The sequence below is a fragment of the Anabrus simplex genome, chromosome 1 (genome assembly GCF_040414725.1).
Source record: "Anabrus simplex isolate iqAnaSimp1 chromosome 1, ASM4041472v1, whole genome shotgun sequence".
In the NCBI taxonomy this organism is placed as follows: domain Eukaryota; kingdom Metazoa; phylum Arthropoda; class Insecta; order Orthoptera; family Tettigoniidae; genus Anabrus; species Anabrus simplex.
Window position 1 is genome coordinate 992,710,934 of NC_090265.1, and position 72,089 is coordinate 992,783,022.

The following is a 72,089-nucleotide window of genomic DNA, read 5'->3' on the forward strand; positions in this document are numbered from 1 at the left end:
AACTACTATTACAGCACTTAAGATGGTAAACTCTCAATCATTATCTCTTTGTCGAAATTCGCTGAGAGATCATTAAAAACCTTACCATTTTGTGGCGTTTATTTTAGTTTGGGTTTATATAAGCCCCCCCCCCCCCCAAACCTGGCTGCTGTGTTTTGTTTGTATATATTTTTGCTCCCGCACTTTTAATTCCCAATCGCCGCTACTGGTCACGAGGTTATTTGTGGTCTGTTGCAAGGATGTAAAGAAAGGGGCTGCCAGTTAGAGTATGGGTCCCATACCAGGATTACTTGATCCGAGAACTTGAAAAGACCCAAAGGAAAACAGCACGACTTGTTCGTTGTGATTTCAAACAAACGAGTAGTGTTATCGCTACTTTCATGCTACAAACTTTTTCCTGGGAAAATTTGGGAGTAAAGAGATGAAGAGCTCGACTAAGTTGGCATAGGGCGACGGCGTGGAATGAGATTAGTATAAGAATCTTGACTGGAGTTTTTAAAAGTAGGAAATGTCATAATATGACGATAAAACTGGAATTCAAGAGGACAAATTGGGACAAGTATTCATTTTATGGAGAGGAGTGACGGGCTGGAATAATTTATCAAGGGAGATGTTCAAAAAATTTCCAACTTCTTTGAAATAATGTAAGAAGTTACTAGACAAATAACTGTTAGGAACTCTATTACTTGGGTCGTGATTGCTGATGGCGATTAACTATGCGCTTCTACAATCCTATTTTTGCCACTAACTTTGTAGTCAGTCCGGCTCAATGGCTAAGTGGTTAGCGTGCTGGCTTTTGGTCACAGGGGTCCCGAGTTCGATTCCCGGCAGGGTCGAGAATTTTGTCCGCCTCTGTGGTGTAGTGGTTAGCGTGATTAGCTGCCACCCCCGGAGGCCCGGGTTCGATTCCCGGCTCTGCCACGAAATTTGAAAAGTGGTACGAGGGCTGGAACGGGGTCCACTCAGCCTCGGGAGGTCAACTGAGTAGAGGTGGGTTCGATTCCCACCTCAGCCATCCTGGAAGTGGTTTTCCGTGGTTTCCCACTTCTCCTCCAGGCGAATGCCGGGATGGTACCTCACTTAAGGCCACGGCCGCTTCCTTCCCTCTTCCTTGCCTATCCCTTCCATTCTTCCCATCCCTCCACAAGGCCCCTGTTCAGCATAGCAGATGAGGCCGCCTGGGCGAGGTACTGGTCATACTCCCCAGTTGTATCCCCCGACCAAGAGTCTGAAGCTCCAGGACACTGCCCTTGAGGCGGTAGAGGTAGGATCCCTCGCCAAGTCCGAGGGAAAAACCGAACCTGGAGGGTAAACAGATGATGATGATGAACTTTGTAGTCTCTGTTTTGTCCTTAGATCATCAAGAACTGAATCTGACCATCGCCATCTTAGTTTATCTCTGCTTCTCTTACTCTAAGGCCGAATCCGTTATTTTATTAGCTAACCTATCCTTCTCTATTCACCTCGCATTACCCCACGACGGACAGCTTCATTAATTGAGTTAATTTCCAACTTAGCATATCCTCATTTCCAATACCCTCCTATCATTTTTCCTACCCTTTTGTACCACAAATCATTCGCGCTATTTTTATGTTTGTTTCTTCCAACTCCTGAATAAAATATCCTGTACCCACCCAGTTTCCCTTTTCCGTAAAGTCATTCTGGAAACAGACTAATTAAGCAAAAATATTAATCAATTAATTAATCAAGGAAGCCAGCAACCTACCTAGCTATCTATCTAACTAACTAAAATAAGTAAGGATTATCGTAAATTGTATACCCTCCCACCATGTCCGGCTCAATGGCTAAGTGGTTAGCGTGCTGGCTTTTGGTCACAGGGGTCCCGAGTTCGATTCCCGGCAGGGTCGAGAATTTTAACCATCATTGGTTAATTTCTCTGGCACGGGGGCTGGGTGTATGTGTCGTCTTCATCATCATTTCATCCTCATCACGACGCGCAGGTCGCCTACGGGAGTCAAATCAAAAGACCTGCACCTGCCGAGCCAAATATGTCTCCGGACACTCCAGGCACTAAAAGCCATACGCCATTTCATTTCCTCCGACCATGGCACTACCCTTGAAGGGCCTTCGCCTACCAAGCGACCGCTGCTCAGCCCGAAGGCCTGCAGATTACGAGGTGTTGTGTGGTCAGCACGACGAATCCTCTCGGCCGTTATTCTTGGCTTTCTAGACCGCGACCGCTATCTCACCGTCAGATAGCTCCTCAATTCTAATCACGTAGGCTGAGTGGAACTCGTACCAGCCCTCAGGTCCAGGTAAAAATCCCTGACCTGGCCGGGAATCGAATCCGGGGCCTCCGGGTAAGAGGCAAGCACGCTACTCCTACACCACGGGGCCGGTTGTAAATTTTATGTACATTGTGTAAAATAATTCTCACTTGCTTATTTTTCAATTCAACATGCAGGAAAAGTTTAATAATGTAAATTTGATTTATTTCTACGTCTCACTAACTACTTGTACGGTTTTCCGAGACACCGAGGTGCCGGAATTTAGTCCCGCAGGAGTTTTTTACGTGCCAGTAAATCTACAGACGTGAGGCTGACGTATGCAAGAGAACTTGTAGGACAGTATAATTAAAGAATGCATTGAAATACTTCCTGCGGTAACATTTAAGAAATAATGTCTCATAAATAAAGGATATTTCATTTCTATTCAAACAATGTCAAATGTTTGTTAAATAGGCTTTAGTGATTTGTATTTTACTGTTAAAAATGTTGTTCAGTATTAAGACAACATTTTTCAATAACCGTTACAAATTAGACCGACCACTGTTGTGACTTGATGTTGAATGCTCATAACAAGCTGATGTGAATCGCTTTCTTCTCAGGATGATTTATTACCTTACTTTGTATTCACATACCTTCGTAATCGGTAAGCTGCATGGCCTCTTTTAATCCAAGGGGCGACAGCTTGGTATAAATCTTATGTTTGTTCTAATTAATGTTTTTATAAAGGATAACGCAGTAAGGTGATCAATTCTTAACTTTAACAGCAAGAGGAGGGTATCCGGTAGGAAAAGGCGAAAGGATGAAGGTCTCCCTCACCTTAAGCCTCAGGAATACGGCTGTTGTTTGTCCTGCAATTTCACAGATTAACGACATTCTCTGTAGCGTTTTGCCTGCCACGAGAGTCAACATGAAGGTGAATATTGCTTCTATACTGCTAATAATAAGAGTTGGTGTCTGACATTTCTTAGAGGGAGGTCCGTTTACTGCCTGCCGAGGCAGGATAAAGGGAGTGGCTGTGTGGTTGCCATGGAAATGAGGGTGGAGCGACTGCGGTTACCATGGAGATAAAACTTCAGGGCAGCTCGTCTTGCTGGGAGTTGCCAAACCTGTCACTGTCACTGACAAGAACCTGATTGTTTGTATAAGAGTGATCACAAATGGAACGACACCGCCTGGCCAGGTAATCTACAGTACAACAGATCACGGCGGTGAATGAAGGAGGGAACAAGTGAGCCGGAAGCGAGGGGTAAGAGTATGTAGAAAGGATTGCTGGAATGTGGCAACATCGTGAAATGGCACGTGCAGTGCTCCTCCCTCCAACCTTACCTGTCACACGCCAACTCTTCAGATACCCACGGTATTAGGTTTGTCCTTCATAGTCCTTCCCTTTCTTTTGCCGATACCTTCATCCTTCGAAGGGGCGGAGCTCTTTCATTGCTTTCTCTGATTAACATTCAGAGAGGACGGTTGCTCAGTCGTATTCCATCTTAAGAAATTTACGACCATCAACAGCTTTTAAGCATTTACTTCAAAAACAGAAACTTTTATAGAAGTATCAGGGAGACACGAATTGAAGTGGATTATCATAATTATACCGGCTTCATAGCTTAATTGGTTAGTATGCTGGCCTTTGATCCAAGGGGTCCAAAGTTCAATACCGGCCGGCTCGGAATTTTAACCATCATAGGTTATTTCCTCTGGTTCGGGGACTGGGTACTCGTGTCGTTTTCAATATCCGATTTAATCCTTGGTAGGACCCCACTCTCGTACACTCGCAGGTCGCCCATGAAGATCAACTCGAAAGACCTGCATCTGCCCACTTCGGAGGACATGCGCCATTGTACAATACAGTATTGTTATAATGATTATTATTTTCAATCTGATCATAGACAGCGTTTATTCTGTTTGCGATTTTTAACTCGAGACCTGGCAATATGCAAGTATAATATGCCTACATTCCTTTACCCCTGAATACTCGCCTGAAATAATTACAGCTAGAATGGTGGTGGTGGTGGTGATTATTGTTTCTTATGAAGTATATTTATGCAGCCAACCACCGCTAAAATTTGAGGAGGACCGACACTTGGAAAAATGGACGTATCGGCAAATAAACAAGGACCAAGCAAACCTAATACCGTCGGGAATAAGAATTGGCCCAGGGAGGGCAGATAGGAAAGATGAAAGCGAGGAGCTAGCACAAGTAAGTGGGAGCAATGCCAGACTCAGCTAGGGGAATGTGGTTACCAACACACGCACCAAAGTTCAAAGCATCTGGTCCCCCTTTTAGTCACCTCTTACGTCAGGCAGGGGATACCGTAGACCCTCATCCCCACCCACAGGTGGTAAACTAAGATAAGGACAATACTATTGACTTGATCAAAAACGCAGGACAATATATTTCATACACAGTATATTGAATATTCTGAGAACCAAACATATCCCAAATTTCCAATAAAAAACGAAACGAAACAAAAAAACAGCGTAACACCCACATTTAACTAATTACAATCTTTGAGTTTGAAAAAATGTTAAGAATGCAAATGGTTACATTATATTATTTATACTTTCAACTCATGTTATGATGTAAAAGTTGTATATAACTTCCGGTCTTTTATGTTTTATGCATTTACGAATAATAATAACAACGGTGATATTCGCTATTATGAAGCTTTTCGCAAACTTCCAAATATCTCGGATATGTTCTACCTAAAAAGTACAGTGGGGTTCGAACCCACTATATCCCGGATACAAGCTCACAGCTGCGCCCCTCTGTGGGTGGGGACAGTAGAATAACACCCACGGTATCCCCTGCCTGTCGAAAGAGGCGACTAAAATTGGCCGCAGGGGCTCTTAACTTGGGAGCGTGGGTTGGCGACCACGGGACCCTGAGCTAAGTCCTAATATTGCTTCCATTTACTTGTGCCAGGCTCCTCACTTTCATCTATCCTACCCGACCTCCCTTAGTCAACTTTTGTTCTTTTCCGACCCCAACGGTATTAGAGTACACGAGGCCCAGGGAGTCATTTTCACGCCCTTTGAGGCCCTTGTGTTTCTTTGGCCGATGTCTTCATTTTCGAATAGCCGGATCCCTTCCTTACTTTCTCTCGGATTAGTGTTAATAGAGAATGGTTGCCTAGTTGTACTTCCTCTTCAAACAATAATCACCACCACCACCACTCAGAGCTGCGCGCCCCTAACCGCAAATTATCATCGTTGGAGCTATAACAATAGAGATATTCACTTTTTTTGTTTGTTTGTTTGTTTGTTTGTTTGTTTGTTTGTTTGTTTGTTTGTTTGTTTGTTTGTTTGTTTGTTTGTTTGTTTGTTTGTTTGTTTGTTTGTTTGTTTGTTTGTTTGTTTGTTTGTTTGTTTGTTTGTTTTTGCCGAGTCCATCAACGGTGAGCATCGCTGACGTGGAAATATTTTTCAGTCGTCATAACAACGACCTAGCTGGCAATGGTGGTGATGGTTGTGATTGTTTTCAAAAAGCTGAAAAACCGCGTGGGCACTGTCCCTTATTGATCAGATAAATAATGACGAAGACTGTCGAAATGAGAAGAAAAACATGAAGAAGCGATCGTTAGAAGAATGAGGGAGAAAGAAATCAGAAAGGGGGAGGGTATAGGAAGCTGAGTCGGAAGAAACGAAATGTCCTTACAACTTATCAGCAATAACATTACAATGACTAACTGTTGTTGTTAGACCGAGCTCGATAGCTGCAGTCGCTTAAGTGCGGCCAGTGTCCAGTATTCAGGAGATGGTAGGTTCGAACCCCACTGTCGGCAGCCCTGAAAATGGTTTTCCGTGGTTTCCCATTTTCACACCAGGCAAATGCTGGGGCTATGCCTTAATTAAGGCCACGGCCGCTTCCTTCCCACTCCTAGCCCTTCCCTGTCCCTTCGTCGCAGTAAGACATATCTGTGTCGGTGCGACGTAAAGCAACTAGCAAGCAAGCAACTAGTTAGTTGAGGTGCCCTTTGTCTTTTCTGCTTCCACGCATCTCCGCTTGATGGCATTACTGCTGCAATTATACAAGAACTACTCTGCCAACAGTTGACAATCGACGGGTGGTATAAAAAGTAGTACCAATTCCAGAGAAGCCAGGAATATTTTTTAAAGGTCAAGGTTAATAAAATACCCTTATTTTCACTTTATTTTTTGGACTGAAGTATATGAACTGCAAAATAAAACCGTGTGGTGGGGTAAGACGACGTAGACGTCAGGAAAATTACATTTAAGGTCATGGCGAGTCGAAACATTAATTAGAAACGAATGTTTGTTAAGGAAACAGTAATTGAGGTGTTTCCCATCCACTCCTGGCTGTAATTGAGAAGAGCTTCCAAGAATTACACTCATTAGGTTTTTCTCATCCATCATTGAAAGCAATTAAGGAGGTCATAAGCTTTATGTACTTTTGTTGTCAGTGACAGATGAAGGTAAAATTGACAATTGGCAGTAAGCCTGAAGTGGCATGGGAGCATTTTTACGAAACTTTTTTTTTTTTATGGTTGTATAACGTTGTAGCCTACTAACACAACTGTGAATAAAGATGAGCCTAAAAATTACCCTTGCAGAGCTATTTTTTTTTTTGCTAGTTGTTTTACGTCGCACCGACACAGATAGGTCTTATGGCGACGATGGGACAGGAAAGGGCTAGGAGTGGGAAGGAAGCGGCCGTGGCCTTAATTAAGGTACAGCCCCAGCATTTGCCTGGTGTGAAAATGGGAAACCACGGAAAACCATTTTCAGGGCTGCCGACAGTGGGGTTCGAACCTACTATCTCCCGAATACTGGATACTGGCCGCACTTAAGCGACTGCAGCTATCGAGCTCGGTTGCAAAGCTATTAAACAAGGAATGAAGTATGTGAGTCTACTACCACCAAAACCACAACCATCACCACTAAGACCGAGTGAGTTGCTGCATAGTACGGGCTCCTAGCTGTGATATTACATTCGGGACACAGTGGGATCGAACCCCACGATCGGCAGCCCTGAATTTGACTTTCCGTGGTTTCCCATTTTAACCGAGCTCGATAGCTGCAGTCGCTTAAGTGCGGCCAGTATCCAGTAATCGGGAGATGGTGGGTTCGAGCCCCACTGTCGGCAGCCCTGAAGATGTTTTTCTGTGGTTTCCCATTTTCACACCAGGCAAATGCCGGGGCTGTACCTTAATTAAGGCCACGGCCGCTTCCTTCCCATTCATAGGCCTTTCCTACCCCATCGTCGCCGTAAGACATATCTGTGTCGGTGCGACGTAAAGCAAATAGCAAAACCAAAAACAAAAATTCCCATTTTTACACCAGGCAAATGCTAGGGTTTGTACCTTAGTTAAGTGCATGGTTACTTCCCTTATTTCTTCCTAGTCCTAGCTTGTTCCTGACCCATCGTCGCTGAGTTAGTGAAGCGTTAAACCAACAGCAGTTAAAAATCTACTACTAATAGAAATAACAAATCGTGTGATTTCAACTGTCGTAATACGAGTCTTCTCAACCGACACCAAGTGGGAGACAGGCGTACCAATTTCGACGTTTCATTCTCATGAATGCCCTGTTTTCCTAGAATCAGGTGTTTCACAGCGCATAGGACGCAAAATGCCCAGCTCACCACTTAACACTAAAAGCATAGCGGAACTGTTTTCTTACAGAGCGCAAAACGTACATAGGCACTGCACCTGGCGTGATAAACTGACTACCGAGCTCGATAGCTGCAGTCGCTTAAGTGCAGCCAGTATCCAGTATTCGGGAGATAGTAGGTTCGAACCCCATTGTCGGTAACCCTGAAAATGGTTTTCCGTGGTTTCCCATTTTCACACCAGGCAAATGCTGGGGCTGTACCTTAATTAAGGCCACGGCCGCTTCCTTCCCACTTCTAGCCCTTTCCTGTCCCATGGTCGCCGTAAGACCTATCTGTGTCGGTGCGACGTAAAACAACTAGCGTAGATAAACTGACTGGTTCTGGAAACGTCTATAACGTCGTACGCGGCGTTTTGATGGATTTATTTGTTGCATTTTACCGTTTCATATTGGGAATGTTTTGTTTGTTCTTGTTCCAGATTATACAGTTGTATTTCATTGCCGAAAATGATAAACAGTTGACTAAGTTCATAATTAGTCATACATTTCTGTGAAACACGAAGTATCTGTGGTTCAAAAATATAGTGAAAAATTGCAAACTGAGAATAAATTGGGAAAATAGTCAACTATTGACTCCACAAATGTATAAGAAAGGATTCATTTTACTTGATGTGATTTGCACAGTAGGTCTACCTATTTTGAATTTTGTGGAAACATTAAATTACTCAACTATTAGAAAAGGATTTTGTGGAAACACATTAAAGCAATCATCAAGTAAAAAGGAATTTACTTGATATTATTGTTGACTTACCTCAGAGTAAGGGGCCGTTTTTCAGCTGGTGTTAATGAGAACTTCATTCACTTGGTTGTACGAGACACTACTCACTTCCTTTATTTTTATTTTATAAATTTCAAAATCGAAGCCAACTACCCACGGGCAATTGATAAATATGCCTTAAACTTCTCTTATGAATCGAGTTAAGTAATTACTGGTCAATACTCCGAGCACAATTGCTTCTTCTCGTTTCAAATATAATCTCTTCTGTACTCTACATAAATTGGGAGCATATAATCCTCTCTTCATTATCCATGGTATGAATTAGCAAAGTTCCCTTCTATTTTCTCCTAAACTATTCATGCCGCCCCAGCTAAATTTAAACTCACTGAACACCACAAAAGCTCTAATATGTTACTGTACTGTTTATTATACACGTAATTATAAAGTTATTATTCCGTTTTTTGTTACAACTAGCTTTACGTCGCATCGACACAGATAGGTATTACGGCGACGATGGGATAGGAAAGGGTTAGGAGTGGGATGGAAGCGTCAGTGGTTTTAATTGATTTAGAGCCCCAGCATTTGCCTGGCGTGAAAATAGACTAATCCCTAAGCATGTTAAATGGGGGTTAAGACCCGGAAACAAAATTACTCATTCCTCCAAAACCGTTTAACGTACGAAGACAAAATTCAAAATGATGGTATATATGTTTAAATCCTAGGTGTGGAGGAGGAAATATTTTAAAACTTTCTACCCGTAAGCGGTTAAATGACATTATCTCTGGAAACAAAATGATTCATCCCTCCAAAATCGTTTGACGTACGAAGCTGACATTTTATGTCCTAGGTGTCAAATATGATATACTTAAAATATTTAAATAATAATAATGATAATAATTGTACCGGGCGGTACACCTCCACGCCGCTTATTTAAACCGTGCGCCAGTTGAAACTCCCCTACTGGGAGAAGTCTGAACTTTGTCTTATGTGTTAATTTTCAAGTTACCCTGAAGATGCCACTACTTGGAAATTTTGAAGTTTCTGAACTGTGTTGTTTTCGATGTATTTTTGTTTTGCTTGGAGTAAGAAGTGTGAACATTCTCTTCTAGAGGACACTACTGAAGAACTACAACGGTGCACCCTAGTGCGAAGTGAAAGAACTGTTTTTGTTGAGAAAATTTAATTTCAAAAGTTTGTTCTTTGCTAAATTTCTTTCAGTCATTGTTTAAGTTGGCAATATTGACACTTTCTTTCCCCTTTGTTTTGAATTTAGCCAATCCCGAATTTCTCGAATTAATTTTCAACCAATAATATGTTTCTTCCTCGTATTGTGTAGGGGGTTTCGTGGTGAACCAATAAAATCCTTGTGGGAGGGTGTTCTCATTCCAAAAACGCCTCGAACTTTCCGCGAGAGTATATAAACTGCTGATTTTCGGGTCTCGAGGCCACTTCAGTACCATCTTTCTGTGTGTAAAGTACATAGCAGGGGGCGGGAAGCGCCTCTTTCTTCGGGGAGCAGTTCAACACCAAGGTAATGGCCTTTTAATAACTTCTTTTCTTGCTAGCTCAGCAGTTTAACTCTCGGGGCGGGTCCGAAGCGTCTCTACCATGTAACTTTCCCTAAAATGTAAAGACTCTTAGCCTCTATTCTCTTTCAAAACTACATATTGGGATAGAGAGTGCTTAACCCTCTCGATCTCCCACTCATATTGTTCTGAGGTGAACTTATTTTTCTCAACCGATTCTTCCGTAACAGTAATGTAAATTGTTTCTTTCTTAAGTCACCTCTTTAGTATGGGATTGCCCCTTGCATTAGCGGCCTAGTGCCAGATTAGGGTTTTAAACAATTGTATTAGGAGTGCAGATCGCCTCCTCTCAATTGTTATTTTAGAGGTCAAGTAATTAACCTTTTTCTCACTTAATAGACCTCAGTAGGTTGGGTCTGTTACCCCTGTGTATATGTCCTTAGAGGACAACTTGAAGGTGGAGTTTGGTGTGGCCTTTGATAGGCTTAAAGTTGAGAGCGAGTGGCTCTTTTTCGAAAACTGAGTGTTGTATGCCTCGAGGAGGCTTTACTGTGTAATTTGGAGCAAGTGCTCCTGGGCTTGATTGGGGTCTTCTGCCCCTTTGTTGAATTCTGTATATCGTAAAGTTGGGCTAATTGCTCAGAATTGTTTGTCTGGCTCTCGGAGCCCAAATCCTGTAATTGTACATTCTCGATTAGTGGTTTTGCTACTCTGTACCGGCCATTATTGTTATTTCTTGTTTTTTGCTAAGAAAATATAACCTTGTTAAATTTTACATTAACTTTAATTTCGTAGTTTGAGACCCGTTCACACCCGCACCTTCTTTCACCTCTACCTACCACAAAAATACGGTAACAAGTGGTAGCAGAGCGTGGTTGAATGGGTCTCAATTTAGCCCCTTTTGACGGCTAAACATTGTTTTGATTCGAACTCTAACAATTTTCTCTGTTGCTGGAATTTTTTGATTTTTTCTGTTTCAAAATTGTTCTGCCATCATGCCCGGCCCTCGCGATGTTCTCCATCTTAACTATTTGCGCAAGGAGGAGTTGATCTATGAGTTAACTATCCGAAATGTGCAATCTGCAGGCACGGTTGCGATAGACACCAACAAGCTTAGAGAGTCCCTTGATTTGCCCATTTCCATCCCCAATTTGGGAGAGAAAGAAATTGACGACTCTCTTTCCACGATCACCGAGAATACTACTGGGCTAGCATCGGTAGTTAGTTTTTTGACGAAAATGATCCTTCTCCTAATCAAATTAAGCGCGTGCAAGCCAGGCTATATCATTTTTCAAATAGAGTTAACGATCTGTTGTCTCTGAAGTTGAATGACGTTCAGAGGAAGGAAGCTAGTACGTTGCTTGAAAGTATTTCTGAATTATCTAGCAAGGTCACTCAGTTGTTAACTGGGGAAGTTCCTCCCAAAATTGATCAACCCACCACGATGAATGTAGGTAGCGAGGAAGAGCCTCCTAAGGGAGAAGTCAATAGCATAACCGTTGCTGCTCAAACTATCTCTGCCCCATTGGACAACGAGTCTGAACGCCGTGCATCGTTGAATAATATACGTTCTGAATTAACTTCCTTGCCACTGAAACCTTTACCTACTATGTCACCCGGGTTTAGCAGCTTGCCTCATCCATTGGCAATGTTGCTCAGAGGTATCTCTAAGTTTTCCGTTAATACCACCAGTGACGTAATTTCATTTTTAAGATTTTTAGTTGAATTTCAGGATCATGCCCTTGTTTTTTCTCTTTCTCCATGTCAGATTTTGCAAATCATCTATCCCTATGCAATAGGTATTCTCTCAGACAAAATAGTAAGAGCCATTGCCGAGCAATCATCTATTGAAGACTTCCACGCCCACTTGCTAGCTAACTTCATCCCGGCTAGGGCAAGGTCATCTCTGATTCAGAAGTACTATTATCGAGTACAGAGATTGGATGAAAATCTGGCTGATTTCATACAAGACATTAAGTTTTATACTAGGGTTTTTGCTCTTCATTTTCCTGAAGATCAGATTGTACAGGCTATTGTAGAAGGAATTTCACCATCCTATAGGTCATATTTGTGTTTCGCGGCGTGCCCGCAAACCTTCTCTGAACTTGAAGCATTGGCCGTCTCAGCGGAAGGAGTTGGATACGCCGATTCCTTGCGTGTCGCGAAAGAACCCCCGCCTTCTTTTAGTAATACTCGGCCTCCACCTCGCCGATCAGTCACACCTCGTAAATGTTACGCTTGCGGGTCGCCGGACCATCTTCGGAACAAGTGTCCATTGATCAAATCTAGTAGGGCAAATAATGGAGCTGGCTCATCACAAGGCTGCTTTAAATGTGGGGCTTTCTCACATATCGCCAAAAATTGCCCAAATTCAAATAGCACCCCCTCCTGCTCAACTTCTGGTGCAACTTCCACCAATGTCACTAATAATAAGTGACTAGCGGCTTCGGCTGAGTCGACTAATCCGTCTTCCCGAGGCTCAGCCCCTGGTAAACAGGTCGAAAATTCAGGGAACGTTCAATCTGCAAATCCATCTTTTGAATGCCCCAAAGAGTGTCTTAGGATTGCGGCGGATACCCCCGCACCTGTTCCTTTTCTTAAAATTGAGTTAAATAATGAGCCTATAACAGCTCTATTAGATTCAGGCAGTGTTTGTTCAATTATTTCGGATCAATGGTATGCAAAATTGAAATCTGTTTGTAAACTTCCTGACTATTGTTCCTCTTCGATCCAATATGTTTCGGCTAATTCATCTCCCTTAGAAATTCTAGGTTCTTTACAGGTCAAAATTCGTATTTTTAAATTTACATGGAAAATCAAACTGTTTGTGGCTAAGCACTTGTCTTGCCCCATCATATTGGGAGCGGACTTCATTTCTCACACTGGTCTTGTGCTCGATCTTCAGAGTAAGTCGTGCACATTCAAATTTGCTTCCAATTGTAAAATCCCCTTGTTAAAATGTAATTCTGCATCATGTTCATCTATTTCGCCTACCCAGGATGAGATGTTGTTAGACCTTAGACATCTACCTGAGGAGCAGGCTGATAGTATTCGTAAGTTGTGTCAGTCGTTTCCAGAGGTGTTCTCTGATACTCTTGGTGTTACTGACCTTATCGAATACAAAATTGAGGTCACGGATTCGATTCCTGTCCGTTTTCCACCTTATAGGCTATCTCCACCTAAAATGAAGGCTCTGAAAGAAATCATCGATCAGATGTTGAAGGATGGTATTATTAGGCCCTCTAAGTCGGCGTATTCTTCGCCTATTTTTCTAGTCCCGAAACCCCAAGGGGGCTTCAGGCCTGTAATTGATAATAGGGCTCTCAATCGGAAGGTGGTGTTACAATCTGTGCCCCTTCCCGACCTTCATTCTTGTTTTTCACGGTTCCGTAAGGCCAAGTTCTTCACCATCTTGGATTTGAATCAGGCCTACAATCAAATTCCCCTGGCCGAAGAGTCTAAACATCTTACAGCGTTTGCCACGGATTGGAATTTGTATGAATACAACCGCGTGCCTTTCGTGCTCCCCACGGGAGCAGCTGTACTCACTAGGCTGCTAGATAGGGTATTCTCCGACATCAAATTTGAGTACTTGTATCACTACTTGGATGATGTCGTCGTATTTTCGGAGACCTTTGAAGAACATCTAGATCATCTGCGAGAAGTTCTCAATCGCCTGCGTAAGGCTGGGTTAACTGTCAAGTTGTCCAAGGTTGCCTTTGCTAAGCCCTCTATGTCATTCCTAGGGCATATTGTGTCACCTGATGGTGTTGCCGTCGATCATTCTAGAACACAGGCCATCCGTGATTTTAAACCTCCCAAGGACATTAAAGGTATCGCCAGGTTCATTGGTATGGTGAATTTCTTCAGGAAGTTTATTCCTAACTTCGCTAATAGAGCGGCGCCCTTAAACCTTCTTCGTAGGAAAGGCATCAAATTCGAGTGGGGACCTTCTCAACAAGCCGCTTTTGAAGATCTTAAATTAGCTCTCTGTAATGCCCCTGTCCTTGTTATGCCTGATTTCCCAAAGAAATTCATCGTCCAAACTGACGCGTCGTCGTCAGCAGTAGCTGCAGTCCTTCTTCAAGAGACTGAACTAGGGAGGCGACCTATCGCCTATGCATCTAGGACTCTATCGGCTCAAGAAGCAAAGTACTCCATATATGAGCTCGAAGGTTTGGCAGTCTTATTTGCCTTAGAAAAGTTCCGTCTCTATCTGGAACATGTCAAATTCGACCTGGAGACAGATAATCAAGCCTTAAGCTGGGTCTTAGGTAGGCCGCGTCGTACTGGTCGTATAGCCCGTTGGGCCATCCGAATCTCTGCCTTCCAATTCGATGTCAGGCATATCAGAGGTACCGAAAATATTGTCGCTGATGGACTCAGCCGTATGTTTTCCAACGACGTTGAGAACCATGAACCGGTCGATAGTTCATCTCCTCCCGAGTCCATGCTATCTGATGTTAATGCCATCTTAACAGATGCTCCCATGCTCTTTAGGGATATCGAGAAATACCAACGTGAAGATCCGACGCTGGCTCCGATAATGGAAACCCTTTCTTCTGGGGAACATGTCGTCCCTTATGTTTTGAGGAATGGTGTTTTATGTTGCTCATCGAGGCATGATAAAATGATGAAATTTGTCGTTCCAGCTGTTCTTGTACCTATGATCTTCAAGTATTATCATGAGACCCCATTAGGAGGGCATCTAGGCATCTTTAAAACTCGTGAGAAGATTCGTGAAATGTTCATCTGTAAGGGTATGGACGGTGAAATCTGTAAACTAGTAAAGGCTTGTAAATCCTGTTTGCTTAGTAAACCAACCATGTCCACCAAGGTAGGCCTTTTGTCTTCTCATCAAGCGTCGCGATCCATGGAACGCCTGTATATTGATTATATAGGACCCTTCCCCCAGTCAAAGGGGAATGCCAACAAGTTCATCTTTGTATGCGTAGATGGTTTTACAAGATTTTCCTGGTTATTTCCGACTAAGCTGGCTACCGCTCAGTCCACCATTACTTCTCTAAATTCTATCTTTGCTTCTTTTGGTCCGTGTCAATATATTGTATCTGATAATGCTAAGGCTTTCACATCTAATTTATTTCGTAAATTGTGCTTTGACCTGTCCATATCTCATGTGACAACTTCGGCTTATTACCTCAACCATCTCTGGCTGAACGGGTTAATCGTAATCTCAGGTCCGCGCTTATTGCCTATCATCATGAAGATCATTCTAGATGGGACACGTCTCTGCATTGGTTAGCTTTTGCTTAGAATTCGGCGGTTCATGAATCACATAAATTTTCTCCAGCGTCTTTGATGTTCAAGTTTGTTCCCAACACGCCGCTCTCTAACCTCTGGTCTCTGAGTGACATTCTACCCGAGACAATAGACCCGGACAATATTAAAGATCTTTGGAAGAAGGCTAAAGCCAATCTTAAAGTGTCTCATGAAAAGGTTAGGGAAAGATATGATCGTGGACGGAGACCCACCAATTTGAAGGTAGGCGACCAAGTGATGGTCAAGAATTTTGTTCCCGCGGGCAAGCTTGCAAGCAGATTTCATGGGCCGTGCATAATTCTCGATTTCCTTACGCCGGTTACGTTGTTATTAAGTAATCCAGCCACCGAGAGGATATTTAGGGTTCACCTGTCCCAGGTGAAACCGGTGTAAATTTTGTGTTAACTTGATTCATATAATTTGAAAGGAATACGAAGGTTATATTTTTTTGAAGGTTTTCACTTTTAAGGCTTTCTTCCCCTTCTATAATATTTTGTTTTATATGTAAGCATTTTTGTAAAACCTGCCCCGAACCGTTAAACTGCCACCCTGTCGTTGCCACGGCCATTACCACGCTCCCGTCTCCTGCTCCACTACACACAGTGGCTTGTACGAGAAATGAATTTCTCCACGCCGCTGGCCCCTCAACCTCACCACAATGAATGTACCCTATTATCATTCTGGTCCAACAAAAATTCTGCCGTCGAGCTTTAATGTTTCAGTGCCCCCGCAGCAGCGCGGCGCCGTACCGCTCCTGAGGCAGGGTACGGGCCCGCCCTTCCCCAGTGAGGCCAACCTGTGTACGGCGAGCCGGAGTCCTCCTCCCAGCCAAGGCTGATGTGCGGCGCACAACCAGTAACTGGCCCGCAGCCTGTATATGTTCGCCGCGGGCGCGGCGTGCTTCAACACCACTACTCCTCTCATAGTGCGGGCGAGCGGTATCTCAGGGTACTTGAGGGGTCCGAGCGGCCTCCTCTGGACACAAGCCGCAGCGGCCGCTCTGGCCATCCAACTTAATCAACCTTGAAAATATTTAATCAGCTATATGGACATTCCAGTTCAACATTACTACCTTTTCTTGGATTTTACTGCAATTCCTGGTGGACTTTAAAAATTTTTCTTCACTTTCAAGTATTAAAAGTTTTTCTTCTGAATTCAACTTCTACAAACATAAAGACATTACTTCAGCAGTTACTACGAGAATTTTTGAAACTGGATCAAATCAAATTTTCACTATTTTGATAAATGCTTCTGCAATTAATCTCCATAGCAACATCATAACTTGGACCTTGTTTTCAAACAAATGTTTATGTTCTTCCGTGTTACCCCCTTGGAGGAACTTTTGGGGGGGGGGAGGTCTGTACCGGGCGGTACACCTCCACGCCGCTTATTTAAACCGTGCGCCAGTTGAAACTCCCCTACTGGGAGAAGTCTGAACTTTGTCTTATGTGTTAATTTTCAAGTTACCCTGAAGATGCCATTACTTTGAAATTTTGAAGTTTCTGAACTGTGTTGTTTTCGATGTATTTTTGTTTTGCTTGGAGTAAGAAGTGTGAACATTCTCTTCTAGAGGACACTACTGAAGAACTACAACGGTGCACCCTAGTGCGAAGTGAAAGAACTGTTTTTGTTGAGAAAATTTAATTTCAAAAGTTTGTTCTTTGCTAAATTTCTTTCAGTCATTGTTTAAGTTGGCAATATTAACCCTTTCTTTCCCCTTTGTTTTGAATTTAGCCAATCCCGAATTTCTCGAATTAATTTTCAACCAATAATATGTTTCTTCCTCGTATTGTGTAGGGGGTTTCGTGGTGAACCAATAAAATCCTTGTGGGAGGGTGTTCTCATTCCAAAAACGCCTCGAACTTTCCGCGAGAGTATATAAACTGCAGATTTTCGGGTCTCGAGGCCACTTCAGTACCATCTTTCTGTGTGTAAAGTACATAGCAGGGGGTGGGAAGCGCCTCTTTCTTCGGGGAGCAGTTCAACACCAAGGTAATGGCCTTTTAATAACTTCTTTTCTTGCTAGCTCAGCAGTTTAACTCTCGGGGCGGGTCCGAAGCGTCTCTACCATGTAACTTTCCCTAAAATGTAAAGACTCTTAGCCTCTATTCTCTTTCAAAACTACATATTGGGATAGAGAGTGCTTAACCCTCTCGATCTCCCACTCATATTGTTCTGAGGTGAACTTATTTTTCTCAACCGATTCTTCCGTAACAGTAATGTAAATTGTTTCTTTCTTAAGTCACCTCTTTAGTATGGGATTACCCCTTGCATTAGCGGCCTAGTGCCAGATTAGGGTTTTAAACAAGTGTATTAGGAGTGCAGATCGCCTCCTCTCAATTGTTATTTTAGAGGTCAAGTAATTAACCTTTTTCTCACTTAATAGACCTCAGTAGGTTGGGTCTGTTACCCCTGTGTATATGTCCTTAGAGGACAACTTGAAGGTGGAGTTTGGTGTGGCCTTTGATAGGCTTAAAGTTGAGAGCGAGTGGCTCTTTTTCGAAAACTGAGTGTTGTATGCCTCGAGGAGGCTTTACTGTGTAATTTGGAGCAAGTGCTCCTGGGCTTGATTGGGGTCTTCTGCCCCTTTGTTGAATTCTGTATATCGTAAAGTTGGGCTAATTGCTCAGAATTGTCTGTCTGGCTCTCGGAGCCCAAATCCTGTAATTGTACATTCTCGATTAGTGGTTTTGCTACTCTGTACCTGCCATTATTGTTATTTCTTGTTTTTTGCTAAGAAAATATAACCTTGTTAAATTTTACATTAACTTTAATTTCGTAGTTTGAGACCCGTTCACACCCGCACCTTCTTTCACCTCTACCTACCACAAAAATACGGTAACAATAATAATAATAATGTTATTGATTTTACGCCCCACTAATTACTTTTATGAATTTGAAGACGCCGTGGTGCCGGAATTGTGTCCCGTGGGAGTTCTTGTACGTGCCGGTAAATCTATTGACACGAGGTTGATGTATTTGTACCACCGGACTGAGCCAGAATCGTACCTGACAACTTGGGTTCAGAAAGCCAGCGCTTTAACATTCTGAGCCACTCAGCTTGGCTTCAAAATGTTTCTCCCCTAAGGAAATTCTAATGAGGGTCGACTCTTCGTCTTCCATGTCCTAGGTGTTAAATAAGAAATATTTTTAAAACCGTCTATCCCTAAAACAAAACATTCATTCCTCCATTACTTCTCGAAGTACGAAGTAAAAATTTCACAGGTTAGTCGCATCTACGCTCTAGATATTAAAATAACATGGGGTTTTAAAACATTCCAATTGTATGGGAGTTAAAATGAGTGTGAGGTACGAAAATACATTATCATTTCACCAAAACCGTTTGACGTACGAACTGATAGTGTATTTTATGGGCTAGTCGAAAGTGGGCTCTCAAAATTTAAAACTTTGGTAGATAACCTTAAGTTTAAAACCGTATAAAAGCACGGGTACCTTGCAAGTAATGCATAAGAGAAAAATGAAAAATAGATTGAACCAATACATCTACGTATCACACATGATCCCACTGATAACACTTCCCCAGCGCTGCCATAAACAGATCCCACATATCTCTTACTATATTGGTATACCGTGTCATTCAGTTGCCCCTTTCAATGTAGTTTTATGCTAAAAACCACTGATGCGATCTTGAGTTGACCTAAAACGTATCAATGTCTCAAAAACTGGCAAAATAAACGAAATTGCAGACAGTGGACCCCCTACAACTTTATTTATATAGATTAAATCACTTAATTCTATTCCTTTCCTTACGGTATTGCGGTTTAATACTAATAACTTTATTCCTTCCTTACTTGACTTCCAGCTCCCAGTACTATCATCACTGCCCCTTAATCCACTTCGTTTTCCTTAATCTACCTCCCTATAACGTTCCTAAACAACCTCCCTAACTCATATGTACCCATGTGGTTCAGTTGAAGGCCATCTGAGATCAGATCCCTATCTCCTACCCACCGAATAGGATCTACAAATCTCATTCCCAGTTTCCCACATGTAGTACGCGCACCTTTTAGCGATACATGGACACCCTAGTGCTGAATCGGTCGACCTCGGGTATCTTCGAGATTCGTATTGGCAACCTTTGAAACACAAACTATGAATCGCTGTGCGACATCTGGCGTACACTTTACGTATTCTTTACGTATTAGTTCTGTTGTTGTTTACACAGCAAAGCCAAACTATAGAATTCATGCTAGGAACAAGATTCGCATCGAGAAATGTTGTATAATGTGTGTATGACACAGTTGTTGGCTTAAGATAATAAAGGTTTAGAAAATTCATATCGATCGATCATATTATCGATTCCATTCGATTTCATTTCCATTCAGGTGGCAGTATTACCGGAACCGGGAGAGCTCCCTCCTTACTCCTCACCCCGTACAAGGAAATATCGCTAAAAGTGCGCGGACTATACCCACTCCCTAGTCTCATACTCCCGATCGCCCTCCAGTCAGTATCCCTTCTACACATTATCCCACTGATAACAGTCTCCGCTCCCTTACACTTCCCCAGCGCTGTCATAAACAGATCCCACATATCTCTAACTATATCGGTATACCGTGTGATTCAGCTGCCCCTACCAATGTAGTTTTATGCAACCCACAATATTAATTCCGTCCTGAAAATATCTGCCCTGCCGGTATGCTCAGACAACACGACAGGATATGTTGGTATTTACCGCCTCACTATGATAGGACGCCGTAATATTATACTCGTATTAAACACTCGAAGGCATACGTGTAAGGTGGAAGGTTCGATTTCAGGGTGAAGATTCCATATTTTTAAAATATTTATTTAACACACACCGCACGTACACCCCCTTTCATGCAAAATGTGTGTGGATGAATGTGTTTGTGGCCCTAAGAAGGGCCGATTTAGTTAGCAGGCCGGACATACTGTATACGTACCGGAAATAATAGGAACAAAACTGCCCTGACACGGGTTTCAAATGTTCGATGTGATGACCGTTTTGATTTATGCACATTCGGGCCAGGTGTTCAATAGATCGTCTTGCGCGCTGAAGCATTCCAGGTGTAATTGCTCGGCAGGCGTCCATGATGAGTTGCCGGAGCTGGTCGGAGATTTCCGTCGCTCGAGTGTAAACGACGTTCTTCAAATTCCCCTATAAGAAGAAGTCTAACGTCGTTAAATCCGGTGATCTGGCAGGCCAAGAAACAGCACCTCGTCGTCCTAACCATTTCCCTGGCAGTTCCTCGTTTAGATGGTCACGAAGGGTAAAGTCGAATGTGGCGAAACTCAATCCTGTTGCAACCACATCATCAAACGGTCGTGCAAGGACACATCCTCCAGCAGCAGTGGGAGTTCCTGACGCAGAAAGTGCAGATAGCGTGGGCCCGTCCAATGGCCCTCAAAGAAATAAGGTACTATCAGACGATCCCCCACCATTCCACCCCACACATTCACTCCCCATCGTACTTGATGGGCTGCCCGTCGCACACAGTGAGGATTGTCCGGACTCCAATAGTGCATGCTGTGGTGAAATCCCGCCCATGGAGCTCTTGGTGTAGCTCAAGATGTTTCACCCGATGTAACGGGCCTATAGTGGACTAGTGCCTGCTTGAAAATCACGCCCGTTGTCCGTAGTAGTCTTTCAACATAGCGGAATGTCTTAGTAGCCAGGTTTCGCCTGTCAGGATACCGTTCCTGGTACAGACGTAGTGCCTCGCACGCGTTTTGTCTTGCTTCCCCATAAATGAGGAGCATGCCTACGAATTCCTCTGTGGAAAACACGCCGAATGACAGCTGAGATTACATTCAGGCCCTAACCACGGAGTATGCGCAGGCCACAAGATGAATAACAGCGTCGTTCTACTATTTGAATGTGGCAAACGTGGGCCTGTGTTTACATATTCAAACATCATACCGGCGCAAAAATATTTGGACGATGCAGGATTCGACCCGCTGATGGCACATTCCGTCGACTGTTAGATTAACGCCTAACCAAATCTGCTACACTATAACGCTGGAACCACGCTGGGAGTACGACGGGAGTAAAGTACGTACGCCATTCGGTTCGGTGTTTAACTGTGCACTGTTACCTTAGTTTTGTCCGGCTCCATGGCTAAATGGTTAGCGTGCTGGCCTTTGGTCACAGGGGTCCCGGGTTCGATTCCCGGCAGGGTCGGGAATTTTTACCACCATTGGTTAATTTCACTGGCACTGGGGCTGGGTGTATGTGTCGTCTTCATCATCATTTCATCCTCAACACGACGCGCAGGTCACCTACGGGTGTCAAATCGAAAGACCTGCACCTGGCGAGCCGACCATGTCCTCGGACACTCCCGGCACTAAAAGCCATACGCCATTTCATTTTTTACCTTAGTTTTATGCATTAATTCCCGTCTTCGTTACACCCGGTCATGAGGCACGACACATTAACATAGTTACATGATCAAAGGACTTCGCTATATGATTTCAAGACATCATGTTTTGCGAGTGGATGATATAACCTGTCGGTAGGGTTCAGAATCGTGAGCAAAATGTGCTCACTGGGCTTTAGTACCACACAGTACGCCTGCAGGGAAATAACCACCCTATAACCGTGTCGCACGTCACTTGGGTTGCATAAAACTACATTCGAAGGGGCGGCTGAATCACACGGTATATTCCGCTCGCCTTACGCTGATGGTACCTGTACCGGGCGGTACACCTCCACACCGCTAATTCAAAATGTGCGCCAGTTGAAACTCCTCTGTTGGAGGAAGTCTGAACTTTATCTACGCTATTAATTCTCTACTTTCTCTGAAGATGTCACCACATGGAAAACTTTGAGTTTTTGAACTGTGTCATTTGTGATGTGTTTTTGTTTCGCTTGAAGTAAGAAGTGTGAACTTTCTCTTCTAGAGGACACTACTGAAGATCAACAATAGTGCAACCTAGTGCGAAGTCAAAGAACTATTTTGTTGGAGAAATTTTTATTTCACATGTTTGTCTTTGCTAAAAAAAATTTCAGTTATTGTTTAAGTTGGCTGTATACCCCTCTCTTTCCCCTTGTTTTGCATTTAACCAATCCTGAATTTCTTTGAGTTATTTCCGACCAATCCGATGTATCTTCCCCCAACTTGGATATGTTTCTGTACCCGAGCCAATAAAAAGTTTGTGGGAGGGTGTTTTCATTCCCCTAACGTCTAGAACCTTCCGCGAGAGGATATAAACTGCTGATTTTAGGGTCTCCGGGCCACTTCTGTTCCATCTTTCAGTGTATAAAGTACATAGCAGGAGGCGGGAAGCGCCTCTTTCCTCGGCAGCGGTCATCAATAAGGTAATGGCCGATTAATAAATTCTTTCTTTGCTAGCTCAGCAGTTTAACTCTCGGGGCGGGTGCGAAGCGTTCCTCCATGTAACCTTCTCCTAAAATGTAACGATCTTTTCTTCTATTCTCTTTTAAGCTGCATATTGGGATAGAGAGTGCTAACCCTCTCGAGCTCCCACTCACATTGTCTTGAGGTGAACTTATTTTCTCAACCTATTCTTCGTTAATGTAAAACAAATTGCTCTTTTCTAAAGTCACCTCGGTAGTATGGGATTAGCCCTTGCATTAGTGGCCTAGAGCCAGATTAGGTTTTTTTAAAACAAGTGTATTAGGAGTGCAAGTTCGCCTCCTCTCAAATTGTTATTTTAGAGGTCATGTAATTGCCCATTTGTTTTTTTAATAGACCTCAGTAGGTTGTCTATTTTACCCCTGTGTCTATGTCCAGTGAGGACAACTTGAAGGTGGAGTTTGGTTTAAATTTTGAGAGCGAGTGGCTCTTTTGAAAATTGAGTGTTGTATGCCTCGTGGAGGCTTTTCTGTGTAATTTGGAGCAAGGGCTCCTAGGTATGAATGGGGTTTTCTGCCCCTCTGTTAAAACTCGTGTTTGGGGTAAAACTGAGCTGATTGCCCAAGCAGTGTAAAATCTGGGCGCGAAGCCCAATCCCTGTAAATATTGTAACTACCCTTTTTGATTTGCTACTTTGTACCTGCCATGCTTGTTATTTCTTAGTTTTTGAAAAGAAAATATAATCTTGTTAAATTTTAAATTAATTTTGCTTTCGTAGCTGGAGACCTATTCACACCCGCACCTTCTTTCACCTATACCTACCACGGAAAGCTCCGTAACAAGTGGTAGCAGAGCGTGGTTGAATGGGTCTCAATTTAGCCCCTTTTGACGGCTAAACATTGTTTGTTCCGAACTCTAACTATTTTCCCAGTTGCTGGAATTTTTTGAGTTTTTCAAAATTGTTCTGTCACCATGCCCGGCCCTCGCGATGTTCTCCATCTTAACTATTTGCGCAAGGAGGAGTTGATCTATGAATTGACTATTAGAAATGTACAATCTGGAGGCACGGTTGCAGTAGACACAAACAAGCTTAGAGAGTCCCTAGATTTGCCCATTTCCATCCCCAATTTGGGAGAGAAAGAAATTGACGACTCTCTTTCCACGATCACGGAGAATATTACTGGGCTAGCTTCTGTAGTTAGTTTTTTTGATGAAAATGATCCTTCTCCTAATCAAATTAAGCGTGTGCAAGCTAGGCTATATCATTTTTCGAATAGGGTTAACGATCTGTTGTCTCTAAAGTTGAATGACGTTCAGAAGAAGGAAGCTAGTACGCTGCTTGAAAATATGTCTGAATTATCTAGCAAGGTCACTCAATTGTTAACAGGGGAGGTTCCTCCCAAAAGCGATCTACCCACCACAGTGAATGCAGGTAGTGAGGAAGCGCCTCCCAAGGGAGAAGTGAATAGGATAACCGTTGCTGCTCAAACTATCCCTGCCCCATTGGAGAACGAATCTGAACGTCGTGCATCATTGAGTAACATCCGTTCTGAATTAACTTCTTTGCCATTGAAACCTTTACCTACTATGTCACCCGGGTTTAGCAGCTTGCCTCATCCATTGGCAATGTTGCTCAGAGGTATCTCTAAGTTTTCCGTTAATACCACCAGTGATGTAATTTCTTTTTTAAGATTTCTAGTTGAATTTCAGGATCATGCCCTTGTGTTTTCTCTTTCTCCATGTCAAATTTTGCAAATTATCTATCCGTATGCTATTGGTATTCTCTCAGATAAAATCGTAAGAGCCATTGCCGAGCAATCATCTATTGAGGATTTCCATGCCCATTTGCTAGCTAACTTCATCCCGGCTAGGGCCAGGTCCTCCCTTATTCAGAAGTACTATTACCGTGTACAACGCTTGGATGAAAACTTGGCTGATTTCATACAGGACATTAAGTTTTATACTAGGGTGTTTGCTCTTCATTTCCCTGAGGATCAGATTGTACAAGCTATTGTGGAAGGGATTTCACCACCCTACAGGTCATATTTGTGTTTCGCGGCGTGCCCGCAAACTTTCTCTGAACTTGAAGCATTGGCCGTCTCAGCGGAAGGAGTTAGATACGCCGATTCTTTGCGTGTCGCGAAAGAACCCCCGCCTTCCTTTAGTAATACTCGGCCTCCACCTCGCCGACCAGTCAATCCCCGTAAATGTTATGCTTGCGGGTCGCCTGACCATCTGCGCAACAAGTGTCCACTAATCAAGTCAAGTGGGACAAGGAATGGAGCCGGGTCATCACAAGGCTGTTTTAAATGTGGGGCTTTCTCACATATCGCCAAGAATTGTCCCAATTCGAACGGCACCCCCTCCTGCTCAACTTCTGGCGCAAATTCCAACTATGCCAATAATAAAAAGTGACTAGTGGCTTCGGCTGAGTCGTCTAATCCACCTTCCCGAGACTCAGCCCCGGGTAAACAGGTTGTAACTTCAGGGAACGAGCAATTTTCAAATTCATCTTTTGAAGGTCCCAAAGAGTGTCTTAGGATTGCGGCGGATTCCCCCGCACCGGTCCCCTTTCTCAAAATTGAGTTAAATAACGAGCCTATAACAGCTCTCTTAGATTCAGGTAGTGTTTGTTCTATTATTTCGGCTGATTGGTATTCAAAATTGAAATCTGTTTGTAAGCTTCCTAACTATTGTTTGTCGGCGATCCAATACGTTTCGGCTAATTCCTCTCCATTAGAAATTCTCGGTTCCTTATATGTCAAAATTCGTATTTTTCAATTCACATGGAAAAATTGTTTGTGGCCAAGCATTTGTCTTGCCCCATTATATTGGGAGCGGACTTTATTTCTCACACTGGTCTTGTGCTCGATCTTCAGAGTAGGTCTTGCACTTTCAAATTTGCCTCTAATTGTAATATCCCTCTATTAAAGTGTAATTCTGCATCATGTTCTTCTATTTCGCCTACCCAGGATGAGATGTTGTTAGACCTTAGACATCTACCTGAGGAGCAGGCTGATAGTATTCGCAAATTGTGTCAGTCGTTTCCCGAGGTGTTCTCTGATACTCTGGGTGTTACTGACCTTATTGAATACAAAATTGAGGTCACGGATTCGATTCCTGTCCGTTTTCCACCTTATAGGCTATCTCCACCTAAAATGAAGGCTCTAAAAGAAATCATCGATCAGATGTTGAAGGACGGTATTATTAGGCCCTCTAAGTCAGCGTATTCTTCGCCTATTTTTTTAGTCCCGAAACCCCAAGGAGGCTTCAGGCCTGTCATTGATTACAGGGCTCTCAATCGGAAGGTGGTGTTACAATCTGTGCCCCTTCCCGACCTTCATTCTTGTTTTTCATGGTTTCGTAAGGCCAAGTTCTTTACTATCTTGGACTTGAATCAGGCCTATAATCAAATTCCCCTGGCCGAAGAGTCTAAACATCTTACAGCGTTTGCCACGGACTGGAATTTATATGAATACAACCGCGTGCCTTTCGGGCTCCCCACGGGAGCAGCTGTACTCACTAGGCTACTAGATAGGGTCTTCTCCGACATCAAATTTGAGTACTTATATCACTACTTGGATGATGTCGTCGTATTTTCAGAGACTTTTGAAGAACATCTAGATCATCTGCGAGAGGTTCTCGATCGCCTTCGTAAGGCTGGGTTAACTGTTAAGTTGTCCAAGGTTGCCTTTGCTAAGCCCTCTATGTCTTTCCTAGGGCATATTGTGTCACCTGATGGTGTAGCAGTCGATCATTCTAGAACACAGGCCATCCGTGATTTTAAACCTCCTAAGGACATTAAAGGTATCGCCAGGTTCATTGGTATGGTGAATTTCTTCAGGAAGTTTATTCCTAACTTCGCTAATAGAGCGGCGCCCTTAAACCTTCTTCGTAGGAAAGGCATCAAATTCGAGTGGGGACCTTTTCAACAAGCCGCTTTTGAAGACCTTAAATTAGCTCTTTGTAATGCCCCTGTACTTGCTATGCCTGATTTCTCGAAGAAATTCATTGTCCAAACCGACGCATCGTCGTCAGCGGTAGCTGCAGTCCTTCTTCAAGAGACTGAACTAGGGAGGCGCCCCATCGCCTATGCGTCTAGGACATTGTCGGCTCAAGAAGCCAAGTATTCCATCTATGAGCTCGAAGGTTTGGCAGTCTTATTCGCCTTATAGAAATTCCGTCTCTATCTGGAACATGTCAAATTCGACCTGGAGACAGATAATCAAGCCTTAAGCTGGGTCTTAGGGAGGCCGCGTCGTACTGGTCGTATAGCCCGCTGGGCCATCCGTATTTCTGCCTTCCAGTTTGATGTTAGACATATCAGAGGTACCGAAAATGTTGTTGCTGATGGACTCAGCCGTATGTTTTCTAACGACGTCGAGACCCATGAACCGGTCGACAGTTCATCACCTTCCGAGTCCATACTATCTGAGGTTAATGCCATCCTAACAGATGCTCCCATGCTCTTTAGGGATATCGAGAAATACCAACGTGAAGATCCGACGCTGGCTCCGATAATGGAAACCCTTTCTTCTGGGGAACATGTTGTCCCTTATGTTCTGAGGAATGGTGTTCTATGTTGCCCTTCGAGGCATGATAAGATGATGAAAGTTGTTGTTCCAGCGGTTCTTGTACCTATGATCTTCAAGTATTATCATGAGACCCCATTAGGAGGGCATCTTGGTATCTTTAAAACTCGTGAAAAGATTCGTGAAATGTTCATCTGGAAAGGTATGGACGGTGAAATCCGTGAACTAGTAAAGGCTTGTAAATCTTGTTTGCTTAGTAAACCGACCATGTCCACCAAGGTAGGCCTCTTGTCTTCCCAGCAAGCGTCGCGCCCCATGGAACGCCTGTATATTGATTATGTAGGACCATTCCCCCAGTCAAAGGGTAATGCCAACAAGTTCATCCTTGTGTGTGTAGATGGTTTTACCAGATTTTCTTGGTTATTTCCGACTAAGCTGGCTACCGCTCAGTCTACCATTACCTGCTTAAATTCTATTTTTGCTTCTTTTGGTCCGTGCCAATATATTGTATCTGATAATGCTAAGGCTTTTACATCTAACTTATTTCGTAAATTCTGTTTTGACTTATCCATCTCTCATGTAACTACTTCTGCTTATTACCCTCAACCATCTCTGGCTGAACGGGTTAATCGTAATCTCAGGTCCGCACTTATTGCCTATCATCATGAAGATCATTCCAGGTGGGACACGTCCCTGCATTGGTTAGCTTTTGCTTTGAATTCGGCGGTTCATGAATCTCATAAGTTCACTCCAGCTTCCTTGATGTTCAAGTTTGTTCCCAACACGCCGCTCTCTAACCTTTGGTCTCTGAGTGACATTCTACCCGAGACAATAGATCCGGATAATATTAAAGATCTTTGGAAGAAGGCTAAAGCCAATCTTAAGGTATCTCATGAAAAGGTTAGAGAAAAGTATGATCGTGGACGGAGACCCACCACTTTGAAGGTAGGTGACCAGGTGATGGTCAAGAATTTTGTTCCCGCGGGCAAGCTTGCCCCCAGATTTCATGGGCCATGCATCATTCTCGATTTTCTTACTCCGGTTACATTGTTAGTAAGCAATCCAGCCACCGAGAGGATATTTAGGGTTCACCTGTCCCAGGTGAAACCGGTGTAAATTGTGTGTCAACTTGCTTCATATAATTTGATAGGAATATGAAGGTTATATTTTTTGTGAGTTCCACTCTTAAGGCTTTCTGCTCCTTCTATTATATTTCTCTATATTTAAGCATTTCTTGTAAACCTCCCCCGATTTGTTAAACTGCCATCCTGTCCTTGCCACGGCCATTACCACGCTCCCGTCTCCTGCTCCACTACACACAGTGGCTGGCTTAGATGAAATGCCATGGATATCTGCACGCCGCTGGCCCCTCAATCTCTCTACATGCCTGTGCCCTCAAAAGAAACATGATGGTCCAACACAATTCTGCCGCCTAGCTTTAATGTTTCAGTGCCCCCGCAGCCGCGCGGCGCTGTGCCGCGGCTGGGTTCGAGGACGGGCCCCCTCGGCCCCAGCGAGGACGACATGTGCACGGCGAGCCGGAGCTCTCCTCCCGGCCAAGGCTGATGTGCGGCGCACGACCTGCTACTTGCCCGCAGCCTGTATATGTTCACCGCGGGCGCGGCGTGTTTCAACACCTCTGCTCCCCTCATAGTGCGGGCGAGCGGTATCTCAGGGTACTTGAGGGGTCCGAGCGGCCTCCTTTGGACGCAAGCTGCAACGGCCGGTCTGGCCATCCAACTTCATCAACATCAACTACTTGGACAGTTACTATAAGCAATGACTACACTTGGGAATTCAACTGCAATATTTGGTGGACATTGCAAAATTTTTCATCACTGTTAAGTATTAAAAGGTTATCTTCAGAATTCTACTTCTACAAACTTAAAAACTATACTTCATCTGCAACAACAAAATTTTGAAACTAAATCAAACCAAACTAAGAAAATCTTATAATTTTTTTTTTTTTTTTTTTTTTTTTGGCAATTAATCTCCATATCTACATCAAAACTTGGACCTTGTTTTCAAACCATTTCATGTGTCACCCCGGGAGGAACTTTTGGGGGGGGAGGTCTGTACCGGGCGGTACACCTCCACACCGCTAATTCAAAATGTGCGCCAGTTGAAACTCCTCTGTTGGAGGAAGTCTGAACTTTATCTACGCTATTAATTCTCTACTTTCTCTGAAGATGTCACCACATGGAAAACTTTGAGTTTTTGAACTGTGTCATTTGTGATGTGTTTTTGTTTCGCTTGAAGTAAGAAGTGTGAACTTTCTCTTCTAGAGGACACTACTGAAGATCAACAATAGTGCAACCTAGTGCGAAGTCAAAGAACTATTTTGTTGGAGAAATTTTTATTTCACATGTTTGTCTTTGCTAAAAAAATTTTCAGTTATTGTTTAAGTTGGCTGTATACCCCTCTCTTTCCCCTTGTTTTGCATTTAACCAATCCTGAATTTCTTTGAGTTATTTCCGACCAATCCGATGTATCTTCCCCCAACTTGGATATGTTTCTGTACCCGAGCCAATAAAAAGTTTGTGGGAGGGTGTTTTCATTCCCCTAACGTCTAGAACCTTCCGCGAGAGGATATAAACTGCTGATTTTAGGGTCTCCGGGCCACTTCTGTTCCATCTTTCAGTGTATAAAGTACATAGCAGGAGGCGGGAAGCGCCTCTTTCCTCGGCAGCGGTCATCAATAAGGTAATGGCCGATTAATAAATTCTTTCTTTGCTAGCTCAGCAGTTTAACTCTCGGGGCGGGTGCGAAGCGTTCCTCCATGTAACCTTTTCCTAAAATGTAATCTTTTCTTCTATTCTCTTTTAAGCTGCATATTGGGATAGAGAGTGCTAACCCTCTCGAGCTCCCACTCACATTGTCTTGAGGTGAACTTATTTTCTCAACCTATTCTTCGTTAATGTAAAACAAATTGCTCTTTTCTAAAGTCACCTCGGTAGTATGGGATTAGCCCTTGCATTAGTGGCCTAGAGCCAGATTAGGTTTTTTTAAAACAAGTGTATTAGGAGTGCAAGTTCGCCTCCTCTCAAATTGTTATTTTAGAGGTCATGTAATTGCCCATTTTTTTTTAATAGACCTCAGTAGGTTGGGTATTTTACCCCTGTGTCTATGTCCAGTGAGGACAACTTGAAGGTGGAGTTTGGTTTAAATTTTGAGAGCGAGTGGCTCTTTTGAAAATTGAGTGTTGTATGCCTCGTGGAGGCTTTTCTGTGTAATTTGGAGCAAGGGCTCCTAGGTATGAATGGGGTTTTCTGCCCCTCTGTTAAAACTCGTGTTTGGGGTAAAACTGAGCTGATTGCCCAAGCAGTGTAAAATCTGGGCGCGAAGCCCAATCCCTGTAAATATTGTAACTACCCTTTTTGATTTGCTACTTTGTACCTGCCATGCTTGTTATTTCTTTGTTTTTGAAAAGAAAATATAATCTTGTTAAATTTTAAATTAATTTTGCTTTCGTAGCTGGAGACCTATTCACACCCGCACCTTCTTTCATCTATACCTACCACGGAAAGCTCCGTAACAGTACCAAAGTGAAAAACTATCACTTTCTCCTTACTCTCCTCCTTCCCTTCTACTTTCCTCAACATATGCCTCAACATAATTCCTGAAAAACACTCTATACAGGTTCCCTTTCCCTCACACACTTCATCCACGTGCCTAACAATGGATTTCGCCATGACCAGAGCCTCAACCCCACTCACCTCATTCTGTCTCCTCCCCTCCTGATCTCTCTTATCTTCTCTGAAGGATCCTTTTCTCCCTCGCATGATCCTGTTGCACCTCACTCTTTCTATCCCGTACTCTACGTTTAGCTTTACTACCTCTTACCTACCCCACCCCACCCCCACTCCACCCCCCACCCCCCTTCTCTGTAATACTTCCCCGCTTCTCTTCTTCCCTCTGCTGTGACTCATATCGATTCCTCACCGATATCTCTCCTTCCCCTTTAAACATTAGTCCACCTGCCTTTCACCACGTCTGCTCTTCCTTTCCCTCTCTCTAATCCACCTTCTGTAACTGCACGTTGAGGGGGAGCTACCTTCATTCCTGGTCCTGTGTTAGAAGCCTAATTATCCTCCTCAAACTCTCTCTCTCTCTCTCTCTCTCTCTCTCTCTAACATGATGTTGATTCACGGAAGCGTGGATACTGGATGCTAAAAAGCTTGGATCCTGGCTCAGTCTGGTAGTATTTGAAGGTTCAAATACACCAATCTCGTGTAAAAAACACACACGAGACAAAATTTGTGGCTCTTTGTTGTCACCGAAAATCGTAGAAATAGTCAGTGGAACGTAAAACCAAAAACTTTGTAATTCTCGTGAGTCACCCCCCTAATTCATGAAAGAACGCCCACCTTGTGAACCCTCCACCGTATAGTGACAGAATCAAGTGAATCCCGTTTCTACGTTAGCGTTCTCTATTTGACTGTATCTCACAGCACACAGAATGTTTAAGATGCTTAGAAATACCCTCAGAGACAGTTCCACTAAGATCAATGGACTCTAATCAAGAAAGAGTTGCAAGAGCAACGTCCCGAAGGCTCGAACTCGGAGCCTATTGTTTCTGTGATTTTGAAGCAATCTCTAAAGAACATCGCTTAGAATCCTTTCCTTCTACATTTCTGTCTAACAACTTATGATCCTCCCAATTTGACTTGAAAAAATATTTTTCTAGGACTTCTTTACATATAATTACATGAAATAATAATAATAATAATAATGATGATAATAATAATAATAATAATAAACCCAAATCCGATGGCGCAACAGCCCCGAAAGGCCATGACCTACTAAGCGACCGCTGCTCAGCCCGCCGGAGGCCTGCAGATTATGAGGTGTCTGTTGTCAACTCGACGAATCCTCTCAGCCGATATCATGGCTTTCTAGACCGGGATAATAATAATAATAATAATAATAATAATAATAATAATAATAATAATAATAATTCGTTCTTTCTTTCTTTCTTTCTTTCTTTCTTTCTTTTTCTTTCTTTCTTTAATCTGTTTACCCTCCAGGGTTAGATTTTCCTCGGACTCAGCGAGGGATCCCAGCTTTACCGCCTCAAGGGCAGTGTCCTGGAGCGTGAGACTTTGGGTCGGAGGATACAGCTGGAGAGGAGGACTAGTGCCTCGCCCAGGCTGCTTCACCTATGATGAACAGGGGCCTTGTGCGGGATGGGAAGATTGGAAGGGATAAACATGGAAGAGGAAAGGAAGCGGACGTGGCCTTGAGTTAGAAGCCATCCCGGCATTTGCCTGAAGAAGTGGTAAATCACAGAAAACCACTTCGAGGATGGGTGAGGTTGGCATCGAACCCACATCTACTCAGTTGATCTCCCGAGGCTGAGTGCACCCTCTTACAGCCCTCGTACCACTTTTCAAAGTTCGTGGCAGAGCCAGGAATCGAAACTGGGCCTCTGGGGATGGGAGCTAATAATGCTAACCACTACACCACAGAGTCGGACATAATAATAATAATAATAATAATAATAATAATAATAATAATAATAATAATAATAATAATAATAATAATAATAATAATAATAATAATAATAATCGTATCGCCTAAGCCACCGACTGCAGGTATTTTAATTTGACACTATTTAGGCTGTCCCTGTGTCAACTTAGACGCTCCCTTTTACTATGTCAGATGGTAGTGAAATTAGTTCTCTATAGAGCGATCTACATTATGGCTCAACTTTTAAATATTTTTGGGGGAAGTACGCGCCAAACGAGTCACCTAATATCATTTACATGTCAACCTCGGACGACATGGAGTGTCGAATGGACATTTCTTCCGCCCTTCAAAAATCTGACTACATCTGTCGGATCTGAACTCGCTATCTTGGAATCCGAAGGTCAACAATCAACCACTGATCCACAAGTTACGAACAGGCTTCTTTTATAATTTGTGATAATAAATGTTTGTTAGGTCGTCAGCCGAGAGGATCCTCATATAACACCACCAGAAGTTATGTGGTTATGGGAAACCGCAAAAACCGGTGGCGGCCCCAAAATGAGGCCCTTGTGGCAAGATGAGGAGTGAGTTAGTTTGCAAATGCTTTCATCACTGGACTAGTATGACTGGCGCTATCAGTAACACCTTTCATAGCACTCAGACGCACAAGTCGTGCTCCAACTGTCATTACTCACCACCACCCGCACCTCAGCAGCTTCCGTACTGTCACAGCCATAAATGAGGCTGAGACTTCATTAGAAGCTACATTTTGCTCTGGTCTGTATCAAGAGACATATGCAAATATCCATTGTCGAAACAGATTATCTCAGTGCGTTGCGGCATGGCCAGCTATGGTTGCTAGCTCTGTACTCAGGTTCGAATCCCCCGTCGGCATCCCCAAAATGGTGTTCCGTGGTTTCCTATTTCAGCTGCAAGCAAATGCCGGAATGGTACCTTTCTCAAAACCACGTCCGCTTCCTCCCCATTCCTACCCCATTCAATTACATCTACACTACACCCACAGACAACAAATATCCTCAAACAGCGGTACATATAGCGCACGCCCCTGAGGTGTACCGGGAAAAGCAGTTACAGAATTTGACGAACCGAACATGACCTCGGACACCCTCGGCACTAAAAGCCATACGCTAAAAGAAAACTGAATCCATCAAGAAATGGCAACAGGCAATGGCCTATTAAAGGAAAATTCCTCCCGATTTGACTTCAAAAATGTCCATTCCGAGGATTTTCTTAATTTAATAATAATAATAATAATAATAATAATAATAATAATAATAATAATAATAATAATAATAATAATAATAATAATAATATGTGCTTTCACTGCTGATGTTCTTTTCTTTCTTTTTTAACAAGTTGCTTTGCGTCGCACCGACACAGATAAGTCTCATGGTGACGATGGGATAGGGAAGGGCTAGGATTGGGAAGGAAGTGGCCGTGGCCTTAATTAAGGTACAGCCCCAGCATTTACATGGTGAGAAACCACGGGAAACCATTTTCAGGGTTGCCGACACTGGGATTCAAACCCACAATCTCCCGAGCGCAAGCTCTCAGCGCACCCCTAACCGCATGGACAACTCGCTCGCTACTGATGTTCTTAAGAAATTCCAGAGTGCTAAAATTTTTTCCCGAGAATGGTTCCTGAACGTATCATTAAATTTACTGACATTCTCACGACGACCACCTTTGTCGGGATTCGATCCCAGAACTTCGAACAGAGCAGATAAATGCGTAATAAAGTATGCTACACTACCGGAAGAACTGTCTTGAAAGAAAATTACATTTTATAAAAGACATTCTATGAATGATAACGAAATGTATTCTAGAAATGGACTATTTTTTCTGGAGCATCAGTGGCTCAGGCCACAGTGTGGCGGCCTCTTACCACTGGGTTTCGTGGTTCAAATCCCGGTCATTCCATGTGAGACTTGTACTGGACAAAGCGGAGGAGGGAGAGGCTTTTTCCAGGTATTCCGGTTTTTCCTGTCATCTTTCATTCCAGGAGCTTTCTCCAATATCATTTCATTTCCTCTGTCAGTCATTAATCATTGCCCCAGAGGAGTGTGGCAGGCTTCGGCAGCCGGCTCAATTCCAATCCTTACCGCTAAATAGGGTTTCATTCATTTCCTGACTCGGTCGAATGACTGGAAACAGGCTATGGATTTTCATTTTTCATACCGTATTTTCTCGTTACTGTACAACCTTGCGTGGGCCATAAGTGCATAATACTATGACATTCAAAAGTGTCCAGGTGAGTGTCACCTAAAGTGCACTTAACACGCATACACAAAGGAAACTAGCTTTAAGAGCTGTAACCTTCATTTGACACACGTTCTGGGCACATTCAGGCTCGGCTAATCTCCCATTAGTCGTGCCAATTGTTTTATTTTATTTCTTGTTATCGTGAAGGTTGAACTCGATTACATAACGCCCGGACTATATGCTAGCCCGCAACGCGTACCGCCAGCACACAAGAGTTCCCCCCGCAGGTGACTACATTATGTAGGTCTGGTTCTAATAAACGCAGCTGAGATTCCTCTGGAATAACATGAAACAACAATTTAATTTAGGACCTCTGAGATACAGTCTGTGGATTCACTGAACAGCCTTCGTAAGCCAGAGTTTATCCTCTACTAGCCATAGTACACGATTACCCTTTCGCAAACAACAAAACCCAATATTGCTTTTCTTAAAAGTTGAAAGTGATCCGTGCTTTAGTCGCGATCTATGGCTGCTGTACTTTCTACTAAACACCTAACTCTCTGTTGCAGCGTAAGAAGTTCCTTCTAGTTGCAGTCCAGCTTAAGAGAAAAATAAAAATGAAATAATTGCTTTTGTGAGTTGTCCGACAACTAGAATACTTCCATGGTTGAGTTTCTTTAAATCTACTGACAGGGATTTCTCGAATTTAAGCTCTCTTAAATGCTAACGTATTGTGATGGGATACGATCCTACGATCTAGAGCACAGAAGTTAAGCACTTCACCAACAGCGCCACTGAGCCAGTTCATAAAGGAAAAAAATCGAAGTGGTTTGTGTCAAGGATACGGCCGCACGTACCTCGTCAGCCTGGGTTTGAAATTTTACTGGTACTATTTTATTTCTTAATTCTAAACCAACTTACACATCCTCAAGACCGTGAATTTCAACTCACTTTCCACCATTGGGGAAATATATGTGTACGACTGGAACTCACATCACGACATTCCAGCTGCTTTTTTTAATATGAGATGTTCGCGATAAGCCTTTTGACGCTAAATACTGGTCATTTTTTGACTTCGAAAAGCCGCTGTATCCTCTCGAATGCATTTTTGACAATTTTGAAAACGTTCATCGTCTATTTTTAAGAAAGAAACTTTTTCACACCTCTTCGCAGCACAGTTCTGTTTTTTCCATACACGTGCGGAAGCTACAGAGACAAACTAAAGGGTACCTCAAATGACGTGCTACCATGCCGAAGTCCAGAGCTGTATTAAGTGTTAACCGCGCAGCACGACGATTTTAGAACCTAAAGATGGGAACAGTATTGCGTCGCCCCATGACTTCATACCGAGGTCAGACTCTTGTTGCTAGATGCATTGTTCCTTCCTCTTTAAAATGAGAAACTGAACGCGCCCGTCGCACGTCTAGAAAATATTTTTTATTTTTAAATGTTCATGTTTTTCTAACGCTCACCAGCCCGAGCACGGTTCCGAAACTGTAGACATATTCTACGTTAACAACTGTAAAATGTTATGGGGTTACTTCACCCTTCATAAATCATTAGCATTTCTTCGCTCTGACTTTATTTAATAATAATAATAATAATAATAATAATAATAATAATAATAGTCCGCCTCTGTTTTGTAGTGGTTAGTGTGATTAACTGCCATATTCGGAGGCCCCAGTTCGATTCCCGGCTCCGCCACGAAATTTGAAAAATGGTACGAGGGCTGAAACTGGGTCCATTCAACTTTGCGAGATCAACTGATTATAGGGGTTTTCGATTCCCACCTCATCAATCTTCGAAGTGGTTTCCACGGTTTCCCGTTTTTTTTCTCCAGGCAAATGCCTGGATTGTACCTAACTTTAGTCCATGGCCACTTCCTTCCCTCTTCCTTGCCTATCCCTTCCAATCTCCCCATTCCCCACAATTCCCCCGTTCAGCATACCAGGTGAGGCTGCCTGGTTGGGACACTAGTCTTCCTTCCCAGTTGTATCCCCGACCTAAAGTCTCACGCTCCGAGACATTGCCGTCGAGGCGGTAGAGGTGGAATCCCTCCTGATTCCGAGGGAAAAACCAACCCTGGACGGTAAACGGATTAAGAAGGAAAGAAATAAAGAAAGAAAGAAAGAAAGAAAGAAAGAAAGAAAGAAAGAGAAGATAATGATAATAATAATAATAATAATAATAATAATAATAATAATAATAATAATAATAATAATAATAATAATAGTCTAATAATAATAATTTTACCTCACACTAACTACGTTTACTGTTTCTACAAACGCCAGGATGCCGAAATTTTGTGCTATACGCGTTTCCTTCCGTGCCGGTAAATCTACCAATATGAGGCTAGCGTATTCGAGCACCTTCAAGTATCACCGGACTGAGCAAGTATCGAACCCACCAACTTTAACTCAACTCAGCTACTCAGCCTTGTATTTAGTAAGATCTCAGTTGACTGACATTGCTTCTTTTTATTGGCACGAGACTACTTTGCCGGTTTGAGTGCCTCAAACGGTAAAGCGCTGGCTTCGTCAACCAAAAGTTGGCGGATTAGATCCCACATCAGACCGGTGGTATTTGAAGAGTCTCATGTCGGTAGATATAACCGGTACGGCAAGGAATTTCTGCTGAATCGCGACACGTTGGAGTCTCCAAAAATCTTAAAAGTATTCAGTGGTACGTAAAAGCAGTATTAGTAGTAGTGGTATTTTACTAATTTGAGATAACATTCTTTGTTTATCATTTCTTAATTGCTCAGAATTTATTTTGTATCTATAAGCTAGGTTTTCTTCCAGTTTACCACTTTCCATAGTCCTACATTCTGTCTCCAAAAGATGCTTGCCTACCAATTCCTTCACATTATTTATTGTTATTATTCTCCTCCCTCCAGCCCACATACTCAACCCAATCACGGTCATTCATAGATAATATGACATTCATGGAAATGTTTTAAAATACCTGAGAGCGGATATGACCTCCGGTTATTTTGAAAGAGAAGCTGATGCGGTATCTTAGCTCGAAGTTACGCTTTTCTTTTTTCAAATATTTAACATGTTATGATCAGATTTACCATGTCATTTAAGATTTGCAATGCTTGTTCTTTATTATGCATGGCCAATGGATAAATTAAAACAAGTTTCTATGTCTGTTACACATATTTCAATGCAGCAGATTGTCCCACATGCATGCTTTAATCATGCTCGATCTGCAGTCTCTACTGTGTTCTAGACGATTAATCTCAAGGGAAATGTCAAAACCATATACTGAAATATATTAGCTACCTCCACATTTTATTTTTCATAATCAGCTATCCTAATGTATGTGATGGATAATAATAATAATAATTTCGTATGGCTATTTCTAGCCGGGTGCAGCCCTTGTAAGGCAGACCCTCCGATGAGGGTGGGCGGCATCTGCCATTTGTAGGTAACTGCGTGTTATTGTGGTGGAGGATAGTGTTATGTGTGGTGTGTGAGCTGCAGGGATGTTGGGGACAGCACAAACACCCAGCCCCCGAGCCACTGGAATTAACCAATGAAGGTTAAAATCCACGACCCGACCTGGAATCTAACCCGTGGCCCTCTGAACCGAAAGGCCAGTACGCTGACCATTCAGCCAACGAGTCGGTCTACGTGATAGTTGCTAATGTCCGAACGGAAACACTAGATCTACATATGCAAGACATCTTGCATTGGAGAGCATCACTAGATTGCGGAACTCCTGGCAGCTAGGCCACACGCTAAACCCATCCCAGGGCAGAGGAAAGCTGTGAAACCTCTCACAGCATCGCCAACACACGTAACGCACCCTCCAATCCATATGGCGTACGAAGCTTCATAACAACCTGCAGGATAACTTCAGGTTTGTTCGTTCTGATCTGACTTTGTTCGATCATAGACTAAGCGGTTACTTGCGCCTCAGTTGAATCTATTCTTGGAACTACTGGCAGTAAGAACAGTGCGATTCCGTTAAAATAATACTAATAATATTAACTAATTTACGTCCCACTAACTACATTTACAGCTTTTGGAGACGCCGAGGTGCCGGAATTTTGTCCCGCAGGAGTTCTTTTACGTACCAGTAAATCTACCGACACGAGGCTGACGTATCTGAACACCTTCAAATACCACCGAACTGAGCCAGGATCGAACCTGCCAAGTTGGGGTCAGAAGGCCAGCGCCTCAGCCGTCTAAGCCGTTCATCCCGGCTTCCACTACCAAATTTAATTCTGAGTTTATAACAAAGAAATGAATCTTCATCTTCTTCTTGGTATTTTCTCAATTAGTAGGGTCAGCGCTTTGTATGGATTTAGCCCATTTCCAGACACCAATACTATGGAGAGGGGTTTATTTACTATTACCATTACGTGTTTCTGTGGTGGTCTGATGTGTTATGTACAGGTAAGGTAAGGGTTATTCTGCCCGAAGGCAGGTCCGAACATCCGCAGAGGTGTTCCTGAGCCGGAGTTTACGTGCGGTAGGGTGGCCAGTTCCTTTCCGCTCCTCCATTCCCTTACCCCCACCAACACCGCGTGGCAACTCATCCAATTCCTGACCACGCCCAATGTTGCTTAACTTCGGAGATCTCACAAGATACGGCGTTTCAACACGGCTACGGCCTTTGGCTGTTATGTATAAATGAAGATATGCATTAACGCTAGAGAAATTAACCAGACGAAGTTAAAATCCCCGATCCGGCCGGGAATAGAACGCCAATACGTTAACCATTCAGCCAAAAGGTCGGTCATAATTTGTATTTTGGTGCAATTTCCTTATATATAACCAAGCTCTGCGATCTGTGGCTTGTAATTGTAGACGGAAGATATAAAAATCTACATATAAGCGGACGACATGGTCACTGGATCGAACTCCACCCACAACCTGCAAAGGGGCACAAACCAACTTGAGAAGTGGGAACAGGAAAACAAAATGGAAATTAACACCGAAAAAATTGTACAGATGGCATTCCGCAACGGAGGTCGAGAAGCTGCGGAGGACAGGATATATCCAGGACCGAAACCTCTTGTGACAGTCAACAGCTTCAAATACCTGGGAGTGACTCTGCAAACCACCGCCAGATCTTTTAGAATACACCTGAAATCCCTAACATCATCTGCCACAAAAGCAATTTTTGACATCAAAGAAATATCTATTTTATCATTACCAACCGCTATGGCCTTATTCCACGCAAAAATAGTTCCCATCGCTAGCTACGGAATATATATTATTTGGGATAAGTTAAAAATATCTAATGACTTTGGAAGCAGTTAAATCAAGATTCTTGAAAGCCGCTCTAGGTGTTTTGAAGCACATAAAGTCGAGGCTAGAATACGAACTCGCGAGAGAACCGTTCTTTATAGAAGAACTGCGTATGAGACTCCCTTCTACCAATATCTCGAATAAACTGCTCCTTGAAAGACAACAGAAACGAAGAGAAATTTGGCTGGACTTTTATACCACAGAAGCCATGGTAAATAGATCCTGGACCAACACAAATCAAGACCTCCGACATCTGGTGACCTCAATGGCTGTTCATGGGTACCACCAAAATGTATGCAAGAACAAGCGTTTTCACGATCCCGGGAATAACTGTGTATGTGAGTTGTGTGATCAACCTTGTGTTCGTTACCACATGACCACTTGTTTAAAAAACGAGTAATACCCCTGGTAGATGTTTTTACTTAATGAAAATGTGTACAATCAATATTCGGGATATAAAATGTATTGACAAAGCTTATGTAACTTATATACACAACTTGTGTGCAGTTCTTTACGTCTTGAGTGACGTAAATACAAATGTTGCTGGCAATGCATTAGATTTCACCGTCCCTTCAGCCCCTGCCACCAATCCTAACCACGAACCTGGGACGGAAATGTTCACTGATCGAGTTACGTTCGAGCAGTCTAGCAAGTGCTGCACTGAGATGGCATTAAGGACAAAGAATATTCTAACCAGCACGTCTCTAATTGTTAATGAAACTGGCAACATGAATTCCTTGCCACCCACTGACAGACCTGACAAGAATATACCAAGTTCATTCTCCGGTACGTAGTAACTCAATAGAGTATATGATTACTCAGCGCGAGGATTGCTCGAATTTCTAACAGATTCACCATGAATATACGGGGTGTCTTTGACAAAAGTCCCAATATTTACAGCACGCAACAAACAAAGGAAACAAGTTCCTATAGACATTGGTCGCAAAGCCAATATCTTCGGAGTGATGGTCCGCTACCAGTACTATTAACGATCAGTGTGTCTTCACAGCATGTGCTCGATGTGACCGTCATCGCATGGAATCACGCATTCGTTGGAACAACCCTGACATTGAACACGCGTTCTCGTAGTGTATCCACTTCATTTATGGGGCCCGCATACACCATGGTCTTTATATGTCCCTAAAGCCTAAAGTATACAGGGTTAAGGTCAGGCGAACGGGCAGGCCAAGGTATTGGCCCTCCTCGACCAATATATCGCTCATGAAAGACACGTGTTAACCCTCGCCTAAACCTACGATGAAAATGGGCCTGTGCCCGTCAATAAGACATAACACAACACGCTAGTACTGTAGCTTTACGACCAATGTTTAGGTAGGAACGCATTTTCGTCTTTTGTTACATACACCCTCCGTAAATTATTGAAACATCGTGATCATTGTTGATAGCTGTAGTGGATCATGACCCTGAAGATACTGGGTTTGCGACCCGGACCTTTTTTCCTTGGTTTGCTGCGTGTTTCCTCTTCTGTAAATATTGGAACCCTTTCCAAGGTCAACCTGTACACATTTTAAATATAGAATAATATTCGGAGGAACTAGTTGGTCAAAAGCGACACACGGACAGCGTTATCGACAGCTGTACAGCGCATGCGTGCACTCTGTCGTGGTCATAGTTACCATACTATTAGCTTTACGTCGCACCGACGCAGATAGATCTTATGGCGACGATGGAATAGGGAAGGGCTGGGAGTGCGAAGGAAGAAGCCGTGGCTTTAATTAAGGCTTATTTGTCTGTTGTGGAAATGGGAAACTACGGGAAACCATTTACAGAGCTGCCAACAGTGGCGTATGAACCTATTGACTTCCGGATGCAATCTCACAATAGCGCGACCCTAACCGCACGGCCAACTCGCCCGGTGAGAAATTAGCGTATTTATATATTGCACGTTTCGTGTACCTATCTGTTTTAAAACACTGTTAGGGTAAACAATGATTGTTAGCATTTTATAATAAACCGAACCAAGGCAAAGCCCCATGGCGGAACAGCCCTGAAGGGCCATGGACTGCCAAGCGAGCGCTGCTCAGCCCGAAGCCCTGCAGATCACGAGCTGTCGTGTGGTCGGCGCGACGAATCCTCTCGGGCGTTATTCTTGGGTTCCTAGACCGAGACCACTATCCCATCGTCCGATAGCTCCTCAAATGTAATTATGTAGACTGAGTGAACCCTGAATCAGCCTTCAGATCTAGATTTTTTTTAACCTGACCTTGGCGGGAATCGGACGCGGGACCTCCGGGTAAGACGAGTGCACGCTACCCCTACACCGTGGGTCCGACATAAAACATTAATAGTAGTAATCAATAAACACATTGTAAATAGTTACCTCATGCAGCATTAATAAAGCAATAATGAAAATGAAAACCTGCAACCTGTTTTCCAGTCAATGACCGGGTCAGGGATAGGATAGGAATTGTGCCGGTTGCCGAAGCCTGTCGCACTCCTCAGATGACAGATGAAATAAAATTATACAGGAGAGTGTTGCTGGAATGAAAGATGACAGGGAAAACCGGAGTACCCGGAGAAAAACCTCCCCTGCCTCCGCTTTGTCCAGCACAAATCTCACATGGGGTGACCGAAATTTAAACCACGGAACCCAGTGGTGAGAGGCCGACGCGCTGCCGTCTGAGCCACGGAGGCTATTAATAAAGCAATAACATCCGATCTTAATGCTTCTTCGTCTTCTTATTATTATTTATGTGTTATTCCTCCAGGGTCGGTTTTCCCTCGGACTCAGCGAGGGATCCCACCTCTACCGCCCCAAGGGCAGTGTCCTGAAGCTTCAGACTCTGGGTCGGGGGCACAACTGGGGAGGATGACCAGTACCTCTCCCAGGCGGCCTCACCTGCTGTGCTGATCAGGGGCCTTGGTGGGGGATGGAAAGATTGGAAGGGAGAGGGAAGGAAGCGGCCGTGGCCTTAAGTTATGTACCATCCCGGCATTTGCCTAGAGGAGAAGTGGGAAACCACAGAAAACCACTTTCAGGATGGCTGAGGTGGGAATCGAACCCACCTCTGCTCAGTTGACCTCCCGAGGCCGAGTGGACCCCGTTCCAGCCCTCGTAACACTTTTCAAATTTCATGGCAGAGCCGAGAATCGGGCCTCCGGGGGTGGCAGCTAATCACGCTAACCACTACACCACAGAGGCGGACTATCGAAATTCGCTAGGTAATATCAGGTTACGGGAACAGAATGGGTTCTTAGGGCATATTAATAAATAGTTCGTCCAGCTCCTTGGCTTAATGAATGGTCAGCGTACTGGCCTTCGGTTCAGAGGGCCTTGGGTTCAATTCCCGACTTGACCAGGGGATTTTAAATGGGTATGATAAATTCATGTACCTCGGAGACTGGGCGTTTGTGATGGTGATAGCGTTAACACACATCTTCATCTACATAGTACATTTCACATGACCAACCTCCACAGAAACACACAATCCCTCCACAGAGAGAGGAACGGCATTCTGCCGTAACATTGAGCCACATCCATATCAAGTGCCGATCCCACTAAAGTGAGAAAAAGGCCAGGAAGAACAAGATTTTAGAACAACCACCGTATGGTCGTGATCTAGCACCAAGTGATGTTCATCTCTTTCCGGCTTTGAAAGAACGTCGGCCGGCTAGAGGGGGCGGGGGTGCCCACAGATTTCAAGATTATGATGTCAGAACAGCGACGAAAATCTGGCTCAACGGTCAGAATACCACATTTTACAAGAATGTCATCGAAGAACTGTTCCATGGTTAGACCAATGCCTCAATCGCCATCAGGGCTATGAGGAAAAATAAAGTGTTAAGTGAAGAACGCAGTGCAGACAGTGTTATATAGGCCTACACATTGTTACGTAATATTGAGAAATAAGTATTGTAAACTTTCTTTTGCGACGCCTCTCGTATGATAATTACATTTGTCTCCCTTGGCTCCTTATCTTGAGGAGCACATGGGTACAATATAACGAGGATTATGCAAAGGTCATGATCCGATTATCTGATAAAGGCGTGGTCCTTATTCTCACAAAGTAAATGCTGGTTGATACTTTTATATAATTGTATTCTTATCTCGCAACTTGTAGATACATGTTAATGCACTGTACGAGCTGTGCACATTCCATCGTGCTGATAATTTAACTCATGAAGGCTAAGTTGCGGTTGGTTTTGTCTTTCTTTTTAACTATAATCCAACGCATCTTTCCCGTGGGTCTTGCGGACCCAGAGCCCTTTGTTTAACATACTCTACGAAAGGGATGTGGCAGTCATGGGAGTTACCGCCACTTACTGGACTGATATTTGAAGACATTTTGGAAGTTTCCCATCCTCAAAATTCAAAATGTGTTTGTAAAACTCATTTTTCATTAGTTCCTTTCCTTGGAAAGATAAAATGAAGTAAATTTAACACTTCACACTCCTTTCACTAATTGGCTCGTATTTTGAATCTCAGCACGTGTTTTGAATTCCTTAAATGCTTCGTAAAGAAACGTTTCAATTTGAGAATAGGACACAAATTCATATAATATCTTTCGCTCAAAATGTCTTTAGAAGTCAGCTCCGGAAGTGGCGGTAACTCCTCACGAATCATCCTGTATATAAATACTTCATCACCCCACGTCACCGTTAGCACAGTAACTTCTCAGTCTCTCAGAACCAGTTCCACTTCAATGTCGGGAAAGCTTAATGTTATTGATGTCGCAGAAAGCGGCACACAGCCTCTCGTACCCACGCGCAATACTAGTTACTAATAGAAAACCTTGTCCACAAGCCAATGATGATGATGATAAATAAACTCGTGTCCTCGTCCTGAGGTGGTCCAGCTGCATGTACCATTTTAACCACTTACCAGCCTTCCTACCATTTTTTAAATTTATGGTTGTACCGGGTATCGAACCCGGGCCACTGAGGACGACAACAAATAGTGCTAACTCTTACGCTACGGAGACGGAGATTATTATTATTATTATTATTATTATTATTATTATTATTATTATTATTATTATTATTATTATTATTATTATTATTATTAAAGCGTATGACTTATATTACATGGGTCAAATAGATATTGGTGCAAGTACATCGTAAATACATAATTTACAAAAAAAAGCAAATGCTCAGGTAGAACACAGGCTACTGTAAATCCAATTGTATGTCCAAGTTTTCTAGCCACTGTTTTAAGAGTAGCGAGGATTTGGCAATATCTTGCTGTCTACCATAGTATGCCCGCATAGGGCATTCACTTACAATGTGCGAAAGGAGCTGGAAGCCTGTTCCACAAACACAACCTGGAGAGCTTTTGAGTGATGGCAGGCAAGGTCAAATTTAACTGCTGCAACGCCCGTGGTTCGAAGAAATCTTGCCCCTACCCCATTTTGCAGAACTTTGGCATGTGAACACCTGAAAATAAGAGTAATCAGCAGCTAAGTGGTTTCCATCTGACTTTCGCATTACCAAATTTTTCTATGTCATCCTTGTAATCCAGTCGTTCGGTTGAATACTTTTCAATGACCAACATAGCATGATAGACCAAGCAATGTTGATCATAAATAATTTTCAATTCTCGCGAGGCCCGACAACGCCCTTTCAGCTGAGCAATTTGAAATAAATATATCTTTACACCGTAAAAAACTCGAAATACGATTAATCAAACAAAATTCTGGCACCTCAACGTCTCCAAAAATCGTTAAAGTAGTTAGGAAGCCGTAAAACCATTATTATTATTATTATTATTATTATTATTATTATTATTATTATTATTATTATTATCATCTGTTTACCCTCCAGGTTCGGTTTTTCCCTCGGACTTAGCGAGGGACCCCACCTCTACCGCCTCAAGGGCAGTGTCCTGGAGCTTCAGACTCTTGGTCGGGGGATACAACTGGGGAGTATGACCAGTACCTAGCCCAGGCGGCCTCACCTGCTATGCTGAACAGGGGCCTTGTGGAGGGATGGGAAGATTGGAAGGGATAGGCAAGGAAGAGGGAAGGAAGCGGCCGTGGCCTTAAGTTAGGTACCATCCCGGCATTCGCCTGGACGAGAAGTGGGAAACCACGGAAAACCACTTCCAGGATGGCTGAGGTGGGAATCGAACCCACCTCTACTCAGTTGACCTCCCGAGGCTGAGTGGACCCCGTTCCAGCCCTCGTACCACTTTTCAAATTTCGTGGCAGAACCGGGAATCGAACCCGGGCCTCCGGGGGTGGCAGCTAATCACGCTAACCACTACAACACAGAGACGGTCTATTATTATTATTATTATTATTATTATTATTATTATTATTATGCATCTGTTTACCCTCCAGGTTCGGTTTTCCCTCGGGCTTAGCGAGGGATCCCACCTCTACCGCCTCAACGGCAGCGTCCTGGAGCTTCAGACTCTTGGTCGGGGATACAACTGGGGAGTATGACCAGTACCTCGCCCAGGCGGCCTCACCTGCTGTGCTGAACAGGGGCCTTGTGGAGGGATGGGAAGTTTGGAAGGGATAGGCAAGGAAGAGGGAAGGAAGCGGCCGTGGCCTTAAGTTAAGAAACATCCCGGCATTCGCCTGGAGGAGAAGTGGGAAACAACGGAAAACCACTTCCAGGATGGCTGAGGTGGGAATCGAACCCACCTCTACTCAGTTGACCTCCCGAGGCTGAGTGGACCCCGTTCCAGCCCTCGTACCACTTTTCAAATTTCGTGGCAGAGCCGGGAATCGAACCCGGGCCTCCGGGGGTGGCAGCTAATCACGCTAACCACTACACCACAGAGGCGGACATTATTATTATTATTATTATTATTATTATTATTATTATTATTATTATTATTATTATTATTATTATTATTACAGGAAATTATTGACTAAATTATTGTTCCCTGCATGAAGAAACTGCAATTATAGCAACAATATCATTAACATCATCATCAACATCAATTTCTTTCTCAACACTGGTCCTGTGTAACCGCGAAATGGTGTAACAACGAGGTCGCTAGATGGGCCTAACATCTCGAATGATTTACATAACGGCCTTCAAGCCCGAAAACTGCATCGTTGACGACCTTGACTCATTCTGACGTCATTAGAGAGTATCTACATGCAAAAGCCTTGTATGGCTGGGCTGAATAGCAGAGAGGGTATAACGCTAGCTTTCCGAGCCCAACTTGGCAGGTTCGATCCTGGCTCAGTTCGGTGGTATTTGCTGATAGTCAAATAGGTCAGCCTTATGTGGTATATTTACTGGCACGTAAAGGAAGTCCTGCGGGACAAAATTCCGTCACCTCGGCGTCTCCGAAAACTGTAAAAGTAGTTAGATGGACATAACTTTATTATTATTATTATTATTATTATTATTATTATTATTATTATTATTATTATTATTATTATTATTATTATTATTATTATAGTATCAGTATCAGTATTAGTATTAGTATTATTTTAACGGAATCGCACTGGAAGGAAGTAAATAGAATAGACACTTATCATTCATTAAGAGTATTATTCGTCCGCCTATGTGGTGTAGTTGTTAGTGTTATTATCAGCCATCCCTGGAGGCCCGGGTTCGATTCCCGGCCCTGCCACGAAATTTGAAAAGTCATAAGAGGGCTGAAATGAGGTCCACTCAGCCTCAGGAGGTCAAATGAGTAGAGGGGGTTCGATTCTCACCTTAGCCAACCTCGAAGTGGTTTCCCACGGTTTCCCACGGTTTCCCACGGTTTCCTACTTTTCCTCCAGACAAATGCCGGAATAGTACCTAACTTAAGGTTATAGCCGCTTCCTTTCCTATTGCTTGTCTACCCTTTCCGATCTTCCCATCCGCCTACAACGCCCCTCTTCAGCATAGTAGGTGAGGCCGCCTGGGCGAAGTACTGGTCCTCCTTTGCAGTTGTATCCCTTCATCCCAAAGTCTCACGCTCCAGGACACTGCTTTTGAGGCGGTAGATGTGGAATCCCTCACTGAGTCCGAGGGAAAAGCCAACCCTGGAGGGTAAACAGATTAAGAAAGAAAGAAATATACAAAACTGAAAATAATGAAATTAAAATTTTGAAGGGAATAGCGCAGTAGTTTACTTACATAATTTCCACAACTTCAATGCACCTTTTTTTTTTTTTTTTTTTTTGTAATCTGACGCTAAAGTCAATCAATCACTCACCACTGATCTGCATTTAGGACTGTCGCCCAGATGGCAGATTTCCTATCTGTTTTTTACCTGGTCTTTTCTTAAATGATTTCGGAGTAGTTTGGAATGTATCAAATATCTCCCTTGATAAATTATTTAAATCGCTAATTCCTCTTCCTATAAACGAGTATTTGTCCCAATTTGTCCTCTTGAATTCCAACTTTATCTCCATGTTATGGTCTTTCGTAGGGTTTTTTTTTTTTTTTGCTAGGGGCTTTACGTCGCACCCCACTGTCGGCAGCCCTGAAAATGGTTTTCCGTGGTTTCCCATTTTCACACCAGGCAAATGCTAGGGCTGTACCTTAATTAAAGCCACAGCCGTTTTTTCCCGGTCCTAGCCCTTTCCTGTCCCATCGTGGCCGTAAGACCTATCTGTGTCGGTGCGACGTAAAGCCAATAGCAAGAAGCTTATTTGTCTGCTAAAGTCATTCCATGCCATCTCTCCACTGACAACTCGAAACATTCCACTTAGTCGATCTCTTCGTCTCCTTACTCTCAAGTCTTCCCAGGCAAAAGTTTGCAACATTTTCGTAATACTACTCCTTTGTCGGAAAACATCCAGAACAAATCGTGCTGCTTTCCTTTGAATCTTTTCCAGTTCTTACGTGTGACTAATAGGTCTTCTCTTTTGTATCCGTGCTACAACCCCTAAATACCCTCATAACCTTATGAGGAGATATGTAATCTTTACTTATAATCCCATTTATGTGATTACCCCAATGAATATTTTCTTATAGGTTCTTATAGTGATCCACATGTGTTACTGTCACCCTGTCAACGCAGTCATTAAAACAGAGAGAATTTCTCTTCTTTTTTAAACCTACAACCTGACAATCGATCATGGAGTTCCTCAAGTGAGGAAATGGACATTCGAAATAGGTTTTTTTTTAAAAGTTGAATCTCTTCCAAGTTCTTTACTTAATGTGCAAAATGTACCAACTTCAGATATTCTTTGATTAATTGGATGGACCCTATTCAACCTGTTACCACGCTTCGATTTCACTCGACGACGGTGCAAAAGCCACAAAGCAATTATCCGATTACGATCCATTCTGAAATGAGCAGAAGCAGCTGTGGTGAGTTGAAGGGTGTCTATGCAAGCGCGGTGTGTGAACGACGGAAGAAATGAATGTAGATTCTTGCCGTACGGACAAAATCGTGTGTGAAAGTAGCCTATCTCTTCTCGCTCTTTCCCTCACTCCCTTCCGTCCTACTCTACGCTCTCTGCGTTGCGGCGCATGGTAATAATAATGGGGTATGGCCTCCGGAGAGGCCTGGCGCAGGTTTTTTTCTGGTAGACGGCTTATTACGCGACCTGCATGTCTGTAAAGATGAGGGCCCTACGTAGGATGATTTCTTTTTTTTTTTTTTGCTAGGGGTTTTACGTCGCACCGACACAGATAGGTCTTATGGCGACGATGGGATAGGAAAGGCCTAGGAGTTGGAAGGAAGCGGCCGTGGCCTTAATTAAGGTACAGCCCCAGCATTTGCCTGGTGTGAAAATGGGAAACCACGGAAAACCATCTTCAGGGCTGCCGATAGTGGGATTCGAACCTACTATCTCCCGGATGCAAGCTCACAGCCGCGCGCCTCTACGCGCACGGCCAACTCGCCCGGTAGGATGATTTCTAAGGTTGAATATGCCACACACACCCAGCCCCCGAGCCATGTTGCGCATGGTGACCAGTCGACTGCAGGTGTAGTCTATTTCGTACATAGTGAATCTGAATATTAAAACTATAACACAGATCTTTTAATTTTTATTTCTGGTTTCGTCGTCTTACAATATCAGTGATATAAGGAACACTGTGCAATTGATGGAAAGTCTTTTTTTATATAAGTGGCTTTATGTCGCACCGAAACAGATAGGTCTTATGGCGACGATGGGACAGGAAAGGGCTAGGAGTGGAAAGGGAGCGGCCGTGGCCTTAATTTGCCTGGTGTGAAAATGGAAAACCACGGAAAACGATTTTCAGTGCCGCCGACAGTGGAGTTCGAACCCACTATCTCCCGAATACTGGATACTGGCCGCACTTAGCGACTGCAGCTATCGAGCTCGGTGAAATTCTTTTTAAAAAATCAGCTTTGTGTCCGTCTGACCCAACCGTAGTCTTGGCTTTGTATTTCTGAGGATGGAGGAAAATCAATCGCATACGTAAGTGGATCCAAATACGGACAACACTTCCGCTGCTCCTCGATCAAAGAGAGGAAAGTCTAGCCTGAGAGTACGATAAAATGCAGCCAAACTCCTCTCTGCGTAAAATATGCTCCACTGCCGAGTACTATACTACATATCCTGGAGTTCTAATAGCAAATGTCTGCTGCGTTTAGAGATAATAGCCTCACAAATTCACCGAATATAGCAAATCCTGAAAGAAGAGTTCTCTGTTTAGATATTTTAAAAATTGGATGTAGGGAAAATACGCGGGCTGTCTCCCTGCCGCAACCCCAACTACAAGTGTTCCAGGAACCGTGATTCCACTGTGCAGTGCACAATGGTACAGCGGCCGCCACATGCGCAATGTTTACAGTGTGAGAGGCCCTGATTTAAGACTGCTCAGAATATGTTGTCAATATATTAATAACGTACTAGAAAACATCTTTTTAACCGAATTTCGTTCTGTCAAAATAATATTTTCATCTTAAAGAATTCAACTTAATATCATCTAGTTGCGTTTCCAGGCTCACAGATAGTGATAAAATAAGATCGCTTGGTAAAACGATAGTGTTCTTGCGAATCAAATTTGTTGACGAAATTGCTTGAACTGTCCGTTCTTGACTTATTCACAACCTCATACCTCAAACAGATGGTGCGTTCTACAGTCGAAGGGATTATGTACAGTAAAATTATCACATTTAGACGATAGTTAGATTTGAGCCTAGAAAAATTGCTTTCAGGAATATCATACTTTTGAGAATATAGGAAATCCTCTTCATCAGATCACTTGCATCATAAGGGTTACGTGATGTTCGTACCTTTTGTGTCAGATTTTTTTTTTTAACTTATGTACTGTAAATACACCACTCAAATAAAATGTGGTCGCGACTTTAGATACTCCTAACTATTCTTCAGGAAGCAGAGTGGGATGGGAATTGGACTATTACCGCAATAACATGTCCTGTTTATTTAACAGAGGGCTCCACTGCCATCCGGATGTTTGGAATGGGTCAGTGTCAATTGAAAGGTACGAGTGACTCAATTGAAAGCAGGTGCGAAGGTTAGTTTGTGTGAAGAGGAGTGTTTACAAGTCCTTGCTGATCGTGTGGGCCGAGGTAAGCAACGGGGGAAACAGTTGTCGAATGAAGCCACTCGTGCACCAACGCTACTTCCAGAAGGCTACTCGCAGAGAAACGTTGCCATAATGCTAGGGATTGCTCAGAATACGATTCGGTATTGTGTGGAAACATTTGTAGGAGACGGGAAGTGTTACTAGACTCCCTGTCACAGGTTTCCAAAGGAAAACCTCAGGGTAGTACTTTTTACAAGCTCTCCGAAACCGCCATTTACAGCACGAGCATAAAGGTGGACCTACATCAGGCTTCTGGAGTACGAGTTGGTAACCAAACAATCAGAAACATGCTTCGAGGGGCCAATTTTAGATCTCGACGATCCCCTCAAGTACATCAGACGACATTGTGGCACGAGACTGCAGTTTGCTGGAGATCATCTTCACTGGCAGCTAAGACACTGGCGTCCTGGGCTATTATCAAATGAATCCTGGTTCGCGTTATATCGTTCAGATGGTCATCTGCGAGTCTGGAGAAGACGTGGGGAGCGAATTTATCCGACAGCTGTATAATCTACTGTTGCTTATGGAGCTGGATCTGTTATGGTGTGGGCATGTAAATCAATCTGCTGATCATTCACTATAGATCGTAGTGCCACATGTGATTCCTCACGTCAGGCAACTTGTATTCATGCCTGATAATGCTATAACGCATTGTACAATGAAGATGATCGTTCAAAGATTCCTGCAAGAGCACCACGCGCAACAAATGGAGTGACCGTCCAGAAGACCCGACTTGCATCCGATCGAAAAAATCTGAGACCAACTGGAGCAACGCAGCCGAATGATAAATTCACCACTCCAAACACTACTATCCCTTGTAGAAGCCTTTTTGGAAGAGTGAAGGTGCGGTGCCCTGTCAGAAGCATGAGAAGGCGTTGTGGAGCTGTTATCCATGCGGGGTTCACAATACTCTCTCTATTAAGCCTTTTAATTTCCATGTAGCCAATTTGGTGTATGACCTAGCACCCCCTTGTTTCTTGACACATTGTGTAATGGTGCTGAGTGTCCATTTTAATTTCAGTTCTTAATTGGTGCGGAAAAGAAGTTTTGTTTTCATTGTGTGTCGGTTTTCATTTCAGTATGCATGCGTATCATGGAGGCATGAACATACAATGTGTGTTCAGTCCGTCAGGGATGCCGCTAGTGGGATCCTCAACAGCTCTGTCATCAGCTGCCATAGATGGCATAGGCATCACTGAAGAGGCGTACTAGGGAAATGAGGAGTGAGGTAGTTTCCCGTTGCTTTCCTCACCGAGCCAGAGTTGCTATTACATATCAGTCTGCCAAGCCCACTGAAATGCATACACCAACTGACCCTATGAGCAACATTTTCACACCATTCATAGCAGGGACTGGCTGCATACAAACATACATGAACATACAAAAAGCGACCAAATTGAGTCATGTATCAGTGTGATGTCACAAAGCATATACAAAAGAAAAAATAAGTTTTTGCAGACCCTATCTATACTGAAATCACCTGTCTTTACACTTTACACATACCTACAGCACTGTGCACATTCTCTACCCATTTCTTACTACGAAATGGACACCGAAAGGTAAAAGTGTATATATTGATAGCTGGTTTATTTAAATGAGGCAGCAAAGCCCATAATGACAGAATTTTGACTCTAAGATAAGTTGAGGACATCGGTAACTAAAAATACATTGAGCTCTTAAGATTACTTGACTTATATTTAAAGCAATATGTTTACTAATCTTTTTATAACATGCTCTCAGCGAATGTTCGTACATGCGTTCTGCACTTAACTACTGCAACTGGGAACATTTTAAGTTGTTAAGAAAAAGGATAGGACGGCATAAAATAGCATCGCGTGTTGTTTTGGTTCGGTTTTGGAGAGGTAAGTTCAGACCATGTTTTACTTCATTCTACTCTGCCCTAACATAATGAAGGGCTTCAATACATTCGATACGACTAAATACCTTGATATAGTTTTCAATAAATTATATCTACATTTCTTATAGTTTTCCTTACAACTCACTACATGGAGGCTTATCTTACGAAACCACTTTGTAATGCATAATATCCACGACACGTGTGGAAAATTTGAACACGTGTCTGATAAATAGAAGACTATCAGGAATAGCGGGCATACAGATGTTTCAGTCGTTTACACATTCCTTACAAGTTATACTCTCCTGAAACTAATTTGCGACTGAAAATTGATTGTTATACATTCATTAATTAACGACTTATCTTATCCCATGCGCAGACATGATATAGATGACATAAAACCCTAATAATTCAATCACATTAAATACTTCAACTGCGCTGAACATGATCGTGGCCTAGTTGTCTAGACAAGTTTGCCATCATAAATATGCATTACCCAGTGTCTGACTCGATGGGCACTTACGCAGCATGCTGTACAGTTCAGGTTAACATAAAACTAACTCCTACGAACTCGTCAACAATCTGGCACCAAGTTAACTCAGGATCACACAGTTACAGGTAATACAAAGTGGAAGTACAACGTCAAACAAAGATATTGTTAGCACACGACACAGTTATATTGTTAGCACATGACATACAAAGACATCGTTATTACGTATGAAACGTATTTAACACACAGTTATGTTGTTAGCACAAGCGACACTGAAGAAGAGCCTTTAATATTTTGCTAATTTCGTAGCCTATATACACTGACTGACAGAGCAAATGCAACACCAAGAAGGAGTGGTCAGAACTTTATGCCAATTGCAGGGTAGACTGACGTCACTGAGGTATGCTCATGATGTGAAATGAGCCGCTGTGCTGCGCACGTAGCGAACGATAAATGGGACACGGCGTTGGCGAATGGCCCACTTCGTACCGTGATTTCTCAGCCGACAGTCATTGTAGAACGTGTTGTCGTGTGCCACAGGACACGTGTATAGCTAAGAATGCCAGGCCGCCGTCAACGGAGGCATTTTCAGCAGACAGACGACTTTACGAGGGGTATGGTGATCGGGCTGAGAAGGGCAGGTTGGTCGCTTCGTCAAATCGCAGCCGATACCCATAGGGATGTGTCCACGGTGCAGCGCCTGTGGCGAAGATGGATGGCGCAGGGACATGTGGCACGTGCGAGGGGTCCAGGCGCAGCCCGAGTGACGTCATCACGCGAGGATCAGCGCATCCGCCACCAAGCGGTGGCAGCCCCGCACGCCACGTCAACCGCCATTCTTCAGCATGTGCAAGACACCCTGGCTGTTCCAATATCGACCAGAACAATTTCCCGTCGATTGGTTGAAGGAGGCCTGCACTCCCGGCGTCCGCTCAGAAGACTACCATTGACTCCACAGCATAGACGTGCACGCCTGGCATGGTGCCGGGCTAGAGCGACTTGGATGAGGGAATGGCGGAACGTCGTGTTCTCCGATGAGTCACGCTTCTGTTCTGTCAGTGATAGCCACCGCAGACGAGTGTGGCGTCGGCGTGGAGAAAGGTCAAATCCGGCAGTAACTGTGGAGCGCCCTACCGCTAGACAACGCGGCATCATGGTTTGGGGCGCTATTGCGTATGATTCCACGTCACCTCTAGTGCGTATTCAAGGCACGTTAAATGCCCACCGCTACGTGCAGCATGTGCTGCGGCCGGTGGCACTCCCGTACCTTCAGGGGCTGTCCAATGCTCTGTTTCAGCAGGATAATGCCCGCCCACACACTGCTCGCATCTCCCAACAGGCTCTACGAGGTGTACAGATGCTTCCGTGGCCAGCGTACTCTCCGGATCTCTCACCAATCGAACACGTGTGGGATCTCATTGGACGCCGTTTGCAAACTCTGCCCCAGCCTCGTACGGACGACCAACTGTGGCAAATGGTTGACAGAGAATGGAGAACCATCCCTCAGGACACCATCCGCACTCTTATTGACTCTGTACCTCGACGTGTTTCTGCGTGCATCGCCGCTCGCGGTGGTCCTACATCCTACTGATTCGATGCCGTGCGCATTGTGTAACCTGCATATCGGTTTGAAATAAACATCAATTATTCGTCCGTGCCGTCTCTGTTTTTTCCGCAACTTTCATCCCTTTCGAACCACTCCTTCTTGGTGTTGCATTTGCTCTGTCAGTCAGTGTATTTCTTCGTGATGGTGTAAATATGTCAATCTATTAATAAGTCATTGTACCGCTTAACCTAAAGTAAATCGTAGTGTTAAGGTATTGGAATTAATATTAAGTTACGCGGGAATACTAATCAATTATTACACTCAATCAAACAATCAATCAATCAATCAATCAATCTATCACTAATGATCTCCATTTAGAGCAGTCGTCCAGGTGGCAGATTCCCTATCTGTTGTTTTTCTACCCTTTTCCTAAATGATTTCAAAGAAATGGAAATTTATTGAACATCTCCCTTGGTAATTTATTCCAATCCCTAACTCCCCTTCCCAAAAACGAATATCTTTCCCAATTTGTCTTCTTGGATTCCAGCTTTATCTTCGTAATGTGATCTCTCCTAAAGACACCACTCAAACTTATTCGTCTACTGATGTTCTTCAATGCAATCTCTCCACTGACAGCTCAGAACATACCACTTAGTCGAGCAGCTCGTCTCCTTTCTCCCAAGTCTTCCCAGCTCAAACTTTGCAACATTTTTGTAACACTACTCTTTTGTCAGAAATCACCTAGAACAAACCGAGCTGCTTTTCTTTGGATTGTTTCCAGTTCTTGAATCAAGTAATCCTGGTGAGGAACCATATTGGGGTCTTAACAGAGATTTATATGCCCTCTCCTTTACATCCTTACTACAACCCCTAAACACCCTCATAACTATGTGCAGAGATCTGTATCCTTTATTTAAAATCATATTTATGTGATTACCCCAATGAAGATATTTCCGTTGCTTATGGAGCTGGATCTGTTATGATGTGGGTAGGAATAAGTCTTGTCACGTAAACGAAAGAATAAGAATCTCCACATGGAATGTGAGGAGTCTATATATGGATGGGAAATTTGCAAACGTTAAATCAGAAGTGCAACGCTTAGATATCAAGATTTTGGGCCTTAGAGAAATTCGATGGTCTGGGTCAGGAACACAACAAACTAATCATGGAGTTCTGTATTACTATGGTGGTAACGATCCTCAACATCAATATGGAGTGGCTCTCATCTGATCTGGTAAAGTCTGTCATCCATTTCATTCCCTTTAGAGAGCGTGTCATGTTTCTTAAACTGCAAACTTCCCATCGTCCCATGAATATTATCCAGGCTTATGCTCCAACCGGCGATAAGGAAGACGAATTAGTCGAAGAATTCTATTCCATTCTAGAGGAGCCAATGTCCCTTACAAAGAAAGGGGATGTAACTCTTGTCCTCGGTGATTTCAATGCTAAGATAGGTCTTGGTGCAGAGGATGAAATTGTTGGTCAGTATGGCCTTGGTGAGAGAAATACCAGAGGTGATCGTCTAGTTCAGTTTTGTTCAGAACAACAGCTCTCTGTTATTAATACCTTTTTCAAGCTACATACCCGGCGCTTGTATATATGGAAGTCTCCTGCAGATTGTGAAGGTCATATTGTCAGGAATCAGATAGACTTCATTCTCATCAAAAGTCATCTGAAAAGATACGTGAAAGCTGTCAAAACCTACCGTTGGGCGGATGTTAACAGCGACTATAATCCCGTCGTCATGAACTTGACACTTCATCGTTTCACAAGAACATACACTCTGAGAGACCTAAGCGCATCGATACAAAGAGCCTTGACAACCCTTTATTTTGGGCTCAAACAATCTTGAAGCTCGAAGAACGTATGAGAACAATAAACAACTTGGAAACAGAGGCTATTGAATCACAATGGACTACACTAAAGAACATACTCACTGATACTCAAGAGAATGACATAGGACATTCGAATTCAAAAAAACAGCCATGGATGACAGAAGATATTCTACAGCTTATATAAAGGACGGAAAGTGAAAAATGTAAGTAAAGTCCAATACCAAGAACTAAACAGGACAATGAGGAAGAAGTGTACGGAAGCAAAGGAACTATGGCTCGTGGAGAGATGCAGAGAAATAGAACTTCTCCAAGAGAAATATGACTTGTTTAATCTCCACAAGATCAAGGAACTTGTAAGGAAATATCACAGGCCACATAAAGCTACACTGAGGGATGCCAATGACACCATTCTGGTAGGAGTCGAAGACAAGTTTAAGTGTTGGAAAGAATATGTTGAAAGCCTATTTCGCGATGTAAAGCCAGACAAACCACATTTTATTGGCGAAGGCAGCGAAACAAATCCAAATATAATCCAAGAGGAAGTACTGTATGCAATCAAACTCCAGAAGAATGGAAAAGCTGTAGGTCCGGACAAGATTCATCCAGAAACTCTCAAACTCCTTGCTGAAGGCCATGGCAGAGCACTAGATATGCTAAGTACATTATTCAACGCAATATATAAATCTGGTAGAATTCCGTCTGACTGGCTAAGATCTACTTTTGTCACCATACCTAAAAAGGCTAGTGCATCACACTGTGATGATTATCGTATGATCAGCCTAATGTCCCACGTGCTAAAGGTACTTCAGCGTATCATCCGTACTCCAATATACCTCAAATGCGAACGCCAAGTTGGACATACTCAGTTTGGCTTTAGGAATGGACTGGGTACTCGCGAGGTTCTTTTTTCCTTGAATGTTTTGACCCAGAGATGCCTAGATACGAATATAGGTGTGCACGCCTGCTCCATTGACTACCGAAAAGCTTTCGATTGCGTATCTCATGCAAAACTGGTTGAGATTTTAAAATCTACTAGTGTAGATGTTGGTTATCTTCGTACCATTACCCATTTTCTACTGGAATCAAACGGCAGAGGTCAAAATACAAGGAACTAATATTGAGGACATAGCTATACGAAGAGGTGTCCGCCAGGGATGTGTCTTGTCCCCACTCCTTTTCAACATCTACTCTGAAGCTGTGTTCAGAGAGGCTATGAAAATGTTAATCTAGGTATCAAGATCAATGGCTATGTCGTTAATAACATCCGATTTGCTGATGACAGGATTGTGTTAGCCAGCAACCCTAGTGATCTTCAAATCATTATAAACGATATCGTGAGGACCAGCGAAATCTACGGTTTTTCCTTGAATATTAACAAGACTAAGCTGATTGTATTCTCGAAAACAACAAAACAGGTCTCCCTTTACATCAACAACAACACCGTCCAACAAGTATCTTCCATCAAATATCTTGGAACTCTAGTGAACCAGCATTGTGATTCAAAATGTGGAATCTTATCCAGGATTAGACAAGCAAAAAATATGTTCAATACCATGAGGACCTTACCCACCAGACGAGAACTCAACCTCCAGTTCAGAGTTCGAATGCTACGTTGTTATGTCTTTCCTGTCCTTCTGTATGGTGTCGAAGGGTGGACGCTCAGCCCTTTACTGGAGAAGTGGATTGAATCTTTTGAAAGGTACTTATACAGAAGAATGCTCCGAATATCTTGGGTAGAAAAGAAGACAAATGAAGAAGTCCTCAACATCTTGAACAGGAAGAAAGAGCTTCTCATAACCATCACGGAACGTAAGCTCAGCTACCTCGGGCACATCATGAGAGGTGAACGATATGAACTTCTTCGACTGATCATTCAAGGGAAGATTGATGGAAAAAGATCTGTGGTAAGACGGAGAAATTCCTGGCTGAAAGACTTGCGGTGGTGGTATGGACATACGTCGATAGAAACCTTCCGAGCTGCCGTTTCGCATGTAATCATAATCAATTGGATCGCCGAACTTCGGAGGAGATGGCGTCATAAGAAGAAGACTTACAATGATCCCCAAAAGGAACTTTCACCCCATCAACGCAGTAATTAAAACTGAGAGGACTTTTCCTATTTGCGAAACTCACAACCTGACGTTTAACCCCGTTTATGATCATACCATAACCTACTGTCCATCTCACAACACTATCGAAGTCATTTTGCAGTTGCTCACAATCTTGTAACTTATTTATTATTCTGTACAGAATAACATCATCTTCTTTACACATATCATTTGATATATATAAGAAAACACAGGTCAAATAATACTGCCTTGAGGAATTACCCTCTTAATTATTACAGGGACAGATAAAGCTTCGCCTACTCTAATTTTCTGAGTTCTATTTTCCAGAAATTTAGCCACCCATTCAGTCACTCTTTTTGTAGTCCAGTTGCACTCAATTTTGCCAGTAGTCTCCCATGACCCACCCTATCAAATGCCTTAGACAGGTTAATCGCGGTACAATCCATTTGACCTCCTGAATCCAAGATATCTGCTATATCTTGCTGGAATCCTACAAGTTGAGCTTCATTGGAATAAACTTTCCTAAACCCAAACTGCCTTCTATCAAACCAGTTATTAATTTCATAAACATGTCTAATAAAATCAGAAAGAATGCTTTCCCAAATCTTGCATGCAATGCATGTCAAACTGACTGGCCTGTAATTTTCAGCTTTATGTCTATCACCCTTTTCTTTATACACAGGGCTACTATAGCAGCTCTCCACTCATTTGGTATATCTCCTTCATGCAAACAATAACCAAATACAGTAAGTACTTCAGATATGGTACTATATCCCAACCCATTGTCTTTAGTATATCCCCCGAAACCTTATCAATTCCAATAGCTTTTCTAGTCTTCAACTTTTGTATCTTATTGTAAATATCATTGTTATCATATGCAAATTTTAATACTTCTTTAGCATTAGTCACCTCCTCTATCTGGACGTTGTCCGTGTAATCAAAAATCTTTACATACTGCTGACTGAATAATTCTGCCTTTTGAAGATCCTCACATACACACTCCCCTTGTTCATGGAATGTCCTTCTTGGAACCTGTTTCTACCTTAAATTACCTATACATACCCTTCCATTTTTCACTAAAATATGTATGACCACCAATTATGCTTGCCATCATGTTGTCCTTAGCTGACTTCTTCGCTAGATTCAATTTCCTAGTAAGTTCCTTCAATTTCTCCTTACTTCCACAGTCATTTCTAACTCTATTTCTTTCCAGTCTGCACCTCCTTCTTAGTCTCTTTACTTTTCTGTTATAATACAGTGGATCTTTACCATTTCTTACCACCTTTAAAGGTACAAACCTATTTTCACATTCTCAACAATTGATTTAAACCCATCCCAGAGTCTGTTTACATTTTTATATACCGTTTTCCACCGATCAGAATTACTTTTTTAAACTCCCTCATGCCTGTTTTATCAGCCATATAGTACTGCCTAATAGTTCTAATTTTAATATCTTCCTTTCTTTCACGTTTATTTTTAACTACGACAAAAACAACTTCGTGATCACTAATACTAATCAATAATTTCTAAGCAATTGCGTGTAATTATTATGCTGCACTATTTATAATGAAATATTTTACATTATATTATGTAAGCATTGTGTAAATTACTGCATAACCGCACTGCAGTTATTATGTTATGATACTTGGAATAATTTAAATTTGATTTCACAAACTCTGAATTCCTATACGATTGATATGTTTCACTACTCGTAAGTAATCTTTAATTTTCATGTTTTTATGTGATGCTTTAGTCTTCTTTTTTCATTATGACGTAACTTCAAGTTTCGATAGAGTTTCTTTTAATATGTTGTTTTCATGTAATTATTTTGTTGCACTTTTTTGGCTCTTGGTATGTAATGGATGTTTTAAATTCCGTAAGCAAGCATTGCCATCGTGGTATGTCATAATTGCTAGAATATATACTTGAGCGTGATGATAGTGATAATAATAGTAATATAATTATAACAAGGGCTCGAAAAATCCCGGTGCCTAGGTTTTTCTAACGTTGGTATTCCAATTTTTATCTGCCAGGAGAACTGATTTTTTTATGTGGATTGATAGATAGATTAAAAATAAATTAGAATAAATTTGTTATCGGACAATGTTCAAAGTTTCAGATTCATCTTGAATGTCAAATGTATATTCATTCCGTTGAGTTACGAATATACAATTGCAAGGGAACAATAGTAGTACGAGTTCTTCTCTTCAAGCTGACAATGAAGCTTTGGTGTAAGATTAGGGTTGCTATACGTCCTGAAAAAGCTAGATTGTCCTGAATTTGATCATGTATCCTGACGCCCTGACTGAATTTTTAAAAATCCCTAAATGTCCTGAATTTTAAAAATCAGAACAAATTATTTAAAATTTCGCTCAAATACTTTTAAAAGGGAGTGGAATTTTGTTGGTCGGTCATCCTGAAGCAGAGTCTGACGTCATTACCAGACATTGTCATGGTAACAGATTTGACCTACGCTAATGCTATCTGCTTCCTCCCGGGAGCAGCGTGTTTCCGCTTTGGTTACTATTGCTAAGCAGATGTTTTACACGGTGACCGACGTAGTTTCGGCATATTATCTGTCTTCAACATTGGTCTATTTTAGTTTATTTGCGTTCTCCTGTAATATAGGTACCGTTCACGGAATATAGTTTTAAAGGTATTATTCACAACGGATCATTTGGAAAAGATTATGTCAAAAAGAGACTTTCAAAATTCAACGAAACACGGACAAAATATTTTCCATCGGTTAAGTGTGGAAGAAATGAACATGAAACATACTGTGATTTGTGCAAGTAAGTAAATGAACATAATATTCTGTGGTATAATAGAAAAGGTTAGATTAGAATTTATAAGATTTATTTCAATTTACGAGAACGTGAAGTTAGTTCCGACCAATAACTTTCACTGCAGTTAATCTTTACAACCGTATTTTCAATTTGGTCTATTTTTAATAGGCCTATTTTTACTTTTATTCTCGTTAGAAATTATAGTTTAACTTCGAATCGTAGTCTTTTAGGCTAAGTTAAAAAGGTTAAATTAGGTTAGCTTACAATAGATTATATTTATTAAGGATCAGAGGCAATTACATTTTTTGCGTATATTTTATTATATAACATCAATAACAATTACGTAATTCTACTTTGGTTACCCGTACCACCTAAAGTGTACAAGTGCCGGATTAGATTAGGTTATATTAAAAATTTTCTCAGCCTAGACAGCAGAAGGCCATGAATTTTTACCGAAATTATTTCGGCACTTGATTATTAAAAGTTAATTGAATGCACGAGAAGCATAATTGCTTTTCTTAACAACTGAATTTGTATTTTCAGTACATGTGTTAACGTGTCCCATGGAGGTGAAGGGGATTTCTCCAAGGATTCATTAACAGCGAAACATAATAAAGCGTTGTCTGCTGTTTCAAGAACACCAGTAATACAGGGATACTTCATTGAACAAACCAACGAAACCAAGAATGTCGCAGCAGCTGAAGGTGATTTTGCGTATCACTCCATTAAGCACCATATGTCATATATTTCAGTCACTTGTAGCTCTAAGATGTATAGCAAGGTATTCAAAGACTCGAATACCGTATTGCATGTAAATTTTCGAGTGCGAAAACAAAAACTGAAGCAATTGTAAATAATATTCTTGCTTCCCATGGTTTCCATAATAATATAAAACATGTGGATTTTCTAAGCATAAGTACAGATGCTAACAACGAAAAGTATTATAAAATGTTTTCGGTGGTTGTTCAGTATTTTGATAAGAATGTAGGTACACAGACTAAGCTTATTGAATTTGATGAACTGGAAAATGAAACTTCTGTTATTATTTCCAATTATTTGTTGAAGACTGTAAGAACACTTGATATTTCAAGAAATGTAGTTGCATTTGGGGGCGACAACACTAATACTAACTTTGGTGGGCTAAGAAAGAGAGAAGGAAATAATGTATACAGTCATTTCAAGAATTATTTGGAATGTGGTGCAATCTATTAGGAGAGGGATGCCCTGCCCATATTCTGCGTAATACCCTACATGCTGGGACTGATATTTTGAATATTGATATTGAGACACTTGTAATGAAGTTGTTCAGTCATTTTTCCATCTTCACAATTATGGTAAATACCCACAAAGAGTTCTGTGATTTGTTAGTTTTTCTCATCAAGATATACTAAATCATTCAAAGACAAGGTGGTAAAGCATCTTCCCTGTTGCGGAAAGAGTCCTACTACTATTTGAACCTCTACAACCCTATTTCATGTCAGTTGAGAATTGTCCAAAATACTTGAAATCCTTTTTTGAAAATCTTCTTGCCAAAAACTACCTTCATTTTCAATCCTTTTCTCAAACATTCCAAATATCCATTCTAAAGATAGAGCAGGAATCTATATCAGTTATTGAAGTTGTCCAAATTCTAGAATCAGTGGTAGAAAATCTCAATCAAAGACATGACAACATTTTGTTTCATTAATCGTTCAAGAAATCTTAAACAATCTAGATAATCACTCAAAAGCAGAGAATTTTAAGTAAAAAGGTGATGAATGTTATGAAATGTATGAAAAATATTTCCATAAGTGTTTGGGTTCATTCACTGACTTAACATGTTTTAAATGGATGGTTTTGGAGAATTTTCCAACATGGAAAGTGCAAATAGAAGAGGCTGTTAAATTTTTAATGAAATGGGGCCCACAAAATTGATTTTATGGCATTTAACCAAGCATTGTCTTTGATAATCATTGTTAAAGGAAAATTGAATAATGATGAAAATGATTTTGTAACCATGTTAGCTAGTAATAAATGGGTTCAGTTTTCAAAGCAATATTCTGAATTGCTTAAACTCGCTCAGTTCTATTTGTTTACCTGGCCATAATGCATGTGTGGAAAGAATTTTTCTGTATTGAATTCACAATGGACAGATGACAGAAACAGAGTGAAAGTAGAATCTGTTAAATCAATATTATTGCTGCAATACAATGTTAAAGAAATATCTTGTCAGGAATTTCATGATTACATTTAAAAAGTGATGAGTTGTTAAAAAGTGTGTCAAGTTCAGAAAAGTATGAGTTGTATGGGCATCAGGGCACTTATGTGTCATAAATATACTTTTTTAAAGATAAATAAATGCTGTTTTCATTTACTCGTGTTCAGTGTTTATGAGAAATGAGTAATTACACGTGAGCTAGGGGCTGCCTGGCCGAGGCGGTAAAGGCGTGCTCGGTTCGCCCGGAAGGACGTGGGTTCGAATCCCCGTCAGGAAGTCGTAAAATTTAAGAAACGAGATTTCCACTTCCGGAGGTGCACATGGCCCTGAGGTTCACTCAGCCTACACCAAAAATGAGTACCAGGTTAATTCCTGGGGGCAAAGGCGGCCGGACGTAGAGCTAACCACTCTACCCTATAAAGTGCCGAGGTTACGGATAGTGGAAGCCTTTACCTTCCACCCCTCCAAGGACCTTCATGGCCTGTACGGAGATGAGTTTGTTTTGCTTTGCTTTGTCCCATCTGTTACTTAAAAATATATGTAAATAACACTGTGGTCTGTAAAGTAGGTATTTTACTTCAAGTATGATTTCTTATTATTTTTCTATTTGATTTTTAACATTAACATCATATAACAAGTGTGTCGTTTGTGTAACGGATAGGACAGTTCACATGGAATTACCCAAATATACTCGTTGGAACCATAGGTGCCAAGTCTTGAGTACGGGCGTAAGGATGAATGTATCATATATTTTTACGGGAGCAAAAACACGATTGTGTCCCCGTTCCGCTATATGTATGCGGGCAAGTGCTCGCGTGGAGTCGGCGCCTATGTTTGCAACGAGTTGAACCTTGTGGCAACCCTATGTAAGATGGAGCAGAACACTTAGAGGGAACGTTTCTCAAGAGTGTACGCAGCAATTGAAATGTGCATCAGGGTATTTAATACTTTTACCAAGCCGGAAGGGAAGTAACTAAAGAATTTTGGAGAACAGATTAAAACATTGGGGCAGTATTTTAAGAACCAACTTGTGGGTTCTACCGTGGGCTTCAAAAAGCTCTCTACACGAATGATATGAATTCAAAGAGCTTGGCAAGTGGATAAAACTGAGGGAGCTTTTAAGCAAAGTTGTGTCAAAAAAAGACAGATTTCCAATTGTAGGCAAGCTGCTTCGCATTTTCAGTGTTATCTGCGTCAAGTGTTTCTTGGAAGAGAGGGTTTAGTTTAATTAACCTAATTAATTACAATTTGAGGCCATCCATTGGGTCAGACAGCTTTATAAAATGTTGATCCATCCACAACAGTGAAAAATTGGTATTTGAGTACTCAAACCACAAGACATGTACATGGAACTAAAGCACACAAGTCACACACCGTTGCTTTAAAGAACTTTACTTAAGTAGCCATCATCTGTTGCAGTCTTCGAGGGATAGCATGTACAAAATTAAGTTCGTACTTTTTTGTAGGTCTAACTATAATTTAAGGCCAAAATATGTAGACCTATGAATCACACTGTATTTGTATTATTGAGCCTCCTTGTCGTCAAAACTGGTGCCTAAGTCAGAAGAAATTTTTTCGAGCCCTGCTTATTACACAGTTATATTGCTTTAAAGCAAAATATTACACGGTTTTATTGATAGCAAAATGAACGTAGTTTACACACAGTTATACTGATAACACACGTGCACATTGTTCTCACTTTTGCACAGATATTCTCATCGTGCCTTTGTCACATTGCTTACGTGCGTAGTTCGGAGTCGTGCCTGCAGTCACGTCCAATATTCTCTTCACGCCAAATCTTTAATCGATAAGCTGATAAGATAGTCGACGTTTTCCTGCTTTGACGTAGTTAATAACCACATGATTTCATTTATCCATAAATCAGCCATACACCGTATGGTAAGTTCGCCAGATGGAGGAAAACGACCTTGTGTTTCGTGAGGCAACTGTCCTGTTGTTTCCCGAATAAAGATGAGCTAGATGCACAAGAAACTAGGTAATTATGTGGAGAAGCATGATTACAAATAGAATTTAACTTAAAGGCCCGGGTTCGATTCCCGACTCTACCACGAAATTTGAAAGGTGGTAAAGTGGTACGAAGACTGTAACGCGGTCCACTCAGCCTCGGGAGGTCTACTGAGTAGAGGTGGGTTCGATTTCCACCTCAGCAATCCTAGAAGCGGTTTTCTGTGGTTTTCCACTTCTCCTCCAGGTAAATACCGGCGTGGTACCTGACTTAAGGCCACGGCCGCTTCCTTCCCTCTTCCTTGTTTATCCCTTCCAATCTTCCTATCCCCCCCAGAAGCCCCCTCTTTAGCATAGCAAGTGAGGCCGCCTGGGCGAGGTATTGGTCATCTTCCCCAGATGTTACACCACCCCCTTCTTCCGACGCAAAGTCTCACGCTCCAGGACACTGCCCTTGAGGCGGTAAAGGTGGGATCCCTCACTGAGTCCAAGGGAAAAACCAACCCTAGAGGTTAAACGGATTAAGAAAGGAAGAAAAACTGTTATGGAGCTGATATGTCAGCATGTAAAAGATATTTGGTGTTTACCGGACAAAATTAATTTAGAACTCAATCATAGATCGCCCAACAGAGATCCGTTTGACTCTGTCTTCTGGTATTTTAAAACATAACGCCGAAACTGACGTGCAGACGATCTAAATGGTAGCCGAGGCCATACGATTCAGAACTCATTGCTCAGGCACCTTTCCTCATATTTTAGCTGGCGTGCTTTTTTCTCCTTCTTCTGGTTCCTTCACCCTCATTTTGAGGCCTTCCCTACACTGAGATTAAACGGCAATCGAGTTTTGTCGGTCCAATGTTGTCGTGAGCGAACGGTACCTAAGAAACACAATATCCAACATCACAATGCTACGAACGTAACCAGAATATAAAAATGGAATTTAACACATGACCGTGGGCATAACACGGTTTGCTCCGCTCATTTCGGTGGACAAAATAAGATTTGAAATGCCAGTCACTTCTCAAGCCTCATTTACACTAGGAAAATAATCATTTGACAAAATTTGATTTAGCAGCATAGAAGAGCACATAAAAAATATACGAAATTGTAGCAATCTTAATTTTTCCCTAATACGGTTTGCAACCGTACTCCTTAGTTTACGATGATTTTTACTTCTCGGATGAATGAATATTATAAAATACAGAAATAGTATATAGAATTCGTTTTCCGATGTCCACTCAGTCTGGTAATGAAAACTTATCCAAAGGTCTTGCAAACCTCAAGCAGCTAAGTATCTACAAAAGAAAAGAAAAATTAAGGAAATCGTTGTCATTTGGACAGTCCGACAGATTGTATCTGTATGATATAGAGTCATAGAATATATCCTTACTTCTTCATCATCAATCACCAATGATCTTCATTTAGGGCAGTCGCCCATATGGCTGATTCCCTACCAATCCCTAATTCTTCCTCGTCTGTCTCTGTTTACCCTCCAGGGTCGGTTTTTCCCTCGGACTCAGCGAGAGATCCCACCTCTACCGCCTCAAGGGCAGTGTCCTGGAGCTTCAGACTCTGGGTCGGGATACAACTGGGTAGGATAGCCAGTACCTTATCCAGGCTGCCTCACCTGCTACGCTGAATAGGGGCCTTGTGGGGGAATGGGAAGATTGGAAGGGATAGACAAGGCAGAGGAAAGAAAGCGGCCATGGCCTGAAGTTAGGTATCATCCTGGCATTTGCCTGTGGGAGAAGTGGGAAACCACGGAAAACCACTTCCAGGATGGCTGAAGTGGGAATCGAACCAACCTCTACTCAGTTGACCTCCCGAGGCTGAGTGGACCCCGTTCCAGTCCTCATACCACTTTTCAAATTTCGTGGCAGAGCCGGGAATCGAACCCGGGCCTCCGGAGATGGCAGCTAATCACACTAACCACTACACCACAGAGACGGACTATCCCTAATTCATCTTCCTTTAAATGAATATTTGCTCCAATTTGTCCTCTTGAACTCTAACTTAATCTTCATTTTATGATCTTTCCTACTTTGTAAGAACTCCATTCAAGGTTACCGGTATTCGTCTGTTAACGTCATTCCTCGTGCTCTCAATGAAAGCTCGGAACATACCTGGTGGGAATCCAACAGCAAACCCACTAACCTAATCACGCCCCCGAAAATGTAAATTTTAATGTAATATTTGAAAAAAAATGAAATGGTGCTAAGCTACTTTGAATAACAGGAATCGATCCTGGAGTCCTCCTCCCGAAGAGGAGGAAGAAATAAAACTGGACTGAAGGATAAATGTGTCCTCGTGCAAAATCCTGTACAATATTCCTCAAGGATTTCTTCAAGACAAGGATATACTCTCAGTCCACTGAAGGTGCGACTGTCAGTAATATATCTTGGCGCTAAACCTAGATAAGAGTTAATTGGTCACGGCGGAGTCCACAGCTCGTGACTCGATCCAGACTTCGAGAAGTGAGGAGCGCTCACCTTCACATAACCCTTTCTGCCAGCCATGTCTGAAAATTAGCTGAAAGTCTTCCAATATCACTGATCTCGAACCGGAGACGTTCCCATTTCTGACCAGGGGCAATAATATTTTACATAAAGGCTAAGAAAATTACCTGATCTATTCATATGAGATTTTCTTTTTACGATAACTAACTAGACCTACCATCTGCGAAATAGTACATTGACAGAAGATTCCAATAATCGTTTCATCATTGTGATACTTGAGTTGTCAGCAGTGTGTAATATTAATGTTATTCCGTTTCGCGCCCCACTAACTACTTTTTACGGTTTTCGGAGACACCGAGGTGCTGTAAATTTGTCCCGAAGGAGTTCTTTTACGTACTTATAAACCTACCTACACGAGGCTAGTGTATTTGAGCATATTCAGATGCCATCGAACTCTCTAGGCTCGAACCTGCCATCTCGGAGTCAGAAGACCAGTGTGTGATTTGCATTTTTACCAGAGGGGAGATGGATACAGTGTGTTAGCTGTCTTCAGAAGTTACGTACAGCCAGCGTCAGACAATTTGAGGTACGCACTCCGTAGATCTGAAGTTTGGTTCGGTTCGTAAAGATACGGACTGCTCGATGGGGCAGCTATCCAGCAATCCAACATACACAACAAAAAATGTTGATTACTCAGGCCAAAAGCCGCCAGCAACTACTGTAGAACAAGCACTTTTCCAGACAGTATTGACCGTACATAACGAACAGGTAATTATAGTATCTACTTTTTATAGCAGGAAATTCGAAAATTATTTCAGTATTTTCTTGCGACGATATTCCGTGCGACGATTGTCCGAAAGTGGGCGTCTCCCAGACTGAAATCACTCAGTTTGTGTCTCTACGGCTTTTTATTCTACATAGAGCTATAAAGCTGATGTTATTTCTCACCCTGGCTTTGTTCTTGTTGAAATAGTTTTATGGCTATCATGTGGAGGAATAAATTAAATTATTTCAATGACATTGGAAATTTATTGAACATCTCCCTTGGTAAGTTATTCCAATCCCTAACTCCCCTTCCTATAAATTAATATTTGCCCCAATTCGTTCTCTTTTGTGTTCCAACTTTAACTTCATATTCTCATCTTTCCTACTTTTAAAGACGCCACTCAAACTTATTCGTCTACTAATGTCATTTCACGCCATGTCCGATTCGTTGGATGAATGGTCAGCGTACTGGCCTTCGGTTCAGAGGGTCCTAGGTTCGATTTCCGGCCGGGCCGGGGATTTTAACCTTCATTGGTTGATTCCAATGGCTCAGGTGCTGGGTGTTTGTGCTGTCCCCAACATCCCTGAAACTCACACACCACACATAACACTATCCTCCACCACAATAACGCGCAGATCCCTACACGGCAGATACCGCCCAGCCTCATCGGAGGGTCTGCCTTACAAGGGCTGCACCCGGCTAGAAATAGCCACACGAAATTATTATTCCGCGCCATTTCTCCACTGACAGCTCGGAACATAAAACTCAGTCCAGCAGCTCGTCTCCTTTCTCCCAGTTCTTCCCAGCCCAAACGTTGCAACAGTTTTGTAACGCTACCGGTACTCTTTTGTCGGAAATCACCCAGAACAAATCGAGCTGCTTTTCTTTGGATTTTTTCCAATTCTTGAATCAAGTAATCCTGGTAAGGGTCCCATACACTGGAACCATACTCTAGTTGGGGTCTTACCAGAGATTTATACGCCCCCTCCTTTACATCCTTACTACAAGCCCAAAACACCCTGATAACCATGTGCAGAGATCTGTATCCTTTATTTACAATCCCATTTATGTGACTACCCCAATAAAGATCCTTATATTAACACCCAGATACTTACAAAGATCCCCAAAAAGAACTTCCACCCCATCAACGCAGAGGACGTTTCCTATTTGTGAAACTCACAACCTGACTTTTAACCCCGTTTATCACCATGCCATTGCCAACTGTCCATCTCACAACATTATCGAGGTCATTTTGCAGTTGCTCACAATCTTATAACTTATTTATTACTCTATAGAGAATAACATCATCCGCAAAAAGCCTTACCTCTGATTCCACTCGTTTACTCATATCATTTATGTATATAAGAAAACATAAAGGTCCAATAATACTGCCTTGAGGAATTCCCCTCTTAATTATTACAGGGTCAGATAAAGCTTTGCCTACTCTAATTCTCCAAGATCTATTTTCTAGAAATAAAGCAGTCCATTCAGTCACTCTTTTGTCTAGTCCAATTGGATTCATTTTTACCAGTAGTCTCTCATGATCCACCCTATCAAATGCTTTAGACAGGTCAATCGCGATACAGTCCATTTGACCTCCAGTAACCAAAATATCAGCTATATCTTGCTGGAATCCTACAAGTTGAGCTTCAGTGGAATAACCTTTCCTAAAACCGAATTGCCTTCTATCGAACCAGTTATTAATTTCGCAAACAGGTCTAATGTAATCAGAAAGAATGCCTTCCCAAAGCTTACATACAATGCATGTCAAACTTAATGGCCTGTAATTTTCAGCTTTATGTCTATCACCCTTTCCTTTAAGTAACTATACATACCCTTCCATTTTTCACTAAAATTTGTATGACTGCCAATTATGCTTGCCATCATGTTATCCTTAGCTGCCTTCTTTGCTAGATTCAATTTCCAACAAGTTCCTTCAATTTCTCCTTACTTACACAGCCATTTCTAACTCTATTCCTTTCTAATCTGCACCCCCTTTTTAGTCTCTTTATTTCTCTACTATAATTATAATAAGGTGGGTCTTTATCATTCTTTACCACCTTTAAAGGTACAAACCTGTTTTCACATTCCTCAACAATTTCTTTAAACCCATCCTAAAGTCTGTTTACCTTCTTATTTACCGTTTTCCACCGATCATAATTACTTTTTTAAAACTCCCTCATGCCTGCTTTATCAGCCATATGGTACGGCCTAATAGTCCTACTTTTAAAACCTTCCTTTCGATCACATTTATTTTTAACTACGACAAAATCAGCTTCGTGATCACTAATACCATCTATTACTTCGGTTTCTCTATAGAGCTCATCTGGTTTTATCAGCACCACGTCCAGGATATTTTTCCTGTAGTTTGTTCCGTCATTTTCTGAATCAGCTGTCCTTCCCATATTAGCTTATTTGCCATTCTTTGTCATGCTTCCTGTCGTTCGCATTTCCTTCCCAATTGACATTTAGTAAATTAAGATCAG